This window comes from Eublepharis macularius, chromosome 9, assembly GCF_028583425.1.
Source record: "Eublepharis macularius isolate TG4126 chromosome 9, MPM_Emac_v1.0, whole genome shotgun sequence".
Lineage (NCBI taxonomy): Eukaryota > Metazoa > Chordata > Lepidosauria > Squamata > Eublepharidae > Eublepharis > Eublepharis macularius.
Genome location: NC_072798.1, coordinates 40,796,508 through 40,857,455, shown reverse-complemented (window position 1 = coordinate 40,857,455; position 60,948 = coordinate 40,796,508). Strand labels below are relative to the sequence as shown.

The window sequence follows — 60,948 nt, the reverse complement described above, 5'->3', positions numbered from 1 at the left end:
AGAAGCACATTAATCTGGGGTATGGGAGCAGAGAGAGGCTTTGTGCTGCACCTGGAGAACTTAAAGAGAATTAAACTGCACATGTACAATGGGAATAATATTAATATTGATAATGTTTTCAAGTTCTGGAAAACAGGAAGAAGAGAGAAGTTAAATTGAAACAGTCTCTGAAATGAAATCTGACTTGATTCTGTTTCTAGATATAATGTATAAAGCATTCCTAAAATACAGTTTAAAAACTTCATTCTCAGATCTTTACAAGGTTGTGGTTATAAGCTTCTAAAAACTAATTTATGCATAATGAAATATTACAACCAACTAGAAGTTTGTTGCATATAAATATATGATTTGTAATACAAATTAAAGTAGTTTTTATTTTTTGTTTGTATGTTTTGTATGTTTGTTGACTGAAATATTTATTTTGAAAAAAGGAAGTGCGATCAAAACTTTAATGCAAGTCGCTGTTTCTGCTTACGATATAGATTTTTGGCTTGTAATATTGCACAGCTTAGAGGGAATGTTGAGGGAATGATGTCAGATTTCTTTCCATTTACCCTTCTGATAGGGTGTGCAATAAATAATCATACATCATAATGAAGATGTTTTACAGATTCAGGGGTCAAGCAGGAATACCAAGCTCAGTTTATATGGTTTCCATTTGTTTGGGTTCAAGTCCGGAGGAAAAACAGTGAAGGAAATAAATATGTCAACATTGGAGATTGATGTATCCTTAATTGAGGAATGCTGAGAGTAATTGATAGAGGCTATTGATTGAGACTCTGCCATCCGTCTCCTCTCAAGCACAGAGGGGAATCTGATTGTTCCTTGGAACAGATGGCCATGGAACCAGCTGGATGGGAGATGATCCAGGAGTTAGGTCCACAGCCAGCTCACAATGTTCTCAGCTCCTCCATTTCATTCTAACAGGAACCCTGCAAGGATGGTTAGACAGAGAGTGTGTGATTCGCTAATTGGCTCTCATGAGGAACTGGGCTTAGTTTGGTGATGAGAGCATTACTGTTGGCTTTCCCCTCCCCCCTACACTTTTTTCCTCCTGGCTGGGTAAGTGTCCTTCCTTCACAATTGGTGATGTGAGAAAGGGCCCTTCACCCCTACCTCTATGGAAATAAAAATATGGTTGGTCCAGCACCACCCCATCCCCAACCAGCTCAAAATGTTCTCAGCTCCCTCATTTCATTCTCACTGCAACCCTGGAAGAAAGGTTAGGCAGAGAGTGTGTGATTCGCCAATTGGCACTCATAAGGAATGGGGCTTGGTTTGGTGACAAATGTCAGGTTCTGACTTTGCTTCTTGTGTGTTCAAACCAAAGAGACTCCATTTTAATCCTGTCAGTATTTCAAGTGCTTCTTTTGCAGATGGCAAGCAGTTCAGTAGCAGTTATCTTAGAGAAGAGGAATGTTATGACTACGACCTTTCCAGCCTTGGGAAACTTTCACTTTCTCAGCCTCAAGCCGTTTGTTTTGAGAACTGTGGGGGGAGGATGGGGCCTGCAGGGTTCTGCTATTCTGTACCTTAACCTTTGCCTGTCATTCGTAACAATACTCATGTACCAGCCAAGATATTGCATCTTGGTTAGTGGACTATAAGGGTTGTTTATATTCAGTAAAATCTTTTGAAACCAATGGACTCATGTCTAATTGCAAGAGATAGTCTGGATTGCAACTTTTACTAAGCCACTGTCTGACAACAAGAACATCACCATTGGCTCCCCCCTTTCCCCTAAAAGACAGGTGTACTTCATTTGCCACAGAACAGAGCCACTTCACCCAATTTACGGCAGTGTGTGTGTTTTCACAGTCTGTATGGCTCTTTATATGTACTCACCCTAATATGGGCCAGTATGGGCCGGTCAATTGAGCATGCTATGGATAAAAACACTTTGATTTAATAAATGCAGAGAGGGCAGACCAGTTTGTTTAATCTGGGTTTCACTTCAGCCAGTGTCATGGGTCGTGCGCTGACTTTGGACCGGACTCTGACTACGGTGCCTGTGTTGGCCCAGCCCACAACAGCCACTGGTTTTGCATCAAGAAACAGCGCTAGCTTTGGGCTATATGGGAAAGGGATAGATAGGGAGAGCTCCACCTGGTGTCTGTTTCCTGTAAATAACAGGTAGAAGACAGAAAAAATGAGCATGTGAAAATACACAACGCATCATGGGATGCAAGCTCCGCCCCCCTCCAGGGCCGGATATAGGGTTGCTGGCACCCAGGGCAACCCAAGTTTGACCACGCGTGCGCACTCCCAGCACTGCATGATAACGTCACTTCCGTGATTGATTGATTGATTGATTGCATTTCTAGAACGCCCTCCCCGTCGGACGGGCTCAGGGTGGTGTAACAGCATACAATTTGTAACATACAGTTTAAAAACAATAAAAATATAAACTAACATTAAAACACTATTCCATATACAATTAAATTTCTCAATTGGCGGATATAATTTCCGCATATAGTGTCTTTATTATATCTTTGTTATCATGCAGGGGCAGGGTATGCCACCCATGCAGCAAGCCGGCCACTGTGGCACATGGCGTGCCACGGAGCTGGGGGCAGCAGCGTGGGCAGCTGAGTGGAGGGCTGGCAGGCCGCCTGCGCCATTCGCCTGACCCGCTGAAGGGGCGGCCCCATTGGTGGGGCAGGCGAATGGTACGGACGGCCTCCCAGCCCTCCGTGCAGCCACCCGTGCTGCCGCTGCCAGCTCCTCCGCGCTCCCGGCAGTTGACAGCTGCACCTGGCGGTGCTGGGGCAGATTACCCCCTGCCCCCCCATCTATCTGGCCCTGCCTCCATCCCAAAGTGCAGGAAGAGACTTTCAACTCGTGTACTTCCAAGAAAAGTATGGCTGCAGAAATCAAATGAGTAGCCCACAATTGAACAACACATGCAAGATCTTTCACGTGAGGGTCCTTGTGTAGAATGTATCGTGTACAGAGGCTCTTTAACTAGCAGAGAAGGAGAGTAATCTGTCTTATTGTCAGTTCCACATGTCTCCCTAGGCATGCTTTGAGGATATGGGCAGATCCTGAGCAAACATCTGGAACTGACAGTAAGGCAAATAGCCCTCCACCCATTGTGCTTCTCTGCTAGTTAAAGTGCACTGGATGGAAAGGAAGGGATTAAGATGCTCCTCCTGCCTCCATGTGCACAGATTCCCCCCCCCATTTTGAATGTAAGCTTCAAGTCACATGTTAAACATGAGTTGAGTTGGGGTATCCCTCAATGAATCTCGTATTTAGCGCATGAGCAAAGAGACCCTTTGTTTCTATTCAAAGAAACTTAACATTGTTCTGAACAAGTTTTATTCCTGAATGACATAAATCTGATACTTCTTCAATTTTTTTCATCCTGGAAAACTGCACTTCTTGGGCCATCACAGAAGACTGAGTAGCAGATATTCTGAAGAAATTATCTAGGGATGGCACAAATATGGAAAGGGAGAGGAGTAACATTGAAGGAAAAGACCCTGTCTTCCTTGGGCCTGGGATGGTTCTCAGGGATGCAGAAAGTGAAACGCTGCAGGAGGGTGGTGAAGAAGATGAAGAGCTCCACTTTAGCTATTTGTTCTCCAGGGCAAGCACGACGACCTGCAGGAAAGGCAAATATATTTTGTTTTCATGACAGCAAGTGGGAGGAGATCACAGAATTCATCTCTCTCACCCTTAACATAAGTATGTGCAACATTTGTATGTTTGACATGTGTAACAAGTATGTGATTTTTACAGTTGCTTTCTGAGACCATGGCACCTGCAGATTACAGTCTACTCAGGTTGAATCATAGCTACTAGGATTCTTGCCTGCCAATCCTCTAACTGTTCAACCATGTGCTGGCCAGCCCAGATTCGGTTTTTGTACCAGGTAGGAACATGTCAAATGGGCCCCAGCAGTGTTCCAAAGATAAATTCAGCCCAACTCTTTGACTGCAAGCTGAAATTGCTCTCAGAATTGGCCCTTGAAATTGTTAAGGGATTTTTCTGAAGACCCCTCTCCTAAAATCCTATATGAGCATTATTCAAGCTGAACACCCACACAGGAGGCGAAATTTGCCTTGGTAGGCAGATTCTCTCTCTCCTTCACTTTAGAGATTAAACTACAGGTCAGCTCAGTCTTACAATGAGGCGAGAAAGTTCCTTTTTCTCTTGTTTTGACTTTTTAACTAAGTTTTAGCCTTGTAAATCCCAGAGAAATCTCGAACCCATAACAGAAGTGTGGCTCCAAGCGTTTATATTACAGTGAGATCAAAGTGTCCTCTCACTCAGTGCTATGTATCCTGTAAATTGTAATTCTGAAGAACTGCTTGTATTAACCAGCTTGATCTTTTATTCTGTAAACCAGGGGTGGGCAAATTGCGGCCCGCGGGCCAAATGCGGCCCACTAGAGTTTTTTGTGGCCCACCAAGACAGTCAGAAAAATCCACCTTGAACCGAGATTTCCTTCCCGTGCGCGATATGAAATTAGCACAATAAATAAATTGAATAAAACTACCACTATTTTATTTAATTTATATTTATTGATTTTTATGATACAATTTATACCTTTTCTGAAATGCAAAGTTAACTAATGAATGCAATCTTTTTAAAAGGTATGGCCCTCCGCTAACCTCCGCTCCCACAAAGTGGCCCCCGAGCCAAAACAATTGCCCTCCCCTGCTGTAAACAATTATTGCTAAGGTATATAAAATTCTCTGATGTAACTGGTCTTTATGCATATGAGCCAGAGAGAGGCAATATGCATCTGGGCTTTATTTGAAACACAATAAAACTCGTATTTCCTTGTATCACTGTGATTGGAGTCTTGAAATATATTTGGGTAAGTGGTAGTATGGAAATTTAAAATTGGTAGCAGAGTACTATTAAAAAATTCCCCAAACAAAAATCCATGAATTGGATGTTTAAATCACAGGGGAAGGGGGAGAATGGTGGTAGTGATTCTTTCCTGACTTCCCCTTTCCTCAGCAGCTACATGTGAGTGCTGAGAAGATGATACTAGGAGTTAGGGAACCTATGTAGACTAAAAGCCATACAAAATAAGTGGCTGCAGTGAAGGAATCAGTCAAAATAACTCCTCCTGTCCCTTGTGTTAATGGTGCTTCTGCTGCCACTTCTGCCAGCTGATAAAGGGAATAGCATCCTAACCCATATTAGCAAAGATAGCAGAAATCACTGACACAGAACCATGGTGAGATCTTGATTTTCAGTCTCTAATTTCTTCTAAATCTTCCTTTGAAATGAGGGAACTGTTTGGTAAATTATTGCATAGTCTACTTTTACTACTATTGCTTCCTCTACAGAAAGTTCCTTGGGACATCCTAACTTTTGGGAAAGATGAACAAAAGGATATTATAGTTTTAACCTTTCCCAATCTACCACCATCATCCTCCCCTCTTGGGCTTACCTATAGAGAAAGGCAGGAAGGCCTCTCGCTTGACAAACTGTCCATTAGCATCCAGGAAGTGCTCGGGGTAAAAGTTGTGTGGCTTCTCCCACATGGTTTCGTCCTTCAGCACTGAAGACAAGTTATTGAAGACTATGCAGTTCTAATGATGCAGGAAAAAAGCCAGGTAACAAATCTCAGCTGGTTTCAGCTGGTATTTCTTTTTTAGATATATGTGATGCGAAGAGAGAGATATCATGCATGGTAGAATCAGCAAAAAGGTAAATGCACTAGCAGAGGAGCTAAGACAGGGGAAAGCAAAACTCCCCTTACTGCAAAATATCTATACACCCAGTCTCAGAGGGAGGTAGAAACATTCATCCTCCTCAATACATATAAAACCAACAAACATCTGGGGAAAGTCTAGTCAAGGGTATTGTAGGAAGGAAATAAAAGAACAGAGGGGGATGAGGCAGGCAGACGAAGGCTGCTTCCACACCAGGGTGAGGTAGTATGGCTGCTGTGTTACCCAAATAGGAGTTCTTTGTGAGTTAGGGGAATTAGCATACATGGAGAAGCAGCAAGAGGGGATAACTAAGCGAGATTTCTCCACCTGTGTATATGATGATTGTTCCTCTAGTGAACTCTTAATTAGGAGTTTTTATTAAAGGGGTAGGAGAAACAAACACACCAGAAATCGCACACAACATACACACAGAGCTAACTAGAAAACAGGACAGAAGTGCAAAGTTGGGTGATATTTACCAGTCTAAATCATAGGGGATGTCCGCGAAATAGCAGCTTGGGTGACCAGCGCTTCACAGCAGGAAAAAAAGAGGCTCAGACGTGTGTCTGCAGATTGGTGTCAGATCCAAGAACACAAACACACACAGCTATGGTGGAAGGTAGCCCAATTATACTGTGGAATGTATTCTGGGGCGGGATGGGATCTTCTGCCAAAAACAATAACTTAATGGCTATCTCCAGAAGCAAGACAATAAAATGAGAAAGGTTTGGTTAAACCTTTCTGGGTGTTACTAAATGTTTGGTTAAACCTTTCTGGGTGTTACTAAATGTTTGGTTAAACCTTTCTGGGTGTTACTAAATGTAAAAAGGTGCTTGATGATCTGCAATGGCTGGACAGGTGGAGCTTATCAGATCCCTGAATAGCCCAGATTGGGAGACTTGATAAGGGAAGATCGGCAGGGTGTGGATGTGATTAATTCAGGAACTCCTGGAAGACCCTTTGTCTTAAAATCTTTGCACATCTCTGGGGGTGTGGGGCTGATAGCCAGTCTTTCCTATGACTCACATGACAGTAATTTTCCAACTCCCGGCCAGGGGTTGGCAGCCATTTCCTGCCTCGTCAGGCAGTGTCTGTGTTTAAAGCACATGAGGAGAAGGGTTTATGATCTAGCCATATTCATAAGCTTCTCTATTAGCTTGAGGGTCAGGAATCAACTGCTATTAGCTGAAGCGACTTTATGTGAGATTACTCTTGAAAAAGAGATTCCAGACACCCCATGGTAATCCATTTTTTCTCCAATGTAAGCCGTGATTTCCGTTTCATACCTGATTTGTATCAAAGGCACCCCTCTACTGTTTTCTCCCATGACCCTCAGGATTCTCTGCCCACTGTTTTATTTTTACTATTATTATTTTGAGGAACATGTGTAATGTTGCGTAGAAATAACACAATGCCTTTTAAGAACTTCTTTAGAAAGCCTCCACAGACACCTCCAACAAACTCCTCATCCCTGAAAGGTAGACTCAGCTGTGAATGTTTCTCATCTTAAAAAAAACAAAAACCGAGTAAAGCTGCATAGGAATAATGCAAAAAATATCCTCCAAGGATCCCTTCCCCTGTGTCTAAAAGGCAGGTGATTCTCTTCTGTTCTGTTAATTTCTGCAGGGGACTGACCCCTTGCAGTTACTTCATGGATTACGGGTTTTTCCCCTTCAGACATAAGAAATTGCTTGTGCTGATAGCATCCAGCTCAGGGAAAAACAGGCGTTTACAAGTTTAAAGCAAATAAGATTTTTTTAATGGAAGGAACAGGGATGTTAATGCACAATAGAGGACAATGGTCCTATGGAAACATGGAAAAAATGCAATTGAGTAGCTGAAGCATGGTAGATCCTTGGTGAGGAAGCAGCCAAAGAGAAGAAAGAGACAAAGGTCTGTGGAATGTCTAGTGAAGGAGATTGTAGGAATGGGAAGAAAGAATGAAGGAGGAGGAGACAGACAAAGAGAAAGAAAAGATTTGCATATTAATTTTATCCTGAATTTTAAGCGTCTGAGGTGAAGGCAGATAAAGGAGAAGATGCTCAGTTTGTATATCTCTACAATTGCAGATCTAGTTATCAAGGCATAAAATGAGGCAATAAGTAAACTCTCTGGAGTTAAGTGGCAGAGAGCAAGATTTTTCAACAATGCCTGAAATAATCAACCTGCTTGAAATTTGTATTAAAGTCTGGCTATTCTTCATGTTATAATAGTCTTTGAGGAAAGTGCTTAATTATTTTACAGTGTGGAACTGTTCAAGTTCAAGTTTCAGGAGAAAACTCTTAGTATCTTCTTGCCATGAATTTCTGATCAAATCTGGCTGCTTGATTTTAAATAAATGCAGAATGATTTATAAAGGGCACTGAGTTCATCTTGCCACGGTGCTTGATGCGTTGCCTTTTTAACATAAAAGGTAATCCACAGACATGTCAGATTTTGCTACTGTACTGGTGACTATAATTCTTTTAGGTTGCCACATGGGAGGCTTGTCCCTAAAACGCCTTCTCTCATTACAGGTGTCTGCTGGTGACAGCTTTGAGTGATGCTACATTCGGCTATGGTGGCCAGGGATGCCTTTACCATGAGGCTAAATGAGGCTGTGACAAAAACCTAAATTCAGTACTTCCCAAGAGTCCCACCTAGAGCATCTCAGACCCCTGCGATTTACATAAGAATAACTCTTTGTTACTGAGTCCACATTGGGCCACTTTTGCCAGACAATACTTTTTTGACAAAGAATAACTGGTGTTGTCCTGATCTTCTATTTGTCTTGGAAAAAAAGAGCAATTAATAGGGCGGGACTACCAGTTTGGTAATTTCCTGATTGGTAAATATCATTTTAGAAATTTTCTGATTGGTCACAGTAGCCTCTGACATCAGAGATGGAGTTTTATCTGGGATTGGTTGAATCCACTAATCAACCTCATAGAAGAGGCTGGCTTAGGTTGCCAATAAATATCTGGGTGCTCTGAACCTTTTCTTTGTCTCCGCTTTGGAACAGCATGATATTTGGAGACCCCAAAATCAGCACTCAGGGGTACTATCTGGGTACTACAAGGAAGACTGTACATGTTCTGAAGAACCTGCTCAACCTAGGTAAAGTGTGCTTAGCTAAGATAGTCTAACTTTATTGCTTTTATTTGAGAGACTGTGGACTGTGTTATAGTGTGCTCTTTCCCTGTTTTGTATTTTTGTCCCTTCCCTACCCCTTTTGAATCTAACTACCATTTCCCCCCTTTTTTCTATGATAAACCTTCTTTTTATAAAGTTATCATTTGCCCCTTTGGTTTTATTTCGTATAACATATTTCTCTGGAATATTTCTCTAAATCTCTTCTCTACGTGCCAGATTGCCTAGGTGGTACATAGTTGCTATAAGGCACTTTCCAGGGTTCCACCATGTTCCTTCGTTATTATTCTAGTACTCAGGGCTTTTTTTCTGGGAAAAGAGGTGGTGGAACTCAGTGGGTTGCCCTCGGAGAAAATGGTCACATGGCTGGTGGCCCCGCCCCCTGATCTCCAGACAGGGGGCGGGGCCCTCCATGCTGGTCAGCGGCGGGGAGGGCAATCTAAACTCCCCTCTGTCTGGAGATCAGGGGGCGGGGCCACCAGCCATGTGACCATTTTCAAGAGGTTCCAGAACTCCGTCCCCCTGCATTCCCCCTGAAAAAAAGCCCTGCTAGTACTGCACTGGAAGGGCATCTTCTTAGTGGGTCGGTCTAGATGTTCTCAAAAGATTCCTGAGTGGTGGCAGCTTTCCAGGAAATCTAAAACATGGTTGTACCTTAGGGATAACAAACTTGCCGACTTCAACATCGTGATGAGTTATATATGGAAATGCAATAGGTATAATATCAGCACAGCGCTGGATTTCATGGAGGACAGCGTTAGTGTAGGGCAGGTCTGGCAGGTCCTTCATCATGAGTGGTTTGTCCCTGCCATGCACTTTCTCAATTTCTTCTTGGACTCTTTCTGGAAATAATGATCAATTAATTATGACTGAACATACACCATATGTATCCAACCTTCCCTTCATGACAGCTAAATTTTCCATCATATGAGATACTGTCAGATTTCCAGACATTTCCTTCATCAATAAAAAGCTGTTGCCAGAGTGGGGACACTTGGATCAGGGGCCTGGCAATTCTTGGAAACCGCACTAACGCTTTCTCTCCACCACTTTTTTGCAAATTAAAATTATCCTTCAGTACCACTATATAGGGGAAAAATACAAGTATCACGCTCTGTCTTAAAAACACAATTAGCAAATTAATGCGGGGTGGGGGGGAGTGAAAGACTGTGCAATATTCCTTTGAGCTACGCAAACCTTAGGATTGCCAGCCCAAGGTGGGAGCTTACCTGGGGTGCTTGCTAGTGATGTACTGACATCACTTCCAGTGCAACCTGGAAGTGATGTCTTCACTTAGGGGGTAAGACTCTCACCAAAACACTGTGCATTAATCGTAGAGATTTGGGTGAATGCTACATCATTCTGAAGTACACCCGTGCTTCTTCCTCTGACTAGCTGCATGGTTTGGGGGAGTGCTGGTGGGGGGCAGGTGGTCTTCCTGGTGGCAGGAGGACTGGCATGGCCTACCAGTACTTCAGAGAGGGCAGTAGAGTTAGCAAGGCTAGACAGTCCATTTCCTATATCCTTCTTTCTGCTCTGTTGCTGTCTTTGTTTACCCACAATGCTACTCTTAGGGCTTCATTGCTTCTGGCAACATTCTCTTCCTGATGGCAAGATGTGCTCTCTGTAATCTCTCTGCATCCTAGCCTAGACAAATTGGTAGAATGCATTCAATCTCAACTTATCCTGTATCCATATGGAGTACCTTGACAACAAAGGGCTATGATTGCTTTCCTAGAGTAACAAGCTTCATGTGGACTTTATTCCTAAAGCAGCAGCATCCTTCAGCAGTGCACAATCAGCTCTAGCCTAGCATTCAACTAAATGAAAGAATTCAGCTTTCATGGAATGTTCGGCTCAAGGAAGCAGCGGGCCTTCCGTTCTGCTCTTGAAACTGTAGCAAGTGATTACTCTTATGCTGTCCTTAGGTGCTGCTTCATCTGTCCCATGGTTGGATGACTTAATCCTGAAAAGGAAATCATTCTTATATCCAATCTGCCTTTCTAGCTATGAGGATAAGGCAGGCCAGTTTCTGAAGATGGACCCTTCGGCTAGCTTGCAGATGCCTTCCACCCAGTGATGTGACTAGACAAACAGAGATAATCTCTTCATGGACCTTACCATGAGTCCATTTAGACAACATTATGAGTAACGGGATTTTGTCCATGCCTCTAACTATCTAGCTGCCATCTCTCTCATGCTCATATGAACCCCGGCTGTACTTCCCTCTTTTTTCTCCACCTTTGTATAGGAAAATGCATCAGAAGTCCTGTGGAAGGCATGTACCTGAGTACTAAAGGACCAATAGTTGGAATGGGGTGAAACAGAATGAAAGCAGAGATGGATGGTGCATGTTGGAACAAATAGATGGAACCCACATTTAACTATCTCATGCTATGAAATTCAGATCCTTCTAGAATGGAAAGGGGAAATAGATATAGACTTAGATTTAAAATACAAAATGGATTTTCAGAAAAATGGAAACATATATTATTTTACAAAATCTCTCTTCCCTGGCCCAATGCTCATAACTTACTCTGAACTTCTGGATTTAAGACCATTTCCAGCAACCCCCAGAGTATGGTGGCAGATGTTGTTGCCGTACCAGTTGCAAACAGTTCAAAAATAATTTTTAGAATGTTTTGCTCATTAAAACTGCTCTCTGGAGTCCCTTTTGCCTGAAGGAAATAACACATTGTCAGTTCATGTGGAAATATGCAATATAACATTCTGTTAGTGAGCTGCAATTTTTTTTTTAAACATGTAAAGAATTAAAGAATTGATGCTCACTGCCCCTAGATAAAACATAGACATACATGGAAAACGTCATGAACTCCAGCACCATAACATTTAACAGAACCTTCCTTGTATTCTGAAATCATTGTACTCAATAATTCAGTACCTCAACATTACAGCATTGGGTGTCATTGGCCAGTGGCTAGAAAGTGATCAGTATATAGAGCTACAATGCACCACAACTGAGACAATATTGGATGCATAAAGACAAATTACTGTTTACTATTATTATCTAGGCTACATATGCCTTTGCTCATCTATCATTCAGCTGTCAGCACACTACAACTATTAAGGGGGAAGAGAGAACCTTCCTCTACTCGTTGGAAATGCTGATTGGATTTTTTTAATGATACATGTTGTCCTAACAGAAGCCAGTATTGTCATTTAGCCATGCTGAAATATGAGGCCATTCCCATGGCCCTTGGAAGGCCATTCCAGATGCTGGACCTTCCCGCAAGAGCCTCCTAAGGACCAGGTCAGTCCCCTTGAAAATATGGCCCAGATTCTGAACCCCAACTCCACCTTGAATACAACCTGGGGTGCGAGAGGGTGGCAGCCCTAGTTACAGGAAATCATAACTTTTCAAGGAATTGCTGGTGTTGTCCCTCTGCAGCCTGCAATGTTATGGCTTAGATTAGGTGGCAGAAGTTCTTCCACCACTAACAAGCTGAAGATCACATTCTTTATCTATAGCATAAGAACAGGGATAAGAGGACAATCTATAAATTTCTTCTTACCTTTTCCATCTCTTCCAGATAGGCATCAGTCATATCTCTTGCAAAGGCTGGATCCCTGGTTTTCTTATGTTCATTCAAAATCTCTTTAAATATAGCAGTAATATCATTATAGACTTCCCTAATTTTAAGGTGAGGTCCAGGAATATAGGAGAACCAGGATCTTGCAGCTACCATCTGTTAAACCAACAATTAAAAAAGATACTTGGCAAAAGTAGCATTTATCAGCTATTGGTCTACAAATGAAACTATGCTGTAATAACTATTTACCTTCTTACACACTGGCAATAAGAACCTCTTACCAGCTTCTCCCCACTTTTATGATTTGGTAATCTGTTAAATTTGTTCTGGAATACTATGTCTGAATTTAGAAAAAAAATCATTTAAAAAGAATGCCCTCATCCACACACACACCTCATTTGTAGATCACGAAAATGTTTATATATTATAAGTACAAGGAACATCCTGACTTTTCTCAAATAAAGTGTTGTCAACTTTTTATTGTTAATGTTTGTTTATATTAATGTTTGTATATGTGTAAGGAAGTGAAGAAGATAAATAGTACATCCCACAAAACTCAGTGGCAAAGTATCCTCTGATTTCAGATTTGACTAGTGTCAGGTTTCGGCGGGGGCGCTTGCGCAGCCGGAGGTGGGGTGGCCATTCTGGCCGCCCCAAACGGGTCCGCCTCCTTCCTGACGCTGGCCGCCCTGCCGGCCGCTTCCCTTCCTGCCCAAAGGCCAGCAGGGGCTCCGCCCTAACGGGCCTCAGACTAAAGGGGCGTGAGCTGGATTGCCTCAGCCGCCTTCTCAGCACAGCTTGTTTGTCGCTCTCTCGTTCGCCCTTCTCTGCACTTCTCCTCATCAGCCCTGGCTTCTGGAGCCCCCGTCTTTTATCCCTCCCCTCCAGGTTACCTCCACCCCCGCTCCCACAAGTCCGCCCCCAAGGCCAGGCCCATCACCTGGAGCAGGAGAGGCCACATTCCAGGGCTCCTCCCTCTCTTCCCTCGCTCCGGCCTTCTGAGCCTTCCTCCATCCAGTTGCTTCCCCTCCACCCGTGCGCTCTCCCACCTCTCTAGCCTTCTCCCCCAACCCCTGCTCTCTGGCCCTCTGGCGGGGGCGGGGCCATGCACCGCCTCAGTGTCCCGGGCCGGGGCGCAGCCGGCACACCCAACCGAAATGGCAGCCAGACCAGTCGCGCCGCTGGGCACCGGGAGGCCTCGCAACGCCGCCGCACCTGCACCGCCAGGCTCCCACCCGGCCGTTTGCAGCCGCTGCCATTCTTGCGGCCTCCCCTCAGGCCAGGTTGCCTGCGCCGCCGCCGCCGTGCCTTCGCCTGCCTCTGTTGCCTCCACCACAGCGGCCTCCATGCCCGGTGCTGCTGCTGCTGCTGCCTCTGTCTCCACCGCCGCCGGTTCCCAAGCTGCCTCGCCGACCTCTCCCGGCTCCAACTCGCTGAGGTAAGGGGGGCCGGGGGGAGGCCGGGGGGAGCCCTTGGCTGGGACCTGCCGGCAGGCACCGAACACTCCCCCCCCCTTGGCGTCGTGACGTTGTCGTGGTCTTCGCTGTACATGCGGGACAGGAAATCGGCATTGGCATGTTGGATCCCGGGTCGGTGTCGTGTTGTGAAACTAAAAGGCAAAAGGGAGAGGTACCACCTTAGGACCCGCGCATTGTGGTCCTTCAGGTGAGCCATCCACTGCAGCGGGGCGTGGTCGGTGACGAGGACGAACGGATTGTCCAATAGATAGTACTGAAGAGCCCCCACAGCCCACTTCACTGCTAGAGCCTCCTTCTCTATCGTAGCATAATTCTTCTCCGCCAGCTGCAGCTTCCGGCTCAAAAACAGCACCAGATGTTCCTGGCCATCGAATTCTGGGGATAGGACGGCCCCCAGCCCGGTGTCAGAGGCGTCTGTTTGCACGATGAACGGTAGAGAAAAGTCAGGATTCCGGAGGACGGGTGCTCGGGTCAAGGCCGTCCGTAGATCGTTAAAGGCCCAGTCCCTGACCTCCGTCCACTGTGCCCGATTAGGTTGGTCTTTCTTGAGACAGTCCATAAGAGGGCTCACCCGGCTCGCCAAGTGAGCCACAAACTTCCCATAATACCCCACCAGCACCAAAAAGCGCCTCAACTGTTTCTTGGTGCCGGGGTGAGGACAGTGTTCCAAAGAGGCCACTTTGTCCGGGAGTGGCCGCAATTGCCCTCTCTCCACCAAGTATCCCAGGTACCGGAGCTCTTGAAACCCCAACCGGCTTTTCTTGGGGTTTGCATGGAGCCCAGCAGCCCGGAGCGCCTCAAGGACTTGCCGTAGATGTTCCAGATGGGAGGGCCAGTCGGGGCTATAAATGATAATATCGTCAATGTAAGCCATCACAAAGGTCTGACATTGGGCCAGGGCGCGATCCACCAAATGTTGGAAGGTGGCTGCCGCCCCGTGCAGCCCAAACGGCATAACGCAGAACTGGAACAACCCCTGTGGGGTGGTGAACGTTGTCTTCTCTTGATCTTCTGGGGCCATGGGCACCTGCCAGTATCCTTTGGTAAGGTCTAAGGCTGACAAATACTTTGCCGTGCCCAGCTGTTCAATCAGGACTTCGGCCTGGGGCATAGGGTATGCATCAAACTTGGTGAGTTTATTAACCTCCCGGTAGTCCATGCAGAACCGTACCATCCCGTCTGGCTTGGGTACGAGGACCACCGGGCTGCGCCAGGCACTCTGAGATGGCTCGATGACCCCCATGCGAAGCATATCAGCCACCTCGCGGGCCACCGGCTCCCACTGCTTCCGTGGTAGCGGCCACCATGCAGCCCTCGCCACTTGGCCTGGGGGAGTGGGGATGGTGTGCTGGACCAAGGTAGTGGTGCCCGGGTGATTCGAGAAGACCCCGGGAACCTCTTGGAGTAACCGCTCCAACTGCTGCTGCTGGTGAGAGGTCAAGGTCGCTTCCATCACCGGGCGGGCGGACGGCTCTTCCAGGGTGGTCCACAGCATCTGCCCGTCTGGCGGCTCCAGAGGGTCCTCCGCTAGCTGGCATTCGCCACGGCGTCGCTCCCGCCATTCCTTCAGGTCATTCACATGAATCCTGCGATCGTCCCTCTGCGAGTCCCCGCACCACACCAAATACAACAGGGGGCCCAAAACCCGGACCACTGGAAATGGCCCCTGCCAGGTGTTCATCGCGGCAGGCCTCAAAATACGGCGGTGCACCAGAACGGGCTCCCCCACCTGAAAGGAGCACAGCTTAGTCCCCTGATTGTAGTATCGCTTCTGGGCCACTTGAGCTGCCTCCAAATGTTGTTGAGCCAGGGCACGGGCTGTCTCTAACCGCTCCCGTAGGGACTGGACATACTCGACTTCGGGGCGACCTGGGACTGCTGTAGCTGGGACCCATTGATCTTCCATCACCGCCAAAATCCCACGGGGCCACTGACCATAGACCAACTCAAATGGAGCGAACCCCGTAGACGCCTGAGGGGTCTCTCGAACTGCAAAGAGCAATGGATCCACTAACAAGTCCCACTGTGTTGGCCGGTCACCTGCCAACTTCGGCAGCATCGTTTTAAGGGTCTGATTAAAGCATTCCACCAGGCCATCTATCTGCGGATGATGGACGGATGTAAAAATTTGGCAAATCCCTAATGTCCGGCAAAGTTGGCGAGTGAGTCCAGCCGTGAAAGATGTCCCACAATCTGTTAGAACCTCCCTCGGTAGCCCCACGTGGGCAAAATAACAGAGGGCTGCCCGGGCCACCGCCGGAGCTTGCATTGTACGAAGGGGGATGGCTTCCAGATATCGGGTGGCGTAGTCCATTATCACCAGCAAAACCCGATTCCCCCTCGGGGTTCGAGGCAGAGGCCCCACAAAATCCATCGCAATCCGTTCGAACGGGGTCTGGATCACTGGAAGGGGGGTGAGAGGCACCCGTGGCGGGGGCCGTCCCAAGGCCCGTTGACAGATGGCACAGGTTCGGCAATACTCCTTAACATCTTTCGCCACCGTTGGCCAAAAGAAATGAGCTAGGACCCGGGCCAGCGTCCCCTTGGCCCCTTGATGGCCGGCCCAGGTGTGGTCATTGGCTGACCTCAATATCGCTTCGCGGAAAGCCAACGGGACCAGGAGCTGGCGGGTCTCTTCCCCCCGGGCCATAATAACACGATACCAGGCCCCCTGCTTCCGCACTATCCGGGGGTACCTTCCCGCCCGCCGAGGATCCTGGATCTTGGCCTCGCTCACCGCCATGACATCCTGCAGGGAACTCAATGTCTCGTCGCTTTCCTGGGCCGTGCAGAATGCCGGGTCGACCAGCCACTCCTGTCGGGGGCCAGTGGGGTCCCTCGATGACAGCCCCGCTTCCAATGGGGCTGCCTCCTCTGCCGGCAGAGCCTCAGCTGGGATCAGGGTGGTCTTGAGGTGGTGCACGAATGCCGGGGCATCTCGCTCCAGCAGTACCGGGTAGGGGAGGGCTGTCACCCGAGACAATTCCACCTCCCAGGAACAACCCTGGTACTTCAGCAGGACCTTTACCACTGGATACTCCTCTGCATGACCATGGAAGCAGGCGACGGTGGCATGGCAGATGATGGGGAGCCGCGGGGGAAGAAGACAAGAGCGAATCATAGAAATGGAGCTCCCGCTATCTAGCAATGCCGATAACCGTCGCCCCGCTACCTCCACGATGATGAGCAAAGGCGGAGGTCGTTGAGGCGGCGTAGAGACGGGTAAGGCTTCCTCCCATCCCGCATCACATTCCATCATCGGGCAGTCGTGCTGGAAATGCCCCTTCTGACCACATTTATAGCAGGATCCTTGATCCTCCCCGCTTCTTAGCGCCCGAAGTCCTGTGCTGCCCACCAGGCCCAGAGGGGGCCTCGGCTAGGGGCTCCCTGCCGGTGCAGGACCAATCCGCCCTTGCCCCAGAGGAGATCCACCGCCACCCTGCTGGGAGGTCCGAGCTCGTCCGGGGCGCTGGATATCTTGGGTCAAAGGGGTTCCGGGACCTCCCCCGGTTCCCCGGCCGCTCGGAATCTCTCGAGGGCCATTGCGTGGGTCAGCCGCTGCCTCAAAATTCTCCAGGAGTGTCGTTGCTTCCCTCAGGCCCTCAGGATGACTACATGCGACCCAATACCGGGCCTTTGGAGGCAAGATGTTCAGCAGCTGCTCCAATACAACATGGTCGACGATGCGCCTCTCCCCATCGGTCTCCGGCTTAAGCCACCGGTATGCAGCATCCCTCAGCGCGGTAACCAAGGCTCGGGACCTCTCAGCTTTATGGTAAGGTATGGCCCGGAATCTCTGCTGGTAAGAGTCTGGCGTTACGGCATACCGGTCGAGAATGGCCGCCTTCAGCTGTCGATAATCGGCACTTTCTTCTTTTGGAAGCGCCTTCAGCGCAGCCTGCGCCTCTCCCGTGAGATAAGGGCCCAAAATAAACACCCATTGGGCCTGCAGCCACTGAGCCGCCTCCACTGTCTGCTCAAAAGCCTCCAAATACGCATCTATCTCATCCTCCGGGCCCAACTTAGTCAGCTGGTATGGAGCTCCTCGCCCGGCCCCAGCCCCACCGAGGGCGCTGCGGCTGGGCGCCGTCCCCAGGGCCTGGCACAGCCCTCAGAAGAGATCCGCCCGAGAGGCCTGTTGCTGTGTCGAGAGTTCCCGTAGCAGCCGGTACTGCTGGTCAGCCAGCCATTGCCCAAACTGGGTCAGGTCCAACGCCAGCCCCGCTAGAGTCACGGAGGCGGGGCCGGCCTGGCCCTGGCCACCCGCGGCCTGGCCCCCATCCATCTCCGGCCAGGCCGCACGGGAAGAAGAAGCAGGAGGTGTTTGAAAAGTCGCGGGGCGAAGCAGCTGTCGACTACTAGTCCACCCACGAGGAGCGGGGAAATGAGGCAGAGGGCGCTTCACCGCCGAGGCGGCACCAGCATTCTCCACCATGTTGTCAGGTTTCGGCGGGGGCGCTTGCGCGGCCGGAGGCGGGGTGGCCATCCTGGCCGCCCCAAACGGGTCCGCCTCCTTCCTGACGCTGGCCACCCTGCCGGCCGCTTCCCTTCCTGCCCAAAGGCCGGCAGGGGCTCCGCCCTAACGGGCCTCAGACTAAAAGGGCGTGAGCTGGATTGCCTCAGCCGCCTTTTCAGCACAGCTTGTTTGTCTCTCTCTTGTTTGCCCTTCTCTGCACTTCTCCTCATCAGCCCTGGCTTCTGGAGCCCCCGTCTTTTATCCCTCCCCTCCAGGTTACCTCCACCCCCGCTCCCACGAGCCCGCCCCCAAGGCCAGGCCCATCACCTGGCGCAGGTGAGGCCACATTCCAGGGCTCCTCCCTCTCTTCCCTCGCTCCGGCCTCCCGAGCCTTCCTCCATCCAGTTGCTTCCCCTCCACCCGTGCGCTCTCCCACCTCTCTAGCCTTCTCCCCCAACCCCTGCTCTCTGGCCCTCTGGCGGGGGCGGGGCCGCGCACCACCTCAGTGTCCTGGGCCGGGGCGTGGCCGGCACGGCCAACCGAAATGGCGGCTGGACCAGTCCCACCGCCGGGCCCCGGGAGGCCGCACAACGCCACCGTGCCCGCACCGCCAGGCTCCCGCCCGGCCGTTTGCAGCCGCTGCCATTCTTGCAGCCTCCCCTCGGGCCAGGTTGCCTCCGCTGCCGCCGCCGCCGCCGCCGTACCTTCACCCGCCTCTGTCGCCTCCACCACAGTGGCCTCCATGCCCGGCACTGCTGCTGCTGCTGCTGCTGCCTCCGTCTCCACCGCCGCCGGTTCCCAAGCTGCCTCGCCGACCTCTCCCGGCTCCAACTCACCAAGGTAAGGGGGGACGGGGGAAGGCCGTGGGGGAGCCCTTGGTCGGGACCTGCCGGCAGGCACCGGACAACTAGTTTCTTCTGTGGGAGAGGGAGATCTTCATTCCTGGGATTGAAAGAGTCCAGACCTGGTCTGCTCAAACTGGGTCCCTTGAAGCCATAAGTAATGCAATGTACAGGCCTGCTATGTACTTGGCTGTTTCCACATGGTGATGATTCACATTTGCAATGGCAATGGAGCATCCACTCAGCAGTTTCTCTGGCGTTGTCTTTGCTTGAAACCCTCATATGTGCACCACTGGAGGGCTTTTTCAGGCTTTAAATGAATTGGGAATTGATCGATTGGTGTAAATAGCTATTGCTATGATCAGCTAGCTCCTCTGAATACCCAGCTTTCCTCATACATATCTGCAACAAATAGGGTTAAAGATTTGCTTTTTTAAACTGAAAGCTGTGAATTTAAAGGAGCTAGTAGATCATAGCAGTAGTGTGTTACAACATTATAATCATCATTCATTGTTTTGGAATTGCATGCCATCAATATGCTGACAGAAGCACCCAGCTCTCTATTTCTCTGCTGAAATCTCCTGGTAGACCTCTAGGAGGTTTAAACCAGACAAAGGATGCCCTGGCATTTCTTGAAGATTCAATTGTAAAACCCTAGAGTTTTTGAGACATAACAGAGTGCCCCCTGTGATGTGCTGATGTCTCTTCTGGACACAGAGAGAGTGATGCCAATGCATTGCTAGCAATGTGAGCCGATATGGGTATACGAGAGACGGCCTTACAATGGCTTGTCTCTTTTCTCCACGTTCAGGGACAGAGGGTGGCGCTAGGAGAGGAACTGTCATCCCGCCACCCTATGGTGTCTGGTGTTCCTCAAGGGGCAATACTCTCCCCATTATTGTTAGTTGGTGTGAAGTTTCGTACTTGGTTGTCATCAATATGCTGATGACACCAAATTATATCTGTTGATAGGCGGACGGCCTGGCTTGGTCCTAGATGACCCGGAGCACACTTTTGAAGCCGTGACTGGGTGGTTGAAACAGAGACAGCTGAAATTAAACCCCACGAAGATGGAGGTCCTGTACTTGAGTCGCGAGTGCGTGGATTTGGGACTCCAGCTTCTGGTCCTCAATGGGGCATTACTTACACCAGTTCTGAAGGTCAGGACTGGAGTAGAGATGGGCACGAACCACATTATGAACTTCAAAAACCCACAAAATTGGCGATCGCGTGATCGTGATCCAGCGGTTCATGATTGTCCATGGCCAACAAACCAGCGTTCGGGAGAGGCCTGGTTCGGTGCATTTGGCCGTGGTTCGGGAAGCCAGACACTCAGGCACCAGCAATCAATTCCCCTGGCAACAGAGCCGGGGGAATGCCTGAACTCTGTCTGCGCTCCTTCTGTCGCCCTGGAAACCCGAATGGAAGCCCACCTTACCTTGATCGGCAGGTCTTCCTTCCAACCACGGAGCTGCAAAGCGGTTACAAGTTGGGAGAAGATACCCAGGGGAGGGAGGGGGAAGGGGGTGTTCTGTAGCCATGGGCACTCCAATCTCATCCCTGCAAACCCTGATAGGCAGCTCTGACAGCCAAACACAGACCTCCTGAGTTACTCAATGGGGCTTGTGATTATAAATAGCCATGGGCTCCCAGGCTGGGTTTCACTTTCAGCGAGCAGTGGAGTGGGACAGAGCTCTTGCTTGCCACTTGCTAGCCTTTGGGGAGAGAGACTGAGAGTATAATTGAGCTTGGATTTTTGTGGGAGTTTCCTGGGGGCCTTGGATTGGAGAGGGTATAACTCCAAAGATCCCTTTTGCAATCTTGTCCAAACTTGGGTGATGGCTGTAGGAGAGCCTGCAAAAGACTCCCCAGGAATATGGGCTCTCTAAGAGCAGAACCACAAGTGACAAAAGGCACAGACTGGACACTTGTCTGCTTCCCTCAAGTTTTGATGGGAAATGTAGGCAGCTTGGCGGAATGTTGGACAAGTGACAGTTGAAAAGTCCATTGGACAGCAGTCAGAGAGCGAAGCTGCAAGACCAGGATGCCTACATTTCCCATCAAAACTTGAGGGAAGCAGACAAGTGTCCAATCTGTGCCTTTTGTCACTTGTGGTTCTGCTCTAAGTGCCACGGGGGCCATTCTGCGCCCAACGAACCGTGAACCGGTTCGGCAACGGAAAATGTTCGTTGCGGTTCACGACTTTGGGATTGTCATCAGCACCGAACCACAAACCACTGGTTTGTTAAATTTTTTGGTTCATGCCCATGTCTAGTCAGGATTCTGGGGGTGATCTTAGATGCCTCCTTGAAAATGGAGGCTTAGGTTGCAGCAGTTGCCAGGTTTTCTTTTTTCCATCTTCGACAGACCAGGCAACTTGTCCCTTATCTCTCGACCCATGACCTAACTACAGTGATCCAAGCAACAGTCACCTCTAGGCTGGACTACTGAAACGCGCTTTACACAGGGCATCCCTTGAGTCTGATCCAGCAGTTGCAACTGGTTCAAAATGCAGTGGCGCGTGTCACCACCGGAGTGCCAAGTGGTGTACATATAACACCGGTATTGCACCAGCTGCATTGGCTGCCATTGGAGTACCAAATCAGATTCAAAGTTTTGGGACTAACCTATAAAACCCTATGCGGACTGAGACCAGCATATCTGCGAGACCACCTCTCCCTGTATGTGCCCCAGAGGATGCTCTGGTCAGGAGGAAAACTACCATTGGTGGTCCCTGGGCTTGCCGGGCTTGTAAGACAGAGATGGTCCGCCAGGTGTATAGTTGACTCCAGGCTAGGCCTCCCCTACCAATCCAAATAGTGAAGGAGAAAGGAACATCAGATCCCTCCCTGTCATAGATTCCCACCACCCAGTCTTTAAGTGGATTGATTGCCTCCTATTAGCTGAGTGGATTGCTGTCATTTTGTGAATTTTTAATTATCTATATTGCATTGTATTGTTACATTGTTTCGATTTGTAACTGTTTTAACATATAAATTTATATGTAATTTTTTATTGGATTTAATCCACCCTGAGCCTGCCTGTGCAGGGAGGGTGGAATAGAAATAGAAAATAAATAAATAAACATTGCTACTGCCATCGCGCCATTAACAGCAAGAGGCTCCTAGCAGGGTAAATCTCCCACTGGTTGCCATGGGGGACCTGATAACCCTAGATGTGATAGAAACCCCCCACAGGCAATCTCAATGACCTTCCCTCCAGCTGTCCTTGAGCATCTGTGAGTGTGGTGTGTTGGACTACGGAAGGGGGGTCTGCTGTCTTCAATGCTGCCCAGATGGCATACATCCAAGAGTTCTGAAAGAACTCAAGTGTGAACTTGTAGATCTCCTCACAAAAATATGTAATCTGTCATTAAACTCTGCATCTGTTCCTGAGGACTGGAAGGTAGCTAATGTTGTCCCTATCTTTAAAAAAGGTTCCAGGGGAGATCCGGGAAATTACAGGCCAGTCAGCCTGACGTCAATACCGGGTAAGTTGGTGGAAACTATTATCAAAAATAAAATTAGTGGGCACATTGATGACCAAAAGCTGATGAGGAAAACTCAGCATGGGTTCTGTAAGGGAAGATCTTGTCTCACCAATCTGTTAGAGTTCTTTGAGGGAGTGAACAAACAAGTGGACAAGGGAGACCCGATAGATATTGTTTATCTTGACTTCCAGAAAGCTTTTGACAAAGTTCCTCATCAAAGGCTCCTAAGTAAGCTCAGTAGCTATGGGATAAAGGGCCAAGTCCTCTTGTGGATCGAAAACTGGCTAATTAATAGGAAACAGAGAGTGAGTATAAACGGGCACTTCTCACAGTGGAGGGTGGTGAGCAGTGGGGTGCCACAGGGGTCGGTATTGGGTCCAATGCTTTTTAACTTGTTTATTAATGATTTGGAATTGGGATTAAGCAGTGAAGTGGCTAAATTTGCAGATGACACGAAATTGTTCAGGGTGGTGAAAGCCAGAGAGGATTGTGAGGCACTCCAAAGGGATCTGTCGAGGCTAGAAGAGTGGGCATCCATGTGGCAAATGAGGTTCAATGTAGCCAAGTGCAAAGTAATGCACATTGGAACCAAAAATCCAAAATATAAATACAAGTTGATGGGGTCTGAACTGGCGGAGACTGACCAAGAGAGAGATCTTGGAGTCATGATAGATAACTCACTAAAAACGTCAGCACAGTGTGCGACTGCCATAAAAAAAGCTAATGCTATGCTAGGGGTTATTAGGAAAGGGACTGAAAACAAATCAGCCGGTATCATAATGCCTCTGTATAAATCGATGGTGAGGCCTCATTTGGAGTACTGTGTACAGTTCTGGTCGCCACACCTTAAAAAAGATATCATAGCACTGGAAAAAGTACAGAGAAGGGCAACTAAAATGATTAAAGGGTTGGAACACTTTCCCTATGAGGAAAGATTGAGGCGCTTGGGGCTCTTTAGCCTGGAGAAAAGACGACTGAGGGGAGACATGATAGAGGTTTACAAGATAATGCACGGGTTAGAGAAGGTAGAGAAAGACGTGTTTTTCTCCCTTTCTCACAATACAAGAACTCGTGGGCACTCTATGAAATTATTGAGCAGTCGGGTTAGAACAGATAGAAGAAAATACTACTTTACACAAAGGGTGATAAACACATGGAATTCGTTGCCACAGGAGGTGGTGGCAGCTACAAGCATTGCCAGCTTCAAGAGGGGACTGGACAAATATATGGAGCAGAGGTCCATCAGTGGCTATTAGCCACAGGAGATAGATGGTATTCTCTTTGTGGGGAGGTGGTGCTCTGTTGTCTTGGTGCTGGAAGGAAGGCAGTGGGAGGGCTTCTGGTGTCCTGGCCTCACTGACAGTCCTTTAGATGGCACTGGATTTCTAGCCACTGTGTGTGACAGAATGTTGGACTGGATGGGCCACTGGCCTGATCCAACATGGCTTTGCTTATGTTCTTATGTTCTTAAGGGCCTGGGAATCTCTGGCTCTTCAACATGGGCTCTGGCTAAGGAGCCCTCACTCCCTGCAGATATCATTGAGTCTCTGAGGCATTGCTGAGGTAGTGGAGGTGCCATCATGGCTGCCCATGAAGGTGGATTGAAGTTGGGGGGACGCGTGGCCCTGGTCCTGGAAGCTGCTGCACCCATCAAGGATATTGGGGCCACAGAGTGGGTCAGGCCTTGGTAGATGTAGCTTTGCAAGCCCTTGGCTCTGTCTGCAGGCCCTCATCCTGCACAGTACTCATGGACATGTGGGTGGTCATTGAACTTGAATGGGTGGGCACCACATGGACCTGGAGGGGTGCTGTTACACAGGGCAGCAGTACCAGAAGACCTGCGCAGAGGGACAGCTGGGGTCTCGCAAGCCTCGGGAACAGCTGCGGGCAATTATGAGTGGGTGAGACTGCTGCTTGGAGAGGATTGGGAGGCGAGGGGCATTGGCAGAGGCATTGTGGGTGCTGGCAATGAGCTCTCTTGTGGCCTTTGCCATACTCATTCCTTCAGTTGGTCTGCCAAGCCTGTACTGTCTGGGGCATGCTGTGGGGACCTCCTTGCCAGTGCATGTGGGACTGGGATGCTGGTGAGCAGTCAAGGCATTCAGCATCCCAGCCAGGTGCCATGGCTGGCCTGAAGCACTGTGAGTGTTGGGCATTCCTAGCCAAGATAGGGGTGTCATGACTTCTCAGGGAGCAGCAAGGATTGCACAGGCCTGTTCTTATGTGGGTTGGAACTTGCTCATCTTGGGGATGGAGCTTGGGCATGATTACTGGTCCTCTTCCTGGCTCTGGGTGGTGTGTGTGTGTGTGTGTGTATGGGGGTACTTATATAGAGTTTTTGTTTTATGCCATCCTAGATGTGGTTTCCTGTGACTAAGGCCCATTACATGGCCCTGCGTTTGCTTTTGAGCAGATGGGCTTCATATTTGTCTTTCTGTTTGACTCTGGAATACGTGGTTGAATGTTGTTCATATGTAATTGGTGTTTATATGTAATTTTTTAAAATATGGAATGTTTTAAAGTAGCAAAACAGTTCTTACTTTTTAAAATTGATGAAGAATTGAAGATATAAATGAATTAATTATTAAAATTCTCACTGTAGGGAACCAACATTACAACACAAGACAATGCATACAAGATGAATTCTTCTGTTCATATCGTGGAACAGAACTTCACATCTTTTGGAATCAGTATCGGGTCTGGCTGTTGTTATTTCCCCAGATATGTACTGATATTTAACAACCATTTGAAATAACTCAATAACAAGAAGTCAGAATAAAAGAAAGATCCTTTTACAAATTCCAGCTTTAGCCTTCTAACTCCGCGTAGAATAATTCGCAGCCTCACTTTTTCTTAAATACCTATTCAGGCTAACAAATGTACCTGGGTGATGTTTTTAGTAAAGGTCTTCATCAAATCCTCTGTTAAATGAAGTAACGTCTGGATTTTCTCATCACTGTATTCAAATCGGCTACCAAGTGTTAAGGCACACATAATATTGCCAACTGCGGTGCTCATAAGATAGTGTGGTTTAAAAGGAGTGCCTGTATGAAACAAAACCAAAAAAATTAGATTTGTGCTATCATATATATCCTGCATGATGGGATTTCTTATAACTTGGGGTTGTGTGGTATCTCCCCCTAAAGCCTACTTCAGGATGAATTTCCTATCCCAGATACTTTTTGTTTTGTTTTTGGCAGAATACATAGAGTATTCACCCTGACATGGTGAGAAAGATGATCGGAAAGGCCAGAATGACACCCAGGGACAGTTTGCTACAAGACAAGCCCAAAGAAAATCCATGCTTTCCTCTCACAGGCACTGGGATGGACGGCAACCTTTTCTTGCTTATAGACAGCCTGCTAACCTAAAACAACTACTCACCCGCAATGATAAAGTACTTAACAGTAACATGGACTCTGGTACCAAGGCCTGTAACAAACCAAGATGGCAACTTTGTTCTCATATAGATCTTAGCAACACCATCAGTGCACCTAACAATATCAGCCATACTATCTCATACTATCTCAGGTTCATATGCTTGTTCATCCTCTAATATGATTTATGCCATCGCGTATCAGCAATGCCCTTCCACCCTCTACTTTGGACAAACTGGCCAGTCCCTTCGACAAAGAATTAATGGACAGAAGTCTGACATCAGAAACCACAACATTTAAAAACCAGTGAGGGAACATTTTAACCTTCTAGGACATTCAGTTGCTGACGTAAAAGTAGCAGTTATCCTGCAAAGGAATTGCAAAGTGAGAGTGGAAAGACAGACTGCTGAATTGCAACTGATAACAAAGCTCAAGACAATGCATCCACCTGGATTAAATCGAGACTTAGTCTTCCTGTCTCATTACCAATGCTGATTTCTCCACACCCACTACCCTCTGCATACTCCACTGACTCCAATCATGCTTGCTATTGTAATTCCCTAGCTATTGTCATTCAGCATCTGAAATCACTCCACTCTCTAAGATATAAGGACAGATGGACTCACATTCTAGCTATATATGAAGAAGTGAGCTATGACTCACAAAAGTTCATATACTGAACCAGTTCATCAAAGTTAGTATTGTCTACTAGAGGTGTGTCTACTGGGAAAAATGAGCTGAAATTACAAATGAATTTTGCTGGTTCAACTCATTATAGTGGATTCTGGAACGCTGAAACAAATTTAGGAAATGAGTTGTAACAAAACCATCCCTCCGACTCGTATGTTTTCATGCTGTGCATTTCAGCTTGGTTCTTACAAGTGGGCTGGGCAGCAGACAGGCAAGCATTATTGTCAAGGGTGTAAAGGAATTTTTTAATGACCCCTTGTCTAAAGACCTATGTATGAACATTATTGGAGCTGCCCTCTCACACAGAAGGCAAAAGCTTTTCTTTGTAAGCAGATTCCTTCTGACACAGTTTAAAACACTGAACACTGCAGGTCAGGAAGCCCTATAGTAAGGAGACAATATCTCTCTTGTTTTCACTTTGTACTCAAGAATTAACCCTGGATAAGCAGTCTTTCAGGAAGATACCCAAAACTCCTGTGTGGCACCAGACATTTAGCATCTTGATATCACAGAGAGATTTTACTGTCTTGTCACTCAGGCCTGTTTTGGTGCCATGTCTCCTGAAGAATTTGATTCTGAAGAATTTAGATTTGTATAACAATTTTATCTTTTATTCTGTAAACAATTAGCTTTGAAAGTATATAAGATTCTCTGCTATGGCTGATCTTTATACTTAAGTCCTAACAAGGCATAGCATCTGGGTTTTATTCATGAATAAAGCTCATATTTCTTCATTGATCACCGCTTGGTGTCTAAGGGCCAAGCTACACATGACAAATGACACTTGAACAGCAAGTGTATTTCTCCCTGTTCACTTGCCCTCCACTCAATCCACTTGCCGTTCAAGTGTCATTCGTCATGTGTAGCTTGGCCCTAAATTAATGAAGGGCAACACCTGTTAGGGAAAATAAAATTAATGCAGAGTACTTTTTTTAAAAAAATTCTGTAACAGAAGGAATCTGAACTAGCTAATTGAAAACAAAGTTGTCCATGGGAAGGTAAGGGGAGAGGTGTACCTTTCTTGTTTGGGCTGGTTCCAAGGCAAAAACATGTTCTTTCAGCCAACAGAAACTCCCAGGAGAACTGCCACTCTACACTACACCTTCCAGCCCATCACCTTGGGGGGGGGGAGGGGGGAGGCATAACACATACATCGCCACTGCCAAAATTCATTATATATAATGGTAATGAAACAGACAAAATCTGAAACGGCCCTGTGGCAACCGAAAACAAAACAATAACGGCAGTGGCTTCATTCCAAAACAGCAGGTCTTAATCTAAAATGGCAAAATTAAGAATGAACACTCCTATTGCCTACTCAGATTGGCAGTGGCTCTCCAGGGACTCAGACAGAGGTCTTTCATATTACCTACTGCCCTGTCCTTTTAATTGGAGATGTTGGAGATTGGACCCATTCAAAGCAGATGCTTTTCCACTGAGCTACAGAATAGTGGCTGTTAAACTTTCTACCCTCATAGAATGCTTTTCCCATTGGCTTCTCAGAATAGTTCTGTGGATTCTGGAAAATATTTGAGGGTGCACACTTTTCACAATTGTATTGGGCTTCATCATTGTCCTGTTTGTACTGAGAATTCATCCTAGTAGGTATCCAGTAGTTCTCTGAGGCCTCAGGTGCAAGTTCAGGAATGGTGACCAAGTTTTCTTTCCACAAAGCTTTCTCTTGGGAGAAATGGCTCTTAATCCTTCTTCTGCCATCTATCCCCAGTCAGCTGTTTCCCACCATTGCCTGGGATTGCACTGAAATACCTCTTCCAACATAAGATTGCATCTTTGCTGCTGAAGTCCAGTTCCAACCTATGATGCACATATTCTTTTCTTTTTTTTCTATTTTTTAAATCTTAGGAGGACTAAACGGGGGGATGCAACCACTAAGGTTAGCCTAGTCAGATTTACTTATTTAAAATATTTATATGCCATCTTTTGACCCAAACAGGGTCCCCAAAGTGGCAAACAACAGACATTAGAACATTTAAAATGTTTAAAAAGTATTTAGTATGTATACATAAATATTTAACAATACGGAAGGAATAAGAAGATTATCATTTCACACCATTAAGGTTTTACTAACTGAAACTGACCATTGAGCATGGTATTTATTTAGTCCAGGAAGGAAAAAAGACTGACAAAGAAAGACTTGTATTCTTTTCAATTTCCAGAAATGTCAAATGTTGGATCTTTAAATCATTTCATTTCCCCCCTTTCTTCTTCTCTTGTATTTTCTGACAGATGATTTACTTCACTTAATGTAATGACATTATCACAAGTTCCACAAACTTCTGTTACAGTATATTTCTTAGAGCCAAACTACACATTACAAGTGACACAAGATTGAACATGGGTGTCTGATAGGGTTGCTGGTTTCCTATACCCTCCTGGCGGGGGGTAGGTGGGACGTGGTACTTACTAGGAGTGTGTTCTTTGTGCATGCACAGATTCCACATGTGCTGCCAGTGCCAACATGATGGTGTCACTTGTGGAAGTGATGTCACTCATCACACTGGCTGTGGGAGCGCTCCTGTTCTCTGGAGCACAGGGCCGATTCTGTGAGAATCAGCCCATTTGGGGCCAAAATAGGCCCCAAGTGAAGCATGGAAGTGCTTCCACAGCCAGTGCAACATCATCACTTCCAGAAGTGTTGTCGCCAAGCTGCCATGGCAGTCCTCCCAGGCTCCACTTGTGGTCAATTTTTTGAGAATTTTAAGACCAATTTTTTGAGATATTTTAAGACCAAAATATGCCACAAGTGAAGTGCAGGAGCACTCATGCAGTGCAATGACATCACTTTGGAAGTGATGTCATGGTAAGCTAGGAGCACTCATGGGCTGTGTGTGTTCCCAGGGTGCCTGTCAGTGGTGGGGTGTGAGCGACCAGCTGGCAGGCAGATAAACTGCCGGGAGATTGCCCACCACCAGTGGGCACCTGAGATTCCTAGTGCCTGACCTCACTTAAAGAGCTCTGATTCCTGTTGGGCTCTGGAGAACTGTGAGGAGGCAGGGGATTCTGTCTTTGCTACTCCACTGTTTTTGCCAGTGGAAATGGCTCAAAGGGGCATGGCTATTTGCTCCTTTCTGTGGTTTCATGTCCCAACTCAGGTCACTCATAAACTTTAGTTTGTCTTTAGCATATAAGCTGCCACAGGACTCTTGTTATTCTATCAATGAATGCTGACTGTAAATCTGTGAGCAGGGAATCATATGTTTTCTCTAGTATAATCATATGGAGCCAGGAGCTACTTTCTCTGACAGGGCCATAAGGCCCATATATCTTCTCACACACATTCCAAGCCACAATCTGTTTCATCAAGAATGAGATCATGCACCTCCTTGTGATTTGAGCTCAGAGCACAGATGTTCAGCTTCTTTAGATACCATCATTTCAAGGGTTTTCTTTCCCATTCCAAAGTTTTTCATATTGGAGAGAAAGAATCTCCTCTGCTCTTTCCAGCCAGTGCTGCTGCCTGCCATGACTAGTCCTGAAATATATGGAAAAAATTCTTGTCAGTTCACTGATTGTTCCCTACACTTTTCCCTGGCCATATTCCAATTTTAAGCACATTCTGTCAATTATTTCATTCTAGTAGGTGATATTTCACAAGGAAGGAGTGAGCAGGTCTCCTTGGAAATTCCAGGCCTAGTGCTCACCTATACTCTCAAGCACACAGTACTGGCAGGTTTAACTAAAGTTCTTTCTATCACTGCCCTCCACTGTTGCTATACTATGGGGGAAAGGAATTCCATTTATCTACATATTACATTTTTGCCCCATCATTCTTACAAGGAGCTTATAGGGGCACTAATACTTCTTCCTTCTATAATTTTATCCTCACAACAGCCCAGAGAGGAAAGTTAGGCTGAGAGAGAATTACAGGCCCATATTCACATAGTACTTTTCGATCTTTTACGCTTTATATGTTAAAGAGTCTCGCAGTTCTCACTCCCAAACTCTTTACTGGCTCTTCCGCTTTAATTAACTCTGTCTCTCATTTAATAACTTTTGGTCTTTGTTTAAAAATCAAGCCCATTAGGGGAGATAGCAATCTTTACCTCTTCTTCTTTCCTTGGGGTTATAATCACTGTTTCTTTTGCTAAATTTCGATCAAATCCATAACTGAAGCTAGGGTACGACGATCCTATGCCAATTCGTTGACTCCAAAGCTGCTGCAGAGATATAGGCTCACCCTTCTATGAGGGGACCTCAAGGCTGGGGGAGAATCCTTAATTCAGAACCCCCCTTCAGCCGAGATCACTCACTCTTGGGGCTGCAGAGCATTCCTGCCCGATTTCTCCCTAAAATCGGGGGGCTGTGGGTGGTCAAAGCACCTCACCAGCCTAAAAAACAGCAACTCGGATGATCCAGCTCCCTGGATCACGTCAGACCGCCATAACACCAAGCCGGAAGTCCATATTCACATAGTACTTTTCATGGCTAAGTGGTAGAGTTGCCAGGTCACCTTATCCTCCCGGCACACTCCCAGTACTTGCATGATGACATCACTTCCAAGAAGTGACATCGTCACACAAGCCATGGGCATGTTCCCATGCTTCACATGGGGCTAATTTTGCCCTGTTTGGGGCTAAAATTGGCCCCAGCAAAGTGCAGAAGCATGCCCACAGCTCGTATGATTATGTCACTTCAGGGAGTGACATTGTTGTGCCCCCCCAGGAGCGTACATGCCGTGCATATTCCCTGGGTGCCTGCCAGTGGCAGGTTGGTGAGCCACAGGGCAAACCCCGGGGAGTTTGCCCACCACCAGCAGGCATCCAGGAATCCTACTAAGTAGAGATTTAAACTTGGAATCTCATATACATCAAAGAAACATTTCTAGTCTCTTCACAGTACCATGGATATACATCCAATAATAACTGTAAATGGTTCTGTCATTTGTAATATAATTCCTTTTATTCACAATGAATGGGATCATAGGAGAGAAGAGATGGGTCCTTTACATTTACATTTTTCTCCAGTTAATTTTCTTTGTGGTTTGATACCACAGTAATGCATCTAATAACAATAACAACAACAAATGCACTTATATCCCACTCTTCTAGACAGATTAGTGCCTCACCCAGAGCAGTGAACAAGTTAGTGTTATTATTATCCCCTCAATACAGCTGGGGAGCTTGGGCTGAGAGGAGTGGCTTACCCAAGGCCACGTACTGAGCTCATAATAGTAGTGGTATTCGAACCAGTAGAATGCTGATTTGCAGCCGAACCACTTAATAAACATAGTCCATCTCATCACCACATGAGCAACACTCACCTTGACAATTCTCTGTGTAGCCTGCTAGACACAATAGTGGGACAGATGGTCGCTCAATAAAGTCCTCGGTTTTCTTTCCAAGTGCCTCCTTCATCACCTTAAACCCATTCAATACAACTAGATTTGTCCATCCAGCTTGGGCTAGGAAGAGCATTCCATATCTTTTTGCCAACTATGATAACAAACAAGAAAACACAGGAAAAAACTCTGCGTGTCAGTTCTAGGGATGGCAGTCCATGGCAGATAGACTCCCAAACCCCCTCACAGCAAGCACTCCACTGTCTTGGATGAAAAGGTTTTATTTTAGAGATCCAGTAAGTTCATGGGTACATCCATAGATGAGTAAATTGGCAGGAATGGGGTTACAAGCAGATGCACTTTGATATAAGGAGCATGATTCCCCCCTCCCCTTGGGCCATTAGCAGCTAGGCTCGAAAATCCCAAAGTCTCATGAGAACACAATAGCTTTGTCTGGGCAGAGAAAGGTAAAAGATTACAAGGAATCCAACTCCCTCTGTCTCTTGTGCAAAGTTACAATACAGCTGCAAGGTCAACAAGCAGACTCGAGAGATAACAGGCTCAGCATTAGTACTTTCGTTTTTAGGCAGGCCAAGGATGGTATGATTATAATGGTTACAGTATATGAGCATGACATGAAAGCACACAGGGGTCATTTTCACACACGCCCTGGGAGATCGCGCAAACTCACAGCATGAAGCGTCTTCCTAGCATGATCTCCCGGCACAATCCCCTTTAATGGCCTGATGACGTCAGAAAAAGGGCCATTAAAGGGGATCGTGCTGAGAAATTGCGTTAGGAAGACGCTTTTATGGTGTGAGTTTCGCGCGATCTCCTGGGGCGCATGTGAAAATGACCCCTGTGTGCTTTCATGCCTGGCCGTGTGAAAACAGCATGGGTATCAATACATTGATCAGATCAATACAGAGAGTAGAGAATATATGAATGGCATGGATGAATGGTATGCAGTCATGACAGTGTGATATCCAGAGGACAATGAAATAAAGAAAAAGAACTTACTATACTTACTATAGCCCCTCATTAAGGCCTAAACAAATTTCATGGGGATTGGTACTGGGATTGGAGCTACTGAATTTGTTCCTAAAAGATCTGCTCTCTTTTCACTTGGAGGTACCAAGTGCAGATGACATCACATCTCTGCAAAATGAGTAAGTGAAGAAAATATCCTGAGTGAGATTCTGTGTAAATATAAAGTGTTATACGTTGAAACAAACGTTCCAACTGTATGTATACATGAAAGGAGTCTAAATTGGTGGTAACTCAGCAGGCAACAGCTCTTGGAATCATAACAGATGATGCAACTCTGTGTGTGGCAATGGTAAAAAAAAGGCAAATGAAATTAGTAAGAAAGGATCTGAAAACAAAATAGCCAGGATCACAATGGCTTTGTATAGATGTATGGTGCAGATATACTTGGAACACTGTGGAGCATGCATCCTCCAACTCCAAATACACAGGTTTTATTAAATAATTCATCTGCATCCTCCTGACTTTCATATATCATTTAATTGTGAGTTCTACAGCAACCCACTGACTATGAACATTTCTAGTAACTGCACATTGGCTCCAAACCTGGCCAGCAATCTTGCCAGCTTTGTTAATCTTAGCCTGTATATTAACTATGCTGAGAGGTGCCAAGCCACGTACCTCTCAACCAGCATGCTTGACAAAAACTAAGAGGTTGTTTGATTCTGCTTATCACCAAGAGTGTTCCTTTCCCAACACACTCCATCACAAGCCTAATGGGCTCTAAAAGAGGGTTTGACAACTTCATAGAGGATAGGTTCACCAATGGTTATCTGGAATAACTACGTGGAACTTCCATGTCCGCATCTAACTCTCTAAATAGCAGTATGGGGGCGAGGAGGGGAATAACAGCAGAATTTTTGGTCCTCCATTTCCTCCATGTTAAGCCTTCCAGGGGAGTTTTATATAGTATAAGAACAATCCTAAAAACTACAGTTGCACAAAAAACTAATAACGGAAACAACAGACAACTAGTCAACATACAGAAATAACATACTAATAAGACAAAATAACAAAAAAGAAAAAACGAACTATATAAACTAAAAGGGCTTCCGATTTCTTCATCTTCAAATTTACACTTACTCTAAGTAATCATTAAAAGGTCTCTTTTTTCTGACATCCAGAGATCATTAGCCTATTTTTATACTGCTTATACATTTCCAATTTAATAAATTGCCATTATATATTTAAAAGGTTCATCCGGTGATATTAGGAGAAAGAGACAAAAACCTACAGAGGTAAAAATATTATTGGAAAAGCAGATGAAAATTTATTGAAATAGTTATCTAAGTCAACAATAATTGTTAGTATCAAAGCCACAGAATAGATTCCTTCCGCTCAGTCTTCAGTTGTGTTCTTTTTTTTTCATGCCTTATTATTATTTTATGTGCCTTGGATTAATTCCAGTGATGAGATCCACTTCCAAAAAGCTATATAATCATTACTAGATCATCACATTAGACTAGGCCTCCTGGGTCAAAATTAGCTTGCACCTTCACAAAGTCTTGTACTGACCCACAATATTGAGTCTCTAGATCCTTATGGTCCCAAATTGGTCATCCTCCAAGACCCAGGTTATTACTTCTGAATTCCATTTCCCAAAATCGCTTTCTCCCATCTACTCTTGTTAGCAAACTTTCTTGAGATGTTTGTAGTAATTCATTTTCCCCTTGTAGTTCTCTGAGTCCCTTCAGCTGTTTTTTAGCATCTTGAATAGCTCGATTTCTTTTTTGAATTCTTTGTTGTTTTTTAGAATCTTGGAGGTAATCCAATGGAAAATCCTTGCATGGCTTTATCTGTTTGTTGTAAATAACTTGAGTCTTGCTGCTGTAATCATATATAAAATATGGAGTACTGACCGTATTTTCCAACTATCCATCATTCCCAATAAAAAGTCTCTGGCTTCAGTTGAACTTTAATCTTTAATATCTTCTGGATTGATAGAGGTACTTGTTTCCAAAAGGTTTTTCCTTTCTTACAAGTCCACCACATGTGAAAAAACTATCCTTCATGTCGAGCACATTTCCAGCAAAAAATCAAGACACCTTCATACATTCTAGCCCATTTGTCAGGACGGAGTCATATACCATCAATGCATCATCTTATAAAAATTCTCCTTCAGACTGGAACTTAATGTAAATTTTAACTCTTTTAACCACATTTTTTCCCAGTGTTCCATTAATATATCGTGAAATGATAAACGTGTGTAATGAGTGGGATAACATGCCAAAATTCCGTTGGCAGGCCAGCCCAGTAAGGACGTGTGGAAGCAGCCTTAATGTAAATTTTAACCTTTTTAACCACATTTCCCCCAACGTTCCATCAATATATCCTGACCAAAATTTTGAGCCCATTTAATCATACGTTCTTTAACTTGTTCTTCTGTCTCAAATTTCAACAGAAGTTTGTACATTTTGGCAATAACATGTTCACCATTAGAACATAATTCTGTCTCAAATCCTGTCTTAAATTGATCAAGAATCATACTGCTTCTTATCTGCTTTAAACCTTTCTACCATTTGCATATAAATAAACCATTGGCAAGTATATCCCTCTGTTACTAAATCCTCTCTTGGTTTTTTTTAAACATTACCCTGTGCAAATGCTAACATATGTTAACCAACAAGCAGGGCTTACCATCTCCTTTCTAAAATGCATTTCTTGTGGTGATAGCTGCAAGGGTATTTTTGGACAAATTCTAAGTTTATATTTGTTTCAAATTCTCAGCAAAGCATGGCTAACATAATGGTTAAAATCTGTCTTAACCTTGGCTTTATCGTACCACAAATAACCATGCCATCCAACTCATAAGTCATGCCCTTTTAGATCCAGTAATCTGTTTTTCAACAAAATACATTCTTTCATCCATACAAAGCAACTTGCAGCAAAATAAGGTTTCAAATCAGGCAAGCTCAATCCCCCCTCTTTTCTTCGCATCCTTCAAAATCTTAAATTTAACTCTTGTTTTTTCCCTTGCCATATAAATCTAGAGGTATCTTTCTGCCATTGTTTGGAATTGTCTGAAATAGAAATAACATTCTAGGTAAAACATTCATTTTAATTCCTAGAAGTGACAATTGGATTTTCTCCCATCTTGCTAGATCTCTTTTAATTTCATTCCAGATCTTAATATAATTATTTTTATACAACATAAAATTCATATTTGTCAAAACAATTTTATAACCTGTTTTTTTCCAATTTCACTTGATCCTGGATTTTCATATTTTCTATAAACATTTTAGTCTTCTGTGTATTAATCTTAAAACCTGCTACTGTTCCAAATTCTTTCAATTCAAACATCAACATTTCAATTCCTTTATGAGGATCTTCCAAAACAAACACCAAATCATCAGCAAAGTCTTTTAATTTATAAGTCTCCTTTTAACTTTTATACCTTGAAATTCTTTCATCTTGTCTTATCTTTCTATTCAAAACAAGTATAAACAGTAATGATGACAGTGGGCAACCTTGTACCTCTTTGTATTCCACATGGTTTGGTCAATTGACTGTTTACAATTATTTGAGCTGTTTGAGACGTATAAATCAATTTCCCTCAATTTATAAAATTTTCTCCAATATCCATATCCTCCAAGACTCTGAACATAAAATTCCAATTTAAATTGTCAAAGGCCTTCTCTGCCTCTAGGAAGATCAAAGCACCTTATTTCTCATTATGTTTTTTCAGGTACTCCAGAATATCCAATACTGTTCTAACATTGGCCATTTTCACACTACTAACCTGCTTCCATAATGTTGCAAAACATTGTGCAAAAAATGTGGAAGATAGCGTCTTCTCGTGAGAGTTTTGCTCTACATCACACAAAACTCTTGCGAGAAGACGCTATCTTCTGCGTTTTTTGCATGATGTTTCGCAACGTTACGGAAGCAGGTTAGTAGTATGAAAACGGCCATTATCTCTCAACTATCTTTTAGGCAGAAATCCACTTTGATCTTCATGAATCATGTCCTGAAGAATTGTTTCAAGTCATACAGCTAGAATCATTGTAAATAACTTATAATTGTTATTTAGTAGCAATATTGGCCTATAGTTTGTAGTTAACGTCCGATCTTGAGTTGACCCTCTTTTGGTATTAATGTTATATTCACCTCTTTCCACATCTCAGGCATCTAACTTCCCTCTAAAATAGAATTCATTGTAATTTGTAAAGGTTGTATCAGTTCATCCTCAAAACACTTATAATGACTATCTATAAGATAGTCCTGGAGCCTTCCTAGTCTTAATCTGTCAGTAGACTTAAATACTGCCCTGGTTACCTATGTTTCCACTATCACTGTTTCACCTTTTAAAGGGACAGAAGCTTCTTGGGGGCTACACTACTCAAAGCCAGTCTGTCTACTAGTTACTTATTTACTTCTTCATTTAGATCCCGCCTTTCGCTCCAATGAAGATCCAAAGTGGCTTACATCATTCTCCTCTCCTCCATTTTGTCCTCACAAGAACCCTGTGAAGTAGCTTGGGCGGAAAATGTGTGACTGGTCCAAGGTCACCTAGTAACCTTTTATAGGAGACGGGGGATTTGAACCTGAATCTCCGATATCTAATCACTAGGGGTGTACGTAATGAAAATCCCAAGTCATAAAAATTACAAAAATAACCGTTTTGGGGTCTTACTTGTGACTCTCCAGAACAGGAACCCTAATCCTTGCTGCTTGGTAGTCACAAAATTTCTCTGAAAAAAATCTGTGGGTCTTCTTTTCAAGTTCTGACATTTTACCAGCAATACAGCATGAGCTCACATTTCTCTTTGAATCTGTCTGGTTTTCCAAGACTATTTCTTCTTTCCAATTAGATTGTTGCAATGGAGGAGCAAAAGACGTTCCCAGCCAATCCAAGCTGCAGAAAGCTGCCATTCTCCTTTTCCATTCCCTTCTCCTTCCCTCTTTACACTTCCTTGTGGGCTGGAGAGAAAGATCTTTCTTATAAAAGTTGCTTTTCCAATCTCCAGGTGGTGGCTGGAGATCTCTCACAGATTTACAATGGATTCCCAGGCAAGAGATCAGTTACCCTGAAGAAACTGGCGGTCTTTGAAGGTAAACTCTATGGCATTTTACCCACCTGAGGTCCCTCTCCTCTAAGTTTGCCAGGATTCTGATTTTCTCCGAGACAGTCCAGTATTTTCTTGAACTGTCTGGGGAAAAAATCATAGAAGATTCTGGACATTAAAATGTCCAGTATTTTCACATGGAGGAAGTAGCCAGTCAAGGAAGGCTTGTGGTACTGCGCACCCGCCATCTACCCATCACTGGGGAGGAGATATCAGCGGGTGAGTGGCAGTGCAGGTTGCTGTTGTACCACACTGTAGGCCAGGGCTGGCCAGTGGCTGGTCTGGGAGGAGGGAAGAGCAAAACAGTGCAGACCTTCACTGCCAAGGAGAGTGGGGCTCTGTCTTCAGCTCCACCTCCTTCCTCCCCCCTCCAGCATAGCCTCATTCTGCTGCACTTTGTGGTAAAGGCACATAACATGAGTGTTGGAGGCAGAGCTCACTCCCCGCTCTGCACCGCGTGGTGGCTCAGGTTCTCGTCAGGCAGGCAGCTGGTTGGCTGGCTGTGTGCAGCAATGTGGGTTGAGTTTGCTGTGGCTCCAGTCCCTCACTCCAACCAAGCCTGTGATGTTTGTAGATGAGGAGAAAGATCATTCCTTCTGTAAAGTGTGAGAGTGTGTAGCAGAGGCTATTGAGATTCCATAGCATGCAGGCTATCTATTGTGGGGGGAAGGGGTATGGAAAACAAAACAGCTAGCTTCTGGCATTGGTTACCTCTCCCAGAAAAATAGTAAAGAGCCCAGTAGCACCTTTAAGACTAACCAACTTTATTGTAGCATAAGCTTTCAAGAACTACAGCTCTGTTTGTCAGATGCATCTGATGAAGAGAACTATAGTTCTCGAAAGCTTATGCTACAATAAAGTTGGTTAAGTCTTAAAGGTGCTACTTGACTCTTTACTATTTTGCTACTACAGACTAACATGGCTAACTCCTCTGGATCTCCCCCAGCAAAAGATCAGCCAGTTCTGCTTTACACAGAACACAAGCAAAGTCTTTTCCTCTTTTTCTGAAGGCAAGTTAAGCTGAAGGAATTAGGGTTAAGTTGAAAACCCTTTGCCTCTGTCCCCCAGCAACACTGTTTTTGCAAACAATACAGTTGCCTACTGTCCCACCACCAGGCTCCCTTATTACCTGCACCCCCGTCTCCCTCAATGACACTCAGCTCCAGAGGTGGGAAGTGTAAAGATTTCTCTGGAAGAAAAGGGAGGTGTCATGTGGGAACAGCACTGCCAGGGAAGACAACAACTGCTCTTCAAAGGAAATTGCCTGGCTGTCCACTTGGGCGCATTTCAATATATAGAAATAAAGGGCAGGTTGTGTGACAAATCAACACTCAACACTTTTTGTCATTTTTTTGCTTTCATTCTCCTTCAGTTGCCTTATTCTTCCTTTCCCAGATACAAATTTTCTTTGACACTGCATTCCCTGATTCTCTCCTCATTTCTCTCTCACCTTTCCTCAAGTTGCCTTTAATTTGTTTACTGATGTTGTTATTAGCAATAGCAGCAAGCAACAAGATTGTAGCAATCTGGTCTCCAAAGAAACCAAGCATGACCTTTATGCATGTGTATATCTGTTGAGATGATGAGTATTGCATAGTTTGCTAGACTAGTTGCGAATTTGTGAGGGGTGTTGAAGCAGAGGGAAGATATTAATACTTCAGAACCATTGGGAAAGGTTTTTGTTGTTGTTTGGGAAATGCTTTTTGTAAATCAATGTGTGTGTTTGCCCTGTATGTTCACTTGCATGTGAGATCTCAGAAGTTTCAAAAATTCCTTACGTTCTGGATTATTTTGCATTTATGTAGTCTCTACGGGAGTAGGAGTAACACTGGTGGTGCATGCAATGCAAGGTGATGCGATCATAAGAAAAGGAAAAGGAAATAAGGAGCCGTGCATGCTCTGTAACTTTCCCAAAGGCAACCAACCAAGGTCTTAAGCCTCTAGGGCCAGCGTGATAATGTTACATCCAGACGTGATGTCATCACACCCAGCAGCTGGCATGCTGTCGCACTTCAAAAGGGCCAGTTTGGGCCCCTGTGAAATGCAGGAGCATGCCCACTGGTGCAATGACTTCACATCTGAAAGTGATGTCATCATGCTTGGTTGGAAGGGGATTGTGGAGGTAAGTGCCAGTCCCCCCCCCCGTGTCAGTCAGTAGGGTAAGGAGACCTGACAACCCTACTTTGGGAGGAAACTGGGTTTTTTTACATCTCTGCATTTGATTTGAGCTATTTGGATTTTAAAAAAAAACATTTACATTTTTCGGTTTTCTTGTACAACTAGCTTGTGAAATGTTACCTAACAGAACAGCAGCCTGGTCCTTACAAGAGTTTACATAAAGCCCTAATGTGATTTACTTCCAAGAATACATGCATAGGATAATAACCTAACAGTGTATGTTTATTTGGAAGTAAATCCCACCGAATGGAGTAGGGGTCAACTGTAAACTCCCTAAAAGTATGCAGGGTTTGGGAAGCAGAGGAGTGAAAAAGAGGGAGGAGAATATCAGTTCTGTTACAGTGGTAATACTTGAAGTCTGTTCAAACTCACCTGTAAATTGTCATGTGATGACAAAAGTAGAACGTAAGCTGGGCCAGACCAAAGTTCTACCAGTCCAGAAACCTCTGTCTTGCAGAGGTTAGCCAGATCTTATCTTGAAGCTGCAAATGACATTCCAGGCCCATAAGCAGTGCTTTTTTTCAGATGGAACACAGTGGAACGGAGTTCTGAAACCTGAGCGGCACGGAGGGCAATCTAAACTCCCCTCTGTCTGGGGATCAGGGGGTGGGGCCACCAGCCATGTGACCATTTTCTCCGAGGGCAACCCACTGAGTTCCACCACCTCTTTTCCCAGAAAAAAAGCCCTGCCCATAAGTATCAATTCTGCTCTTGTAGCCCTTTCTTGTAGCCCAAGATAATGCTGATAGCCACATTGGGGTGGAGTCAGGAAGGAATTTTCCTCCAGGTCAGAATGGCTCAGTCTCCTGAAGGGTTTCTTGCCTTCCTCTGGGCTTGGATTGCCCCCAATGGGAGGGGGGATGCTGGCACTCAAATGTCACACATGTGCGATCCCGGCGCAGCTCAATGACATCACTTCTAGGAGTGACATCATTGCACAGGCTTTGGGGGTGCTCCTGTGTTTTGCACTGGGATGTTTTTTTAAAGAATTGGCCCGTTTGAGACCTAAATCAGCCCAGCACAAAGAGATGGAACACTCCTGGGGCCTGTGCAATGACATTACTCCTGGGAGTGATGACATCACACTGTGCTGGGAATGCACCAGAGGAGGCCCATTCCTGTGCCTTTTGCCCTGCCGGCCAGGTGAGTGGTGGTGCTGGGAGGAGGCTGGGAATGAGGGATCCCCCACCCTCACTGGGAGACCGGTAACCCTATTCTGAGCATAGAGCAGGGATCACTGGAGGAGGGGTGGGGGATAGCTGTGAATTTCCTGAATTGTGCAGAGGTTTGGACAAGATGATCCTTGGGGTTTATTCTGGCTCTATCTTTCTATATTTGTAATGATTTACTGGCATCAGCAATGTTTTTATATATCTATGTTGTTAAGGTTGGTTGTGATCTGTTATTGATTAATAAAGAAAAAACATATAAGATCTAATGTGAATATGAATTTCCAATATCAAGCATAGCAGGGTAAAGTGGGGGGAGGTGTATAAATTTTTACTGAGTGTGTCGGGTATTTTTGTTGGAACCATCTGGAAACCCTACTCCCCTCCCCAAACCTCACCCTCCCAGGCTCCACCTCCCAAATCTCCAAGAATTTCCCAACCCTGAATTGACAACCCTGGTAAAAGTAAAAAAGCCTTGGCTTGCTCTGGGACCTGTAGAATTCAAACACTTTGCCCAGTTTGCTTAAAACTTGGGGGTTCTCTGAAGGACAGGCAGAAGACAGTCCACTGCAATTTCAGGGTCATTTGATTGAAAAACAACTAGTTTAGTCCCCCTCCCAGAAGTCCCCAGTAGGGACTAATAGAAATACAAAGATGGCTGATGGGGGCTCTTTCTCAGGGGCCCATAGAATTCAAACACTTTGCCCAGTTTGCTTGAAACTTGGGTTTCATTGAAAGACCATCAGAAGACACTCCACTTCAATTTTGGTGACATTTGGTTGGAAAATGACAACTCCAGCCTTCCCCCCACCTGGAATTCCCCCATAAAGAATAATGAAATAATGAAATTCCCTATTATTCCACAGGGAATAATGAAATGGCTAAAGTGGTGTGGCCTGCAACAGAAGGGTTCCTCACTTTCTGAAAGAAAACCAACAACAAACCACAACAAGGAAGGAAGGCAAATGCAGTTTTCAGCAGAAAGGTAAAAACAATATATATTGTCAGTCACTGTGTATGCGCTGTCAAGTTGCAACAGGCTTATGGTGACCCCAGCAAGGAGCTTTCAAGGCAAATGAGAGGCAGAGGTGGTTTGCCATTGCCTTCTTCTGCAAATTCTTCCTTGAAGGTCGCCCATCACAGTACTGACCCTGCTTAGTTTCCGAGACCTGACAAGATCAGGTTATACCGACTTCTGGTTTGGGATCCATGAAGGTCTAATGCAGCTCTAATCGTGGAGCTGACCGGGCTGCCGTTTAAGCGGCTGATGGGGCAAAATCAAGCCCACGGCCGACTGTTCTCAGGCGGAGAACAGGCATAGAACACTCAAGCACCTCAGGGCGCGTCGATCTCGGGCGAGGGGGGGTCCTACGCAACGGATCCTCTCCCGACCCTTGAGGTCCCACCCTAAGACAGGTCGGCTATAATCTCTGCAGCAGTCCTGGTGCCAATGCGGTTGGCATAAGACCTACATGCCCAAGCTTCAACAGGGGAAGGAAGAGTGGATGGGAATCTAAGATTGAAACAGCGATTACAACCCAAGGAAAGTGAATGAGAAGGTAAAGATCACTATCTCTTGAAACGGGACAGATTACTTAAAGTAAAGAAGAATTAAAGTAGACTTTTAAACTGCAACAGACTAAGTATAAGGAGTGGAGGACCCAGCAAGAATTATATTAGAAAAAGGACTAAGTTAAATGAAGTTATTAAAGAAATTGGACTATTGTTTTGAATACCTGTGGCTATAAGGAGATATCAGGCTGTGAGAAAGTTTCACCATTGCGAGAACTGCTGTGGGAAGTTGGGAAACAGGAAGTACGTAACAACAATAGAGTTGCTGGAGAGAGGCGGCCCTTGCCGGAGGGCAGGAAGTAGGGAATCGCCATTTTTGAAAGGGGAAGAGCCGCGGCTTCAGCGAAAGAGGAAGTAAGCCATATTGGATTACAAAAATCATAGAGGAACCATAGAGAAAAGACGCCCGACATTTTGGACTCTTTAAAAGTTTTTTTTGGAAAGACCGGGACATTTAAACTAAAAGGACATTAAATTAAACGCCACGGAGCTAAGGAAGAGAGCGGACTCGTGGGAGCGAGCCAAAGCAAGCCCCACGATGTCGAAAAAAGAGTGGCAATCAGCGATAGAGAATTTGAATAAAAAACTTTTAGAAGTGATTAAAGAGCTCAAGGACATGAAACCGGAGTTGGTGAAAGAGGTTAAAGAGGTTAAAGAGACAGTGAAAAATGAGCTGGCAGAAGTGAAGAAAGGTATGGAAACAATGCAAAATGACCTGCAGGGAACACAACAAAGAGTCAAGGTAGTGGAAAGCGCGGTGGAGAACTTAGCAGATACGCAACGAACAGAGATGAGGGTGATGAGGGGGAGAATGGTGGTTGCGGAAAGTAAACATATGGAGAAGCAGCTGAGGTTTCGCGGCTTGCCGGAAGTGGAAGGAAAGACAGCTCAAGAACAGATCACTGAGGTGTTAGCTGAATACCTGGGGAAGGAGGAGGAGGAAGTTGTGGCTATCCTAGATGTGGTATATCGTGTAAATTCAAGAATCGCGACCCAGAGGAAACTACCAATAGATGTGATTGTGCAATTCACAACCAGAAATATAAAAGAGAAGATTGTGACTAAACAGTTTCAAGATCCATTGGAGATTGATGGCAAGACGATTATTATCATGAAGGAATTACCCAGATCGGTGTTGCTGGATCGAAAAAAATATAAAGCTCTAATTCAGATTCTGAAGGACATGAAAATAAGGTACAGATGGGAACTACCAGAAGGAGTGTCCTTTGAATTTGGAGGAGCAAAAAAGCGCATTAGATCTGAATCAGAGATGGAGCAGTTTATAAGGGACAATGAAAAGGACTTACCAGCAACAAGATTATGAATATCGAGTGCAAAGTTTTATCTTGGAATGTAAATGGACTTAATTCACCGAATAAGAGAAAAGGTATTTTCCACTGGCTATTAAAACAAAAATGTGATATTGTATGTTTGCAAGAGACTCGTATTAGAAAACAGGATGCAAAGTATTTAAAATTGATTAAATTGGGCAGTGATTTTGTAGCGGCCTCTAATAAGAAAAAAAGGGGAGTGGTATTGTATATAAAAGAGGAGCTACAGCCAAAGTTAGTGATGAAAGATGCGGAAGCCAGATTTTTAGCAGTGGAATGTATATGGAATTTAAAGAGAGTATTGGTGATTGGAATCTATGCACCTAACGGAGGAAAAGAAAGCTTCTTTGAGGACTTGAGGAAGCAATTAGATGAACTTTCTTATGACCAGATAATTCTTGCAGGAGACTTCAATGGAGTGACAAACTTGGAACTAGATAAAAAGTCAGCAACTGCACAAAAGAATTTAAGGACTATTACCAAAGACGTTTTTTGTATTGACGCAACAGGAAACTTTAGAAGATGTATGGAGAAGACAAAATCCCAAATGCAGACAATATACGTTTTTCTCCGCGAGACACTCTACGCTATCAAGAAGTGATATGATCTGGGCCTCAAAAGACTTAGCGCTTTGGACTAAGGATGTGGAAATAATGCCTATGGTAGGCTCAGATCATAATCCAATTATGTGGAAGTTGGGGAAAAGGAGTAAAAGGAAAAGATGGAGAATAAATGAGGATTTGTTGCAAGAGGGAGAAAATATGGAGATGTTGAGAAGAGAAACAAAGTTTTTCATACAATATAACATGAATAGAGAAGTACCAACCAACAAGGTATGGGACACCTACAAGGCAGTAATTAGGGGCATATTAATGGACTTAAATGGAAGAGCCAGGGAAAAAAAAGAGGAGAAGAGACAGGAGATCACGGAGAAAATAAAAGCCAAAGAAATACAGTTAAAGAAAAGACCAGGGAAAAAGAAAATCTACCAGGATATTAAAATTCTTCAAGAACAGCTGACAGCAATGAATAATAAAGAATTAGAATGGAATCTTAAGAGAATGAATCAAAAGGCGTTTGAAGGCGCAAATAAACCTGGAAAATATTTGGCATGGCAATTGAAGAAGAGAAAGGAGAAGAAAATAATAAATAAAATCTGTGAGGACAATAAAGTGTACCTGGAACAGACAGCTATTAGCAGAGCCTTCTATAAATTTTATGCCAAATTGTATAATAAAAAAGAGGTGAATAAAGACTCAATAGCGACATACTTGGAGAAAATGAAGCTCCCAGTAATTTCAGAAGCTTGGAGAGACAAATTGAACAAGGAAGTAACGGAGGAAGAAATAAGAAAGGCAATACAGTCAACAAACTTGGGAAAGGCGCCAGGACCAGATGGACTTACAGCCAAATTTTATAAGGTAATGGCTAATGAACTGGCACCATTCCTAAAAGATGTGATTAATGGTGTTTTAAAGGATCAACGGATCCCAGACACTTGGAGTGAAGCTAATATATCACTGATCCCCAAAGAGGGGCAAGATCTGACTATAGACCTATATCGTTACTTAATAATGATTATAAAATTTTTGCGAAGATACTGGCGGAAAGAGTGAAGGGATGGCTTTCTGAAGTTATTGAGGAGGAGCAAGCTGGTTTTTTGCCAAATAGACAAATCAAAGACAATTTAAGGACAGTTATAAATGCTATTGAATACTATGACAAACGTTGTGACAAGGAGGTTGGCTTCTTCTTTGTGGACGCTGAAAAAGCGTTTGACAATTTGAACTGGGACTTTATGTTTGCCACCATGGAAAAGCTACAAATGGGAGAAAGATTCATAAGAGCAGTAAAGGAAATTTACAGAGACCAGAGTGCAGCAATTGTGGTGAATGACGAGGTGACCAAGAAATTGACTATAGGTAAAGGAACAAGACAAGGTTGCCCGTTGTCTCCACTGTTGTTTATTTTGGTTTTGGAAATACTGATGATACAGATACGAGAAGACAATGCAATCCGTGGAATAAAAATAAAGGACTTTTCCTATAAGGTCAGAGCATTTGCGGATGATATAATGCTAATTGTGGAAGATCCAATGGAGAATATGCCAAAAGTAATAGAGAAGATTAAGGAGTTTGGAGATTTGGCAGGATTTTATGTAAACAAAAAGAAGTCAAAGATATTATGTAAAAATATGACTAAACAAAAACAACAATTATTAATGGAAATAACAGACTGCGAAGTAGCAAGTAAGGTGAAATATCTGGGAATTGAACTGACTGCAAAGAATATAGATTTATTTAAAAACAACTATGAGAAACTATGGACTCAGATAGAGCAAGACTTGATTAAATGGAACAGACTGAATTTGTCATGGTTGGGAAGAATTGCAGTAATTAAGATGAATGTGTTGCCAAGAGTGATGTTTCTGTTACAGACAATACCAATTATCCGAGACTCTAAGCAGTTTGAAAAATGGCAGAGGAAAATATCAGATTTTGTTTGGGCAGACAAAAAGCCTCGAGTGAAAATGAAAGTGTTACAAGATGCAAAAGAAAGAGGCGGAATGCAACTGTCCAGCCTAAGACTTTATTATGACGCAATTTGTTTAGTGTGGTTGAAAGACTGGATGATGCTGAAAAACCGGAAATTACTGGCCTTAGAAGGATATAAAAAAATATTCGGATGGCATGCATATTTATGGTATGATAAAGTAAAAGCGGACTCTATGTTCTTACATCATTATATTCGGAGAAGCCTATTCACAACTTGGAAGAAGTACAGAAATTACCTACAAGATGGAATCCCCTCATGGGTGGTTCCATATGAAGTAATAGATCCAAGAACTGTCGATAATGAACAACAGTGTTTAACATACAAGGAGATAACCCGAATGGAATTTTCTAAACCCAAAATAAAGACGCAGGACGAGTTGTCTCCAAGTTACGATTGGTTTCAGTACAGACAGATCAGAGATCTTTATAATTCGGACTGTGTGAAGGGAGGGATAAGAATGGAGAATTCGGAATTAGAACAGGCACTTTTACAAGAGGATAAAAAGGAAATCTCTAAGGCATATAAAGTGCTGCTGAAATGGTATACTGAAGATGAAACAGTTAAAGTGCAAATGGGGAAGTGGGCTATAAACTTTAATAAAGAAATAACAATGGAGGCGTGGGAATACTTGTGGAAAAATACGTTGAAGATCACGACATGCACCAATATTAAAGAGAATGTCTATAAAATGATTTATCGTTGGTATTTGACACCAAAGAAAATTGCGCTAGGGAATTTGAATATGTCTAACAAATGCTGGAAATGTAAAAAGCATGAGGGATCTTTGTATCACATGTGGTGGACTTGTGAGGTAGCTAGGCAGTACTGGGGGGAAATAATAAGAGTAATAAGTGAGATTTTACAATTTCAAATTAAAAAGAACCCAGAACTCCTGATACTGAACTTGGGAATGGAGGATATTCCAGCACAATATAGGACATTGCTATTTTACATGACAGCAGCGGCTAGACTTTTGTACGCGCAAAAGTGGAAAGTGCAAGAAGTGCCAACTATTGAGGACTGGATATATAAATTGCTGTACATGGCGGAAATGGACAAAATGACAAGGAAACTGAGAGACCTTGATCCAGGACAGTTCAACACGGATTGGGAGAAGCTGAAACAATATTTAGTGAAGAAATGGGAGGTGGGAGGAGAACTGTGGCAGTTTGAAAATTACTGAAATACAATAAAAGTAGAGGGAGGAGACTTTACCGGGGGGTGGAGAGGTAAATGAGAATTTCTAAGCAACTATTTTATTAGACTATTATATATAGCATTAAGTATTATAGGTGTTATTACAAGAATTATAATGATAGAAATTAACCAATTATAAGGATAGAAACTAATTAATTTCATTTCTGGCAATAACTGTATAATGGAGATAATTTTATAATTGCAATGAAGGAATTTAAGTAAGGTGGGAAAATATATATTAATGTATAGATTATGTATTAAATTGATTGAATTGGTTTGGAGGTATATATGGGTCAAATTGGTTGACTATTTTTGGTGGATAGTTGCGTAATGAAAGAATAATACAATTATATAATTAAAACAGTATGAAGATGAGATATGTAGAAAAAGAAATATATAGAGTATAAGTTAAATTGGTTGACTTATATTAAATGTACTGTTTATAGAAGTATCTAAAAATATGCTAAATGAGTGATAAATTGTTTGCCCCATATTGAAGATGAGATTATAAGATAGAGTACCAAAATTAGCTAAATGATCATTATCAAAAGAAAATATGCCAAGAATGTATTATTTAGTTATGTATTATTTAGTTGTTAAAGTAAGTAGGAAGACAGAAGGAGCACTGTGTTATATAGATAAGCTTAGAAGAAAGTGAAAGATTATGTTTGACAGATAGAATAAATTTAAAATGAGTAAGGGAAAAGGGACAAGGGGTTGGAAAACTGTTGGAAGTCAACAAAAGGGGGGAAAGGGAGGGGGTTAGAATTGGAAAAATTAAAGGAAACTGATTGTAATGTACAATTTAATGATATCTAATCCAATAAAATTGTTTTAAAAAAAAAAGATCAGGTTATACCATGCTGCCTTCCCTCCCCTCAGTCACTATAAGAGTAGAGAAATAAAATGAATGCAGACAAGGCTTTGTTTTTTAAAAGCTGACTGAAGCTCTTCTGCTGGCAGCTGCTTGATGGTCATTTTACGAATTAGTAGAGAACATAATGTGGCTGCTTAGGGAAAGACCTAATTTGGGGGTCTGTAAAATCACCCCCCCTTTGTTCAATCTGCTTGAAATTTAGAGGTTCTTACGATAACAGGGAGGACTGTACTCTGTGTGATTTTGGTGTCATTACGTGCAAAAACAACAGCCATGGAACCTCCAATTGGTCCCCCTCCCCTTCCCCATTGAACAGAACAGCCACAAAAATCCCGAGAATGGGAAAAAATGAAAAATTTCAACCCTGACCCAGCAATGCCCCAAGGGAAAACTACCCAGTCATGTTAAACATTTTGCTCAACAGCCCCAGACACAAAACCACAATAAAAGTTTTCTAGATACATGCACCTACTAATCACTAAACCATACTGACTGTCACTTACTTGTGGGATGGTATTAAGTGGGTGCCAGAAATCAAGCTGCAGCAAGTTGCCAAAGAAAGGTAGAGGAGTAGGTCCTGGTGGAAGGCGGCTGCTTTTCCTCCTGAACATCACATAATCAAGCAGCAGGGCCAGCAGTAGGAGATAGATGAGCGTTGCTGTGATATTGTTCCAAAAGGATAAGGCCTGAGCCCCCATCCAAGAGATCACAGCCATCAGAGTTTCCATCCCTCTCCACTCACTTGGTTTCTTCCAGACTAATTCTTGCTTCTGCAAATCTCAGATGTTCCAGGTTCATTTACTCATGTACATTCTCCTTCCTCTTCTCAGAACTAGATTCTTGCAAGAATGAGATACACTATTCAAATCTCTAAATGAATAGGTTTACTTTAAAATTAATAAGTAACAAAAGGGCTTATCCTCAAATAAATTACGAAGTTCATGGTCAAACTACAGGTGCTGCAGATCTCTTGTTTTAGTTTTTCCCCCTAAAGACAAAAGCATCTATGGGGAGCCCTGATTCAGACTTGGGTTGTTTAATATGGGGAGAGATTTTTATCCTTCTTCCAATTATAATTTTCCCATTACTAATCCCGGTATACATAACAAGTTCTTGTATGCTTCCTCCATAGGATGAATTACAGGAAGTTGGGGGTTAATTTGCATAGCCAAAAACTTGGGTTGTCAAGTCTGTGCTGTGAAATTCCTGGAGATTTGGGGGTGGTGCCTATGGAGGGAGAGTTTTGGTAGGGATTTCCCCTGGAATCTATGATATAGCTTACAGTCCACCCCCCAAAGCACCCATTTACTCCCGAGGAACTGATCTCTGTCATTTGGAGATCAATTGTAAGTCAGGGAGCTCTCCAGGTCCCACGTGAAGGCTGGCAACCTTAAAAAAGTCTAGGATAAAATGGTTTAGAAAAACCACCTTCCCTGAATAGTGTCCTGACCTAAATCATAGTCCCCATGACTGCTTTTCACTTTAATTACAACCATGGGGCCAAACTAGATGTTATATCATCCATAAGTCTGAACCGTGGACACCAACACCGTTTTAGAGACTACTGTGGACATTCAAAAACACTTCAAGGGACTAGGGTAGCCAGGTCCCCCTGAGTGACTCGCAGGATACTTACCTCACTGGGGAAAGGCCTTTCTGACAATGTAATAACATCACCAGCAGCTTGCAGACATTGCTGGAGATGTTCTGACGTCATGCCCCATGCACCCAGAATGATGTCAGTGTGTCACCAGCAATGCTCTGGCATCTGAGCAAAACTCAAAGAGTTCCCAGTGCCCCTGGCAGCATGCTGACACCACTTCAGGGTGCAGCACTGTGTATGTCTTATGTGCCGTCAAGTTATTTCCGACTTGTGGTGACCCTATGAATTAATTATTTCCCAAATTTCCTGTCATTAACAGTGCTTGTAAACTCAAGGCTATGGCTTCCTTTATTGAGTCACATCTTGGGTCATCTTTTCCTACTACCTTTAAATTTTCCTATGATTATTACCTTCTGTTCTACCCATCCACAGTATGTTCATGAGTGATTTGGCACCTCTGATTTTATTTCTATAAAGTATTTTTCAAAGGGTTGTACTTTTGAGATGATAAACTTGTCACTTCAACATCTTAGTGTGTTATATAAGGATTCTGCAAGTGGTAAAATGTCAGTGCATTGCTGGATTTCACGGATCACAGCATTAATGTAAGGCAGGTTTAGCTGGTCCTCCATTGTGGGTGGTTTGTCCCTGCCAAGTGTTTTTTCAATTTCTTCATGGACTCTTTGTGTAAATATTAATCAGTCAATTCTTATGTATGACATCATTCCTCCAAATATTTCAAAATAGTGGATTGTTACTGCTAAAGTCCTTGTTATATAAGAGATTGATAAATCTTCCTCCAGAAAAGCTATTAAGTGACATCAGGAAAAAATTAATGTAGCACACTATTTAAGTGTGCACTATTTAAGTGTTTTGAAAAAACAAGAGGCTGTTCTCCCATCAGTCAAGCATCATGTGCACCTTCCATTATTCTTATCTTCTCCTGCAAACAGGCTCTCTTCTCCACTCCTACATGCACACTTTTCTCTCTTCCAACCACACATTCCATCTCCTCTCCCTCATTATATGTCATCACCCCTCTACTTCAAGTTTTGTCCTTGCTCATAAAGAAAGATGTAGGATTATGCAGAATGGAATTGGCTGGTGTTTCCTTTGTTTGTGGCGATCTTTGCCACCAAGTGAAAACTAAATCTCCACATCCCAAAGTCAGCATGAGCAAGCCACTTGTTCTATGACTCTGGACATACAAAGGCTAGCCTCAGACTTTCCAGGAATCTGCTGAGTTATCACAAATCTTGGCATAATTTGACAGAAGACAGTAACTCTGTTTTCACTGAACTCTTTCTCCCCATGAGAGATCCAACACTGTACACAAGCCCAAATAATCAGCAAAATGGAAGACAGGATTTGCCTTGACTATAACTATCTACTCGCCATCTCTCATAAACTCATCTGAGTACAGCTGTTGTGCCAGGTACTTTCAGTTTTCATTTGTAGCGTAAGAACACCTGCCACCTGGAAGGAAAGGAGCACTGAGGTAGGTACTGGACCTCATAACTTCAACAGTTGAGTGGGTTTACCAACCCAAAACACCAGCTCAGCCAGCACATAAATCAGTGCAGAAAATTAAGAAATGTAGCATCAATGAATGTTGCTCACCTGCCACTGTAACAGGAAGACAGATGTTAAGGAAAGCAGGTAACTGTATGTGCCAGAAAACAAGCAGAAGTAAACCCAAAGAAGCACTAAAAATAAAGCTAGTAGTACAGTATGTTTTGTTGTTGTGTACCCTTAACTAAACTTTCTTCTTTGCAGAAATGTCAGCTTGTCCCAGGGAGCATTAGCCACCATTGTATGCGTTCTTGGGTCCGTCCATACCACCAAATTCATTTGGGCCTCTTCTCTGTGAAATGCTTCTGCCTCCATGGACCTCTATCCTCGAGACTGGTAACTGTCGCCTCCCCTAAACTGCTCTCTCCCCTTTTCTTCCCTGATTTTTTCTTAATTAGCTTCATATGTGTGCTGCCTGGTTTAAGAGTTCTCTTAAGGGAATAATCCCTGTAAACATAAGTAGAGAATCCCAATTACCTCTTCTCACTTGTCTCCTTTAAGCTAATTCCCCAAACTGATTAGGGTAACAGTAAGTCCTGGTGGAAAGCAACAGCTTCTTTTCCTGCACATCACATGACCAACCAGCAGGGTCAGCAGTAGGAGAGAGATTAGCAATGGTGTGATGTTATTCCAGCAGGATGAGGTGCAGGCACCCAGCCAAGTAATGGAAGCTGGGGTCACAGTTGTTATAGACTCCATCCTCCCTTCCCTTATTCTCTTCCACACTCACAGTGCAATCCTAAGCAGAGTTACTCCAGTCTATGCCTATTGATTTCAATGGGCTTAGACTGGAGTAACTCTTTTTAGGATTGTACTGTTATTCTCACTCCTGTCAATCCCAATTTATCCTGCTCCTGCAAAGTCTCCTGTTTCCACTTTTCAGAATTAGGTTATTACAGAAATTGTTCCTCTGTTGATATTTCTCCATCCATACATATACTTTATAATTAATAAGTAACAAAAAAAGCTTAGCTTGAAATAAATGACAAAGTTCATGATCAAAGTACCTGAGCCTGGGATTGCCTGTTTTTTCCCTAAAGAGAAAAACATCCATGGGGAGCCCTGATCAGAGAGGCCTCCTATCTACCCAGCTGGGAGGGAAAATTACTCGCCCCTAGTTCCACTTTCCCATCCCTGAGAAATTGAGTAGGAGGAAAGTGGCCTTCGTGTAGTGACACTTGAGGAATTTTCCCTAGTGTTTATAATAGGGGTGTCAGCCTGGATCATTGCCTGGAAGAGATATGTCATCTTCCCAAACGCTACCATTTACAAGCACTTTCTTCAAAATCTCCTGGTATTTACTGAGGCACTGCTGTTAACTGTATGATCAGACTGCTTTGGGGATTTTGAATCAAGCACTAATTTATCATTCAAAAACCCCTAATGCTGGTCAGCCACCACCCTCTCAATGACCTTACCCAGGAAAGGCAAATTTGACACCAGGCAGTAATTTGCTAGTTCCCCTTTATCCAAGGAAGGCTTTTTCAACAGAGGACTCGGTACCACCAACTTGAGGGAGCCAAGAATGTGGCCTGATGTGAGAGAACAGTTAATAATTGCTCACAAGAGGCTTCGTTCTCACCACATCATGGCAAGATTTAATTAGCCAAGAGGGGCAAGGGTCCAATGAGCAGGTGGTGAGCCTTACAGCCTTCAGGGTTCTGTCAACATCTGCAGTGGTAAGTGGACTGAAGGAATCTAAGAATGGACCCAACAATGGAGATAGAGCTGCTGCTTGCTTCTAGCAACAAACATAGCAGCCAGGTCAGCATGAAGCACAGTGACTTTATCTGTAAATTAAGTAGCGAATAAGTCATAGCTAAAATTCACATCACATACCACTTTAGACTCCATAAAAGGAATAGTTAACTGCCAAATCAGTCTAAACAATTGAGCTGGACATGAACTAACTGACACGATGGAAGCAGAAAAGTAATTCCTCTTTGCCACCTTCACCACCAGTTCCTAGGCCTTCCACTGAGCCCTATAATGTGTTCTCATAGTCTCGTCATGAATCTGGTGCCATTTACGCTTCAACCATCTTAACGACTGCTTAGTCTCTCATTATACCATGGAGCCATTGAGGGCTGAGGGCAAAGAGGGCATCAGGGAGCAACTCTATTGATAGCCTCCTGAAGACCCTTATTTCAGGACTCGGTAAGCCCATCAAGTAAAATGCCAGCAGGCCCAGAGAAATCCCACAAAACATTCTGGAATCTATTAGGATCCATAAGTCTCTAAGGGTGAGCATAAATCAGCTCATTGCCAAAGGAGGAGGAGGCAGCTAACTTCAGTCCTGATCTATCTATATATTTGCTTCCTCATGGTCAAGGATAGACATGGGCACGAACAGAAAAAAAAAATCCGAACAAGCTGTTTGTTGTTCATTGCCATCCACGAACAATGAACAGTAACAAACATGACCCTGTTCACAAACATGTTCATTGTTTGTTGTTTGTGGCCCTTTAAAGATAGTTTAAAGGGCCCTTTCCTGCCATGTGCAAGGGGCAGGGCCCTTTAAACACCCCACAAACTGACCTTCCCCATGTCCAATACCCACCAAATTTGCAGGGGACATAGTCCTCACTGTCCTCCGAAGACCCCCCCCCCCAGTTTCAAAGAGATTGCACCCCGGGAAAGGCATAATGCATGGGTCCCCCCTTTGCTGTCATTTTCTCTTCACAGTGGCAAAAACAGGACTCTCTGCTGGAAGTACTTTGAAGGGTTAAAGCCAGAAGGAAAGCCAGAAGGAGTTCAGATAGAGTTCAGTCTCTGCCTCCGTTGCCAGGGGAATTGATTGAAAGGCACCACACTGTCTGGCTTGATGAACGGCTGACGAAAGCAACAAATGAGGCTTGCAACGACCACTTGTTCGTTTAGAATGGGGCATCACAAACGGCTTGTTCGCGAACAGATCGATGGGCTGTTCGTGCCCATGTCTAGTCAAGGACTGGCTCAATTATGTCACAGTTCCATGTTGACACTCAGAGCTAAGCTACAAGCAATGCCAGACGTATTTTTTAACATGTTGGGGACGCAATTTTACTTGGGAACTGTAGTTGAAAACAGTGTTATATAAAAGTACAGGGAGGCAGGGGAGGGAAAGAGCTTTTCTAAGACAGCTGCGTGGGATCACTGTGGGAGAGGAACTTTGCAATTGTTTTCTTGCAGTTTCAATACAGAGATGAGCTACCAGCTCTTCCCTGCCTTCCCGTGCTAGGGACAGGGTCCTGTATTCCTCTCTCCATTGAGATTGGAGAGACGAATTGCATCTCCGACACATTAAAAAACACGTCTGGTATCACTTGTAGTTTAGCCCTCAGTGTCATCTTGCACTTTATCAAAACATTTCCTTTTTTATATAAAATAAGTCCCTGTGAGCAGTGGCGGGGCTATTCCCCCCTTGCTTTGCAGGAGTCCAAGGCAAATTGCCCTGATTGTACCCCAACGCTGGGCAGCTCTAAACACAGTATCAAATATGGCTATCCTGAAGAGGAAATGGGCAGAAGCCAATGGTACAAATGAAGAAGAGCATTTATTATGCAAGTAAAAATTCCCTACATGTTTTGCTACAAGTTTTGTTAAGGGAATCTGTAATATAATTCAACAATGTAAGTTTTAGAGCTCGTTCTATGATGATCTTATCTTTTTTGCTCTTTGTGATTTTTCCCCTCTCCATTCTGCATACAATCATACAAATGGAATAAGCTCTGATTTTTAATTAGTTGCTCTCCCAAACAATCCCTTTTAATTTCTATTAACTGTATAATTCATTTTAGTATTACTTTATATGGATAATTTAATCACAATTTTATAACATGGGAATTTAAAATTTACACTCTTCATCTGCGCCATTGACTTTTTCCTGTTTTCATTCTTCTGCGATTGGTGCAGCCCTCTTGAGGTGCAAAAGCCAGACTTAATAGCACTCTTGGAGAAGGCTCGGTTTTCTGGGCCATTCTCAATTTAACCCCATTGCAAAAAAAAAAAAAGGAATCATTCCAACATATTTGTTCAGGCATTGAAAGTTTGGGTTCAAGTAATATATATATATTACTAATATAGATATTATAGATATCTATATTAATATCTAATATAGATATTAACAAAGTAGCTCTAAAGATCTCTCATCTCCTAGCTCATCTTGGTTTTTAGCTCCCAAAGTACTTCTCTCTATATATAATATGCTAAGTTCACTCTTCTATTCCCATGTCACTTAGTTCTACCTTGGTTGGCAGGAAAATAAGCTGTTATCAGATACATCAGGACACCCGAAGCCTATGAAAATAAGAAAGAACAATTCAGATGTCATACCCATTTTCCCCATATCATCCTCTGAAAAATGGCAGAGTCCGAGGACACCAATTTGGCAAGCATCCGTGACAACAGGGCCTTAACTTCAGCAGGATCCAAAACACAGCATCTCATTGGACTGGGCTGCCCTTGAGCTAAATGAAAAACAAGAAGAAAGGAAATGCTGTCTTTTAAAAAAAATTATATGTTTTATTTAAACAACAAAATGATAATAAACAGTACATAAAAAAACAAGAAAAGAAAAAAATGTTTAACGTGTGGTATAGATCAGAGATAATTATATATAACAAAATATATAACAGAATATATAAGCTACGTGATATTTCTCCCTTCTTTCCCTATACTAACTTATATTAAAATACATTATAGTCAACATTTTATATTCAACATTTTAAATTTCTAATTTGATAATTAGTCCATTTTACTAATCATTATTCTTAATTTTTCTTAATTTTCAGCTACATAATTAAAGAACCAGAGGAGTTAGCCGTGTTAGTCTGTAGTAGCAAAATAGTAAAGAGTCCAGTAGCACCTTTAAGACTAACCAACTTTACTGTAGCATAAGCTTTCGAGAACCACAGAACCACTGAACCACAACCACATCTGACGAAGAGAACTGTTGTTCTCGAAAGCTTATGCTACAGTATAATTAAAGAAAGCTTTCCATTTTTTCTGAAATTCTAGGATTGGTCTATTATGAATATAAGAAGTTAATTTAGCCATTGATGCATATTCATACAATTTATTTGCAGTGTCCTAACGCTAATGCACCATCTAAAAAACATTTTATACCAATTCTCTCTTAAAATTTGACAATCTGTAAATTTAATTTATTTAGTCCATAAATTTTACCACTGGCTGATTTTCTTTTATGTTTTGCATCCATTTTATCATACAGTTTTTAACTTGTTCCAATTCTGTGACATGTTGGAATAAGATTTTATATACTTTTCCAAATACATAACATAAACAGTTTTATTTCTTACAGTAGTATCGTATTAGACCCTGCCTCGGATAGCCCAGGAGAGTTTGATCTTGTCAGATCTCAGAAACTAAGCAGGGTTGGCCTTGGTTAGGAATTGGATGGGAGACCTCCAACGAAAACTAGGGTTGCAGAGGCAGGCAATGGCAAACCACTTCTGTTAGTCTCTTGCCATGAAAACCCAACAAGGGTAGCCAGAAGTCAACTATGACTTGAGGGCAGGATTTCATTTCATTCAGTATCCTAAAAGGCATCTTTTGGTGATGTCAGTGCCAAAGTTGGTGGACTTAATCTGTTTCTACATTGAAACCATATTCTTACTAGTCCGTCCCTCAAACGATGAGTGCCATCTTATCTTTGAATGGTTTTTAATTATGTCTTAATACATAAATAATTATGAATTCCTTCTTTGGTATCAATTGTCTCCAGTTTTATGTCTTCAGTTCATGTTTGTAATCCATTCTGATATGCAAACTAGTGCAGCCACTCGATGGTACAGTTTAATATTTGGTACCACCAACCCATCTCAACTTTTTTTCAAAGAGAGGAAGCTCTCAAATATTATACTCTTCCCATGTCTTAAACTCACATTGTGAAATTGGCTGATCTGTCCCACCATTCTAGTGAAGTTTTAATTGGATAAATTCCTCAACTGTGAACACTTCAGATGTAAGATGGGGAATCTTATATATGTAAGCCAATTATTATTTTGATTATTGTTGTTATCATATGTAATTATCATTATTGTATAAAGACAATAACAACAATATAACAAGTGAGGACCCAAAAGAATCGGAGGGGAGGGGATTCCATCATCCTCTCCAGCCCAGCCACCTGTAGCTTTGCGCCACAGTAGCAGCAGCTTCCCCCAGCATGGCTGTAGCTGGAGAGGATGAACAGGCTGTAGTCACAGCTCCCTGTCCCCAGTGCTCTGCCTCTCCCCCCATTACAGAGGAGGGTGGGTCAGCCTCCTTACTTGTCTCCAGGAGTAAGGTAGGGAGCCAAGGCTGGGTGGCAGCAAGGCAGGGAGCTGTGCTAATCTTATGGCCAAGGGAGATCTGGAAGACTGGGCATTAATAACCTGGACAACTGCCGTGTTGTCACATCAAAATTTTACTGCGGAATCCCCCAAAAGCTTGGCCCATAGGTACATTGCAACTATTACTGGTAAAAATTCTAAAAATGTAAGGTCCCTACTTAAACCTGCTTCAAGCCACTCCTAGGGCCGTCACTGAACACCTATCTACCCTGGAAGAAAACTCCAAATCTCAAGGAGCCCACCACATCTGACTGGGCTTGGATTTCAGCTTCCAGTAACCTATCCTGCCTCCAAAAGAAAATGCCATTGTAGCTTTCTAAAAACTCTTCCCAAATGAGGAGGTCAACAGGAAACAACCAAGTGCATTTAATCACAGAGTCAAGAATAACAGAGAAAGCCTACACAGAAATGTTAAAGTAACATAATCTGAAAATGAAATAAGCTTCATTCTAAGATCACATGACAGGATCATATGACTTCTTTTCAAAGCTACAGAAAGTACAAAATGAGAAAGCTTATCTCAGCAATGATCAGTGTCTTATCTAGGAGTGTGCAAAACAAAACAAAAAAATCCAGAAAAAGACCGGAAATCCCAGTTTCATTTTCTTAAAGCAGCTTTCAGAACAATGAACCAAATCTAGGAAACCAAGTTAGAGCAGTATACTCCCACCAATAAGTCTGTGTGTTTCATTTCAGTTTTTTCTTCACAACAACAGCAGCAGTACTAGGCACTGGGTTCTCATGGCAGCATCTTGTTTCCCTAAACTGTGAGGAAAAGTGCCGCAGGGGTGGGGACTGGTCTGTTCAATCAATCAAACTTGATAAAAGCCCTGGAAGACTTCAGTCATAGGCTGTAAGTATAAAGAAATTTCCTGGGAGTAAGCACAAGGAATCATGGCACCATCAGTAATAATTTATTGGTACTGTAGAAAAAGTGAACATAAGGCACGATTGTTTTTAATGCCACTGCCTCCACCCTGCTTTCCCTTAGCCAGCCAGTTGCTCACCATAGTGTGCACTCACCGACACTCACCTTCTTCAGGGTTTATTGTTGTCTGTATGTGTGTGTGTAGTGTAACTGATTATGTCAACGATTTAGATGGGTTGATGATTTAGAGGAAGGACTGTTTCTGTGCAATTTTGGTGCTGTTGAGTGCCAAAACAGCTGCTCCAAAGAGCCTGACATCCCACATTGCAAAGAACGGGGCCAAAGCACATAATGACAAAAAAAATGGATTAGATCCAAGCTGCTAACTCCTCAGGCAGAAAAAAATTAATGGTACATAGCTGGTTCAGAACCCCCAAATCCGAAACTGAAACAATTTTTTTCAGTGTGCACCTCAATTTATAACTGAAGCAAAGGGAGATGGACTGCTATTATAGGAAATTACCAGAAGGGGGCGAGAATCCTATTCTGATTAAAGATGTTCTCTACGTAAGAGAATTATGGGGATTAATATTAATAAGCAAATTAGTAAAGAAAGGATTTAGATCCATGGTGTCAAACATATGGCCCTTGGGCCAGATCTGGCCCTTCAAGGGCTCTTACCCATCTCACAAGCAACTGGGGAAAAGCTCGGCTGCCCAGCTGCACCTTGATGTGCTCACCCTTGATCTCCACCGCCTTCTCCCTGACCATGTTGAGAGTGGCTTCATTGCTGGCCAGGAAGGCTCCCCGACAGAAGTGCACCATCAGGCAGGTTTTGCTCCAGCGAGGCCTCCAGCTCCATGTCGGCTGCAGGAGACCAGTCACATGGGGAGGCTCAGCTGGCAAAGATGCATGTGGTGGAGAAGGAGGGGAAGCACCACCCAGCAGAAACAACTGGAGGCGCCTGCATGCTGCCATGTCTGCCAGGCCTAGCCGAGAGACTCAGCAGCAATGGCGGCCCATCATGATGGACAGGATGTGGTGCTGCCTGCTTGTCAGAACCACCAGCTGCCCAGCCAGCCACCTTTATGTGGCCAGCTGCTGCCACTGGAGCTCACTTGCTTCACTGATAAGGAGCTGCCCCTCCAGCCCCACAAGGGCAGAGACTTATTGGCGACCAAGCAATGTCTTCTCTTGCCTTGCATCTAGCCAGTTGCTGGAGCAAGGAAGGAGTTGGGATGGACCCCTTTCTGAGTCCCCATCCCACCAGGGCAAGTGGCCTTTCCTGGCTCGGCCTCAGGACCAACCCAAGGTCTGTTCCAAGAAGGCAAGGGGCTGCATTTCTAGCTCTGGGGCAACTGGATGCCCTTGGTTAGGAAAGCAAATGCTGCCAGTTACCAAGTAGGTCCCAGGTGCATTTGGACATGGCACGTGTGGGTAGAAATGGCTAGGAACAGGCATTGGATTCCCAGCCCAGCCCTTCTTCTCCAGGGCTCAGGTGCTCCAGGCAGTGAGTATACATTTTCAATCATTTTGTTACCAGAACCTCTGAAAAATCTTACCTCCTGAATCCACAGCTGTTGGGCT

General features: G+C 44.1%; 1 protein-coding gene across 1 annotated transcript; it reads right to left on the bottom strand.

The window, feature by feature from the left end:
- Positions 1-3,304: 3,304 nt before the first annotated feature.
- LOC129335541 (cytochrome P450 2D14-like) lies at positions 3,305-49,835 on the bottom strand. Its single transcript, XM_054988182.1, has 9 exons — positions 49,487-49,835; positions 31,973-32,144; positions 30,032-30,184; positions 25,508-25,668; positions 12,341-12,514; positions 11,344-11,485; positions 9,462-9,649; positions 5,414-5,555; positions 3,305-3,606 (listed from the first exon to the last, which is right to left on the bottom strand). The coding sequence occupies exons 1-9, from the start codon at positions 49,709-49,711 to the stop codon at positions 3,428-3,430; spliced, it is 1,536 nt and encodes a 511-aa protein (XP_054844157.1). The 5' UTR covers positions 49,712-49,835; the 3' UTR covers positions 3,305-3,427.
- Between the last annotated feature and the right edge of the window lie 11,113 nt (positions 49,836-60,948).

Excerpts from the sequence above, each read along its gene's own strand:
- LOC129335541 (XM_054988182.1), bottom strand. The coding sequence starts at position 49,711 with ATGGAAACTCTGATGGCTGTGATCTCTTGGATGGGGGCTCAGGCCTTA. Across the intron at positions 11,486-12,340 it reads ATCTGGAAGAGATGGAAAAG|GCAAAAGGGACTCCAGAGAG; the intron begins GTAAGAAGAAAT and ends TATTTCCTTCAG. Across the intron at positions 5,556-9,461 it reads GCAAGTTTGTTATCCCTAAG|AACTGCATAGTCTTCAATAA; the intron begins GTACAACCATGT and ends CTGCATCATTAG.